General features: G+C 37.4%; 1 protein-coding gene across 2 annotated transcripts; it reads right to left on the minus strand.

The window, feature by feature from the left end:
* Positions 1 to 13036: 13036 nt before the first annotated feature.
* Positions 13037 to 57023, minus strand: LOC132019471 (pregnancy zone protein-like). 2 transcript variants are annotated; one of them, XM_059402574.1, is made up of 36 exons: positions 56891 to 57023; positions 54496 to 54679; positions 53606 to 53759; positions 53394 to 53446; positions 52843 to 52863; positions 52225 to 52393; positions 50901 to 50985; positions 48681 to 48804; positions 46622 to 46736; positions 44992 to 45101; positions 42919 to 43080; positions 42072 to 42299; positions 40617 to 40680; positions 36871 to 37013; positions 33904 to 34053; positions 30816 to 30980; positions 28795 to 28894; positions 25627 to 25762; positions 25011 to 25239; positions 24374 to 24500; positions 23987 to 24108; positions 23634 to 23685; positions 21621 to 21704; positions 20566 to 20742; positions 20189 to 20276; positions 19597 to 19753; positions 19125 to 19199; positions 18667 to 18844; positions 18155 to 18378; positions 17027 to 17245; positions 16745 to 16875; positions 16282 to 16372; positions 15369 to 15437; positions 14899 to 15001; positions 13840 to 13881; positions 13037 to 13205 (listed from the first exon to the last, which is right to left on the minus strand). In XM_059402574.1, the coding sequence occupies exons 1-36, from the start codon at positions 56971 to 56973 to the stop codon at positions 13183 to 13185; spliced, it is 4437 nt and encodes a 1478-aa protein (XP_059258557.1). In that variant the 5' UTR covers positions 56974 to 57023; the 3' UTR covers positions 13037 to 13182. The 2 variants fall into 2 exon arrangements, with proteins under 2 accessions (XP_059258557.1, XP_059258556.1); XM_059402573.1 differs by having other exon boundaries at positions 28789 to 28894.
* Positions 57024 to 72089: the final 15066 nt, after the last annotated feature.

Below are 72089 nucleotides of genomic sequence, written 5' to 3' on the forward strand. Positions count from 1 at the left end.
TTTTGGTTGAGATTACACTGAATCTATTGACTGATCACTTTGGGAGTTATTGCCATCTTAATAGTATCAATATATTAGTATAGTAAAATTTATATATATTTCATTACTCTGTGAATACATTTTATATTAATATATGTCTTTCAATCTGTGAATATTTGGTATTTTGAAGTTCCTTACTCTACCATTTTTGTTGATGTTACTTTTGGCTCAATTTTTATGGGTTTTTTTTTTTTGATGGGTTTATTAATTTTAAAAAACTTATAAAACTTTTACTGAAAAATTTATATTAATGCAAAACTAAAATTAGACTTTCTCTCTTGATGATAGATATGTCTTAGAAATTAAATTGTGGTTATTTACTTGGAATATAGTTGGTATGATTATAAATATTGTGTTTTTAAAGAATATAAGAGGGGCACCTGGGTGGCTCAGTGCTCAAACATCTGCCTTCAGCTCAGTTCATGATCCCAGGGTTCTGGTGTTGAGCGTTGCATTGGGCTCTCTGCTTAACGGGAAGCCTCCTTCTCCCTCTTTCACTCCCTCTGCTTGCGTTCCCTCTCTCACTTTGTCATTCTCTGTCAAATAAATAAATAAAAATCTTTAAAAAAAACAAGAATATGAGTTCTTTTTATTTCTTTTTGTGTTGTATCTAACACTCAATTTAGTAGGTATGGCTCTCAACAGTGGTTGAGATTTTTACTTATTTTCTTCTGTAATGTTTCCAGATAGCAACTATTCACTGTTGCACCAGAATATTTTTCTTGGCTTTGTGTTGACTTTACAATCATGTTATCTTTCTTCTCTTATGTTAGCTTTAAAATATTTTCAGTTTGATTAAGTAATAGGTAACAGAGTATCATTTTCCATTTTTAAACTAGTTACCAGGTACAATTGAACTACTTTCTTTTGCTTTCCTTGGGTGGAATTTTAAATTAAAAAAAAAAGTACAAAGTCAGGATATTTTTCATTGTGTTTATTAATTAGCTTTTTATCAGTGTTGTAAGGCCTAGTTGGTTAGAATGATCAAATTGGAAGATATAGTCAGTCTTCCCTGGGTTAAATCTGCACAGGCAAAATATCAATATAAATATTTCAGAAATTATACCTTTTATGTGAAGACACTGGAGATTTGTCAGTGTCTTCACTGTTCATAGCATATTCTCACTTTAAAAAAAAAAAAGATTTATTTATTCATTTGAGAGAGAGAAGAAGAGAGAGCACAACAGGAGAGGCAGAAGGAATCTCAAGCAGACTCTCAGCTGAGTGCAGAGTCTGATGCAGGGCTCAGTATCATGACCCTGAGATCACAACCTGAGCTGAAACCAGGAATTGAATGCTTAACTGACTGGACCACCCAGGTAGCCCTATTGTCACTTCTATGAAAACATTGATCAAACCATTGTAAAATAGCTATGTGCAGTAAGCCTGTAGAGAAATGTTTCCTCCTTCACTGTGATGTTATTGGTTATTGTTTTAAATTAATTAATTTCACTATCATGGAAGTGTCTACTTTTTTTCTTATTCTTTTAGAATTGGGGGTGCAGAGGGAAATGGAGAGAGACTCTCAAGTAGGCTCAATGCAAGCCACAGGTGTGGCTGGTTCTCACAACCCTGAGATCATGACCTGAGCTGAAATCAAGACTGGGATGCCCAACTGACTGAGCCACCCAGGTGTCCCAGGTGTTTACTGCTTGATTTTTGCTGAATGCTTCTGGAAAGTCCTGTATTAGATACTATGAACATAAATATTTCAAAGAACATACTCTTGAATTCAGATTTCTGAGCTGTTCTTCCTTAAACAATTTTCAGGCTGTGCTAATGGATCACTCAAGGTATCCAAGACCCTTTTTAGTTTAGAAGCAAATAGAGCAAGAATGCTTGACCTAAGATCAAACAGAACAAGAATCACCAGGATTGAATAAAACAAGGAGGGAAATTAAAATATGGTTATCTATTTGGAATATGGTTAAGTAGTATTTTAAATATTGTGTTTTTAGCAAAAATAGGAAAAAGTACTTTTCTTTCTTTTTACACATTGTATTTAACCCCTAATTTAGTAGATTTTGTTTCTGTGGATGAAAACAAAACATTTAAAATTTATCTGATTCCCATGGAGTTCAAATACATACTGTCACTGAATTTTTACACTTTGCATGGCAAATATTGCATGGCTTAATAAGAATCTGTTGTTTGCTTTTAACATGGATATGATTGGACAGGTTGATTGTGTAATCAAGGCCTATAATTATTTGAAGATAATTATCATTTATCATTGAGCATGTTAAGGTCACTATTGAGAAGTATCAGTGGAATCAATGCCTACATAGTTCTCTCGTGAAATTGACCTGGTGCCTGACTTATAGGGCCTCAGTCTCACAAGTTTAAATAAGATCACTTTAGTGCAAGCCAAGGACCCTGGAATTTGGGGGACTTTTAGATAAGAGGCACTCATCTATATTTGTGGTACTAGAGGTGAAATGGTGTCATAGAGGGTCTTAAAAGCCTGAACCAGGATTCAGGCTTATAAAAGCTGCTGGACAGAAGTTAATTATGTTGCTTAATACTGAGGGCTCAAGATTTACAGGCAAAATAAATGAGGCCTACATGGTTAATTAACCCTCCTATCACTTATGAAAACAATTCATGCAGACCTCACGAGACTGCCATTTCTCTTTTTTAAAATTAAAAATAATATTTGGAGAGGGGAGACCATCAGAAAAATGATAAGAAACTCAGCAATAAGCAACCATATGGAGTTCTTTCAATACAACTTGGGGGCAAGGGCCATTTAAAGATTATCAAGGGGAATATACTTAGTTTATCATAATTTACTACACTGAAAGGCTCCAGACTCAGTGAAGTTACTTGTGGATTTTTGTCAGATAAACATGAAATAATTTCTGTCCAGTGGAAAAGATAACCCCAAGGATTTTATGGCATATTTTACATTATTTAGTTTTATACACAATCCATCCTTTTTTTTTTTTTTAAAGATTTTATTTATTTATTTGACAGACAGATATAACAGGTAGGCAGAGAGGCAGGCAGAGAGAGAGGGGAAGCAGGCTCCCTGCTGAGCAGAGAGCCCAATGCAGGGATCAATCATGCGGGGCTCAATCCCAGGACCCTGAGATCATGACTGGAGCTGAAGGCAGAGGCTTAACCCACTGAGCCATCCAGGCACCTCTCATCTTTTTTGAGATAAGCTATAAACATGTTAGAAGGCTAGATGTGCAAAACTAGACCCCAAATCTCATTTTAGGTTTTGTTTGTTTTAAGTTATGGAACAAGATATTTTATTATTAAACTGTGCAGGAATATATAAACAAGAAGAAAATCTCTTGGATTTTTCTTCCACCACTCAATCATTTGGAACATTCTCACTTGTTCTGATTTATTTTATTTTCTTTTAACGATTTTTACTGTTCATTTATTTGAGGGAGGGAAAGAGAGCATGAGTCAGGCGAGGGGTAGAGGGAGAGAGACTCAAGGAGACTCAGCACTGATGGTGGAGCCTGATACATGGCTCCATCCCAGGACCCTGACATCATGACCTGAACCAAAGTCAGATGCTTAACTGACTGAACCACCCAAGCACTCCATTTGCTCTGATTTAAAACACAGATAAGAAGGAACCAAGTAAACTGGGCCAGTAATGAAAATATATTATTTTAATTGGATAATACAGTAGTTTCCTATAACTGGGTGGCTTAAAACAATGTAAATTTATTCTCTCCTAGTCTTGAAGGCTAGAAGTCACAAATCCAGGTGTGAACAGGGCCACACAGCCTGCAAGTGCTCTACAGCAACCTCTTGCTGCCTTTCTCTTTGCTTCGTTTGTTGCCAGCAGCCCTTGGTGTTTCTGTCTCTGCTTCCATCACCACAGGACCTTTTCTCTGTGTGTCTGACACTGTCTTCCCTGTGTGCATGCTTGTCTCTGTATATCTTCACCTTTTCTTATGGAAAAACAGTAATATTGGATAAAGGGTCCATCCTATTCCAGGATGATCTCATCTTAACTTACATCTGAAGTACATCTCCAAAGACCCTATTTCCAGATAAGACACATTCACAGGTGACAGGGATTGGGACTTCAATATATTTGGGGGGGGCACAATTCAACCCACAACAGAGATAATATCTATTTACCCTTTTGATGATTGTTGATAGCCAGTTTTGCAAGACAGAGGCAATAATTTTCCTCTTAGAGCTCAGTGAATGTATGAAAGTTACTTTTTTAAAAAACGATTTTATTTATTTATTTGACAGAGAGAGAGATCACAAGTAGGCAGAGAGGCAGGCAGAGAGAGAGAGAGGGAGCAGAGAGCCTGACGCAGGACTCTATCCCAGGACCCTGGGATCATGACCTGAGCCGAAGGCAGAGGCTTTAGCCCACTGAGCCACGCAGGCACCCCTATAAAAGGTACTTTTAAATAAGTTTTGCTTAAAGTTTAATAAATAACCAAAATTCCTTTTCCTTCTCATTTATTTGACTTTGGAAAAGAACGAAAAAGTTTTCCATAATACATTTGTGAAGCATTAAGCAATTCAGCTCAGGTTTGAGTAAAATGGTCTTTCTGGCTCATTTTCTTTCTTTTTTTTTTAAATTAGTCTTGTTTTCTCCTTTTTTTTTTTTTTTTTTTTTTTTTTTTTTTTTAGTTTTCAGAGGTAGAATTTACTGGTTCATCAGTTGCATATAATACCCAGTGCTCATTAATTCAAGTGCCCTCCTTAATGCCCATCACCCCCTCCACCTTTCCTCTAGAAATTCTTCTACCTCATTTTCCTTACAGGTGTATTCCAACACTTCTGTGTTCCTCCATTTCTTCTTTACCTATCTACCTATGGGAATGTGCTCATTTGGGCAGTGACCCATTCATTCACTCCTTTGTTTCACTGAGTGCCTGCGATAGTCATGGCACATTGAATGAACACACTGCAGACAAGATACAGGTTTGGTTTTCAAAGAGGTCTGAGTCATAGGTAAAAGGAAAGTAATTTTTTACAGTGTAGAATTGTATAAGAGTGAAGAGACATAAGTGTACTAAACCATTTGATGAAGCATAAAGAATGGAGCCGAGCTTTGCACAAATGACATGTGTATTTGGAGATCAGCAAAAATTTCCTTCTTGCCTCCACCTAGAAGACAAACTCTTAAAATGCAAATCTGAAATAGCCACTTGCTTTAAATCTTGCAATGGTTTCTATCAACAAAAGGATTTCAAAGTTTTACCTGGGGAAAATAATAAACAGTATTATTAAAAAAAAGAGATGAAAACAGAGAAATAAGAAGAACCAGCTGTAGTAGTTATTTTTTAAAAAGACTATTTATTTATTTGAGAGAGAGAAAGAGAGAGTGAGCATGAGTGGGGTGGGGGAAGGGCAGAAGGGGAGGGCGAAGCTGACTCCCCACTGAGCAGGGTGCCCAGTGTTGCGCTCCATCCTAGGACCCCAAGATCATGACCTGAGCAGAAGGCAGCCACTTAATTAATGCCATAGCTGTTATTAAAACACTTTATTAAGCCACAGAAACGCAAATATTTTACTTGTAAAGAAACACATGCAGGATTTTATCACTCCAAAGATCTCTCTAAAGCTGTCCCTTTATAGTCATGCCAATCCCCCCACCACCAACCTTGCCCTACCATCACTAATCCCTGGAAACCACTAAACCAATATTTCTATAGTTATTTCATTTTAAGACTGTTAGATAAAAGGAATCATATCATACAACCTTTTGAAATTGGCTTTATTTTTACCAAGCATAATGTTCTTGAGATCCATTCAAATTGTTGTGTAGATTAATAGTTTGTTCCTTTTTACTGCTGAGCAGTATTCCACAGCATGAACGAGCCGCTGTTAGTATAACCATTGACCTGTAATGGACATTTTAGTTGTTTCCAATATTTGGAAACATTGTTTTCTTTTGACTACCTTTCTGTGGATTACTTGAACACTTTTTGGAATTCCATTTTGATTTATCTGTAGTGCATTTAGCTCAGCTTTTATAGTGTTTGTAAAAATGCTGCATAGAATAGACACATACCTTCAGAAGGGAAATATAATATTGATAAAGAACAAAAGAAATGGTAGAAGTGATGTGTAAGGGAAGATGGAGGAGAAGTAGCAGGCTGAGACGACATCAGATAGCAGGAGATCAGCTAGATAGCTTACCAAACCATTTGGAACACCTACAAATTCAACAGGAGATCAAAGAGAAGAAGAGCAGCAATTCTAGAAACAGAAAATCGATCACTTTCTGAAAGGTAGGACTGGTGGAGAAGTGAATTCAAAGCGACAGGAAGATAGACCGTGGGGGGAGGGGCCAGCTCCTGGCAAGTGGCGGAGCAACAGAGCACAAAATCAGAACTTTTAAAGTCTGTGCCACTGAGGGACATCGCTCCAGAGGCTAAGCCTGGGTGAAGCCCACACGGGACAGCATATCCTCAGGTCCCACGGGGTCACAGAAGGATCGGGGGTGTCTGAGTGTCGCAGAGCTCACAGGTATTAGAACAGGGAAGCTGGCTACAGAGATGGAGCTGAGGAGAGGGCTCTCAGCTCGGGGTTACCTTGAACCGTGGTCTGTGGCACTGGCCACTGCTCTATGAGTGGGGACCCTACAAGATCCAGGGTGACCCCCCTGGAAGAGCTCAGGGATCTGCAGGGTTTGGAGACTCCAGACGGGGCTGTGTGCCAGAGACAGAGACATTTGGTCACAGTCTGGGTGAGCGCAAAGCACGGCTGGAGGCCAGAGAGAAGGGAGCAATTGAGCACTTTTCTCCGAGGGTGCACTGAGGAGTGGGGCCCAAGCTCTCAGCTCCTCCAGGCCAGAGATTGGGAGGCTGCCATTTTCATTCCTGTCCTCCACGGAACTCTATGGAACTCTACAGAACTCTACAGAACTCTACAGAAAGCATTCAGAGAACAAAAGCTCCCAAAAGCGAACCCAAGTGGATTACTTAGCCTGGCCCCTGGCAAGGGCAGCACAGTACCACCTCAGGTAAAGACATTTTAGAATCATGGCAACAGGCCCCTTCCCCAGAAGATCAGCAAGAAATCCAGCCAAGACCAAGTTCTCTTACCAAGGAGAACAGCGGAATTCCAGAGCAGGAGAAAGCAAAGCATGGAATTCATGGCTTTCTCCCCATGATTCTTCAGTCTTGCAAAGTTAATTAATTTTTTTAATTTTATTTTTTTCTTCTGCTAATTTTTTTTTAACTTTTGCCCTTTCCTCTTTTAAGTCTTTTAAACTAGTTTATCTTAACAATACCTTTCATAGAAAAAAATCTTTTTTGAAACTTCATTATTATAGTCATATTTTATCCTTCATTGTGTCTAACTTTATTTTTTGTATACACATAGGGTTTTTTCTTCTAAAAAAAGTTGGGGTACAACTTATTCTAATAGATCAAAATGCACCCTAAATCTAGCACCGATTTCTTCTAGTCTCCACCTGAACAAATTCTCTCCACTTTCTTTTTCTTTATTCTCCCAACCAACTTATCTTATGAACTCCTTTTTTAGAAATTAAAAAAAAAAAAACAACTTATCATCTTTATAGTCATATTCCATCCCTGCATTGTGTTTACACTTATATATTTTTTCATTTTTAAAATTTTGGGAGGCAGTTTCTTCTAATAGTCCAAAATACTCTCAAAATTAAGTGGGTGGACCTGTTCTATTCACCAGTCTAATATATATATATTTTTTCTTTTTAATATTTTTCTTTATTTTAAATATTTTTTCCTTAAATTTTTTTTTCTGAACTTCTTTTTATCCTTCTCTTCCCCCCCATGATTTGGGATCTCTTCTGATTTGGTTAAAGCACATTTTTCTGGGGTCTTTGCCACCCTTTTAGTATTTTATTCGTTCCTTCATATATGCTTATCTGGATAAAATGACAAGGCACAAAAACTCACAACAACAAAAAAAGAACAAGAGGCAGTACCAAAGGCTAGGAACCCAATCATAGTGACCTAACCAATACAGACATTGGTAATATGTCAGATCTAGAGTTCAGAATGAAAATTCTCAAGGTGCTAGCTGGCTGGAAAAAGGCATGGAAGATACTAGAGAAACGCTGTCTGGAGAATAAAAGCCCTTTCTGGAGAAATAAAAGAACTAAAATCTAACCAAGTTGAAATAAAAAAAGCTATTAATGAGGTGCAATAAAAAATAGAGGCTCTTACTGCTAGGGTAAATGAGGCAGAAGAGAGAATTAGTGATATAGAAGACCAAATGACAGAGAATAAAGAAGCTGAGCAAAAGAGACAAACAACTACTGGATCACAAGGGGAGAATTTGAGAGATAAGTGATATGATGAGATGAAACATTAAAATAATTGGGATTCCAGAAGAAGAAGAAAGAGAGAGGGGAGCAGAAGGTATATTGGAGACAATTATTGTAGAGAATTTCCCTAATATGGCAAAGGGAACAAGCATCAAAATCCAGGATGTGCAGAGAACCCCCTCAAAATCAATAAAAATAGGTCCATACCCCGTCATCTAATAGTAAAATTTACAAGTCTTAGCATCAAAAAGAAAATTCTGAAAGCAGCCCAGGAAAAGAAGTCTGTAACATACAATGGTAAAAATACTAGATTGGCAGTGGACATATCCACAGAGACCTGGCAGGCCAGAAAGAATTGGCATGATATATTCAGAGCACTAAATGAGAAAAACATGCAGCCAAGAATACTATATCCAGCTAGGCTAGGCTATTTGAAAAAAGAAAGAGAGATAAAAAGTTTCCAGGACAAACAAAAACTAAAAGAATTTGTGAACATCAAACCAGCTCTACAGGAAATATTGAAAGGGGTCCTCTAAGCAAAGGGAGAGCCTGAAAGTAGTAGGTCAGAAATGAACAGAGACAATATACAGTAATAGTCACCTTACAGGCAATACAATGGCACTAAATTCATCTCTCTCAATTGTTACCCTGAATGTAAATGGACTAAATGCCCCAATCAAAAGACACAGGGTATCAGAATGGATAAAAAAAAAAAAATCAATATGCTGTCTACAAAAAACTCATGTTAGACCCAAATTACCTCCATATTTAAAGTGAGGGGTGGAAAACAATTTACCATGCTAATGGACAACAAAAGAAAGGTGGAGTGGCAATCTTTATATCAGATCAATTAGATTTTAAGAAAAAGACTATAATAAGAGATGAAGAAGGACTCTATATCATACTCAAAGGGTCTGTCCAACAAGGAGATTTAACAATTTTAAATATCTATGCCCCTAACATAGGAGCAGCCAACTATATAAACCAATTAATAACAAAATCAAAGAAACACATCAACAATAATACAATAATATTAGGGGACTTTAACACTCCCCTCACTGAAATGGATGATTATCCAAGCAAAAGATCAACAAGGGAATAAAGGCCTTAAATGACACACTGAACCAGATGGACACCACAGATATATTCAGAACATTCCATCCCAAAGTAACAGAGTACACATTCTTCTCTAGTGCACATGGAACGTTCTCCAGAATAGATCAAATCCTGGGTCCTAAATCAGGTCTCAACTGGTATCAGAAGATTGGGATCATTCCCTGCATATTTTCAGACCACAATGCTCTGAAGCTAGAGCTCAATCTCAAGAGGAAATTTGGAAAGAACCCAAATACATGGAGACTAAACAGCATGCTTCTAAAGAATGAATGGGTCAGCTGGGAAATTAAGGAAGAATTGAAAAAAATTCATGGAAACAAATGATAATGAAAACAAAATGGTTCAAAATCTGTGGGACACAGTGAAGGCAGTCCTGAGAGGAAAATATAAAGCAGTACAAGTCTTTCTCAAGAAACAAGAGAGGTCTCAAATACACAACCTAACCCTACATCTAAAGGAGCTGGAGAAAGAAAAACAAAGAAAGCCTAAACCCAGCAGGAGAAGAGAAATCATAAAGATCAGAGCAGAAATCAGTGAAATAAAAACAAAATAAAAACCAAAAACAGCAACAACAACAAAAAAACCCAATAGAACAAATCAATGAAACTAGGAGCTAGTTCCTTGAAAGAATTAATAAGATTGACAAACCCCTGGCCAGACTTATCAAAAAGAAAAGAGAAAGGATCCAAATTAATAAAATCATGATCAAAAAAGGAGAGATCACAACCAACACTGAGGAAATAGAAACAATTATAGGAACATACTATGAGCAACTCTACACCAGCAAATTTTACAATCTGGATGAAATGGATGCATTCCTAGAGACATATTAACTACCACAACTGAACCAGGAAGAAATCGAAAATCTGAACCAACCTATAACCAGTAAGGAGATTGAAGCAGTCATCAAAAATCTCCCAACAAAGAGCTCAGGGCCAGATGGCTTCCCAGGGGAATTCTACCAAACATTTAAAGAAGAATTAATTCCGATTCTCCTGAAACTGTTCCAAAATGTAGAAATAGAAGGGAAACTTCCAAACTCATTTTATGAGGCCAGCATCACCTCGATCCCAAAACGAGACAAGGATCCCATCAAAAAAGAGAATTACAGACCAATATCCTTGATGAACACAGATGCGAAAATTCTCACCAAAATACTAGCCAATAGGATCCAACAATACATTAAAAGGATTATTGTCCACGACCAAGTGGGATTTATTCCAGGGCTACAAATTTGGTTCAACATCCACGAATCAATCAATGTGATACAATACATTAATAAAAGAAAAAACAAGAACCATATGATACACTCCATAGTTGCTGAAAAAGCATTTGACAAAGAACAGCATCCTTTCTTGATCAAAACTCTTCAAAGTGTAGGAATAGAGGGCACATACCACAATATTATCAAAGCCATCTATGAAAAACCCACCACAAATATCATTCTCAATGGAGAAAAACTGAGAAATTTTCTGCTAAGGTCAGGAACCTGGCAAGGATGTCCATTATCAACACTGCTATTCAACATAGGACTAGAAGTCCTAGCCTCAACAATCAGACAACAAAAAGCAATTAAAGGCATCCAAATTGGCAAAGAAGAAGTCAAACTATCAGTCTTTGCAGGTGATATGATACTCTATGTGGAAAACCCAAAAGACTCCACTCCAAATCTGCTAGAACTTGTACAGGAATTCAGTACAGTGTCAGGATACAAAATCGATGGACAGAAATCAGTTGCATTTCTCTTCACCAACAAGACATAAGAAAGAGAAATTAAGGAGTCAATTCCATTTACAATTGCACCCAAAACCACAAGGTACATAGGAATAAACTTAACCAAAGAGACAAAGAATATATACTCAGAAAACTATAAAGTACTCATGAAAGAGATTAAGGGAGACATAAAGAAATGGAAAAATGTTCCATGCTCATGGATCGGAAGAACAAATATTGTGAAAATGTCTATGCTACCTAAGGCAATATACACATTTAATGCAACCCTTATCAAAATCCCATCCATTTTTTTCAAAGAAATGGAACAAATAATCCTAAAATTTGTATGGAACCAGAAAAGACCTTGAATAGCCAGAGGAATATTGAAAAAGAAAGGCAAAGTTGGTGGCATCACAATTCCAGACTTCAAGCTCTATTACAAAGCTGTCATCATCAAGACATCATGGTACTGGCACAAAACCAGACACATAGATCAGTGGAACAGAATAGAGAGCCCAGAAATAGACCCTCAACTCTACGGTCAACTAATCTTTGACAAAGCAGGAAAGAATGTCCAATGGAAAAAAACAGCCTCTACAACAAATGTTGTTGGGAAAATTGGACAGCCACTTGCAGTGGTCCAATGAAACTAGACCATTTCCTTACACCACACATGAAAATAAACTCAAAATGGATGAAGGACCTCAATGTGAGGAAGGAGTCCATCAAAATCCTTGAGGAGTACATGGCAGCAACCTCTTTGACATCAGCCGCAGCAACTTCTTCCTCACCAAAGGCAAGGAAAGCAAGAGCAAAAATGAACTATTGGGACTTCATCATGCTCAAAAGCTTTTGCACAGCAAGGGAAACAGTTAACAAAACCAAAAGACAACTGGCAGAATGGGAGAAGATATTTGCAAATGACATATCAGATAAAGGGCTAGTGTCCAAAATCTATAAAGAACTTATCAAACTCAACACCCAAAGAACAAATAATCCAATCAAGATATGGGTAGAAGACATGAACAGACATTTCTACAAAGAAGACATCCAGATTGCCAACAGACACATGAAAAAGTGTTACACATCACTCAGCATCAGGGAAATACAAATCAAAACCACAATGAGATACCACCTCACATCAGTCAGAATGGCTAAAATGAACAAGTCAGGAAATGACAGATGCTGGTGAGGATGTGGAGAAAGGGGAACCCTCCTACACTGATGGTGGGAATGAAAGCTGGTACAACCACTCTGGAAAACAGCATGGAGAGTCCTCAAAAAGTTGAAAATAGAGCTACCCTATGACCCAGCAATTTCACTACTGGGTATTTACCCTAAAGATACAAATGTAGTAATCTGAAGGGGCACGTGCACCCGAATGTTTATAGCAGCAATGTCCACAATAGCCCAACTATGCAAAGAACCTAGATGTCCATCAACAGATGAATGGATAAAGAAGAAGTGGTATATATATACAATGGAATACTATGCAGCCATCAAAAGAAATGAAATCTTGCCATTTGCGACGATGTGGATCAAACAAGAGGGTATTATGCTTATGGAAATAAGTCAATCAGAGAAAGACAACTATCATATGATCTCCCTGATATGAGGAAATGGCGATGCAACGTCAGGGGTTTGGGGGGTAGGAAAAGAATAAGTGAAACAAGATGGGATCAGGAGGGAGACAAACCATCAGAGACTCTTAATTTCATAAAACAAACTGAGGGTTATGGGGAGAGGGGGTCAGGAGAGGGTGGTGGGGTTATGGACATTGGGGAGGATATGTGCTTTGGTGAGTGCTGTGAAGTGTGTAAATCTGGCGATTCACAGACCTGTACCCCTGGGGCTAACAATACATTATATGTTTATAAAAAAATAAAAAAGAATTTAAAAAAAGAAATGGTAGAAGTGTATATGTCATAAATTTATTCAACATACAAGTTTCATATATTTCCAATTCCTGTCCCCTATTTCTCCTGCTATTTTATCTCTTCTGATAAGGTTTTGTTTTTCATTGCTGGAGAAGATCATCTGATGAGGTCCACAAGTTTCCATTTTCAAGCATTTCTGTGTTCAGATTCTAAACAGTAGAATAAAAGACAGGAAAGTTAGGGAAATCCTGTCATCTACTAAAGGAATAATTTTTTATACTTCAATCATAAATATTTGACCTTAATAAATTTTAATTATTTTTAATGATAGGGCTGTTTTTGTTTTTTGTTTTATGTTGAAAAATGGAGAACTGAAGGTGTCACAGTGAGTGTTCTATTGTCAAAATGAACATTGTTGACTGGCCTAAAGGAAAATCTTGTAGATCGCATCTCTCATAATGTACTATATAGAAAACTACAGGGAAAATTTTCCTGACCTTAACTAGTGAAAGTTTAGAAGTATCCTGAAAAGGTCATAGGTGATAAACATATCACCACTGGGTATAGAATATAAACTAAATATTAGATGATTTAGTTTTTATATGTTGCAAATTCCTGGATTCATCTGCAAATAAGTCTCCCCAGACCCAGTAATTATAATTTACATGCTTTTTTTTTAGAATTTCTAGAAATTTTAGAATATATTTGAAATAGTTTAAATTCCTAAATTATACACCATGGGCTTTATAATATGATAAGGATATACTCAAGAAGCAATCTTATACGGACAACTGAAGCTTATTTATTTTATGTTGGCATTAGACTTTGCTGTTTATACTTTACCAGCACTGCAGGGATCCCTGTATTCTTCAATAGTGAATTCCTCTGAAACAGAATATATAAGACAGAAAGAGTGAAGACATTCAGTAATAGGCATATTGGAAGTTAACTGTAAATAAACTGTGTAAAAAAAAAAACCAAACTGTGTAAACTAGGAAAGAAAGTATAAAGACAGTTATGGAGCCAATGGAAACGAATGACTTCTGTACTAACCCATCCAGGACTAGTGGAGGGGGCAGTGAGAGAAAACTGGGCTTGGATACAGAAGTCAAGGGCAGGTTTCAAAGATGGATGGTTGTCTATCTATGGGATACACTATGGCCCTCTTCGAAGCTGTGTTCTCTTCATTGGAGTTTAACTTCCTCTCCGAACTCTTTCTCACTCTAGGAAGGAGTAAAGTTTTACATTACCAGCATCTTATGGTAATGACAAATTTCTAGTTCAAAGTCATGAGCAAATGGAAGAATTTCCTGTTATATTACAGAGTTTCCCAAAATTTTTGAGACTACTCAAGGCATGAGTCAACAATGGATCAAATGTGGGGTACCTGGGTGGCTCAGTCAGTTAAGCAACTGCCTTCTGCTCAGGTCCTGGGATCTTTATACTTTCTTTTCGAGTTTCTTCCCATCCAACTCCTTGCTCAGGGGAGGTCTGTTTCACCCTTTCCCTCTGTCCCTCCTCCCAGATCATGTTTTCTCTTGTGCACACTTTCTCTCTCTCAAATAAGTAAATAAAATATTTTTTAAAAAGATAAAATTTTAGGTCATGTATCATAAATCAGTACTCATTTTTTTTTTTTTTAGTTATTGCTTACTCTACTTACTTTTCTGGAATACTTCATTCCAGAACAAACAATTTTATAAGAGAATTTAGAAAGAACTGATCCCCTTATTGCTTTATACGAATGGCTCAGGACTCATTTAGGGGGCACACGATTATCCAATGACCACAAACTCACTCTTCTGGTGAAAGATTGTGGAATTTTGTTTGAGTTAGGGTGACTCTTTACCAGGGTAGTCAGTTTTTCCCTTTCAAAGCTCAGCATTTCTGAATCTCACTCACCTGTCTCGTAATAATCATAGGCTTTTACAGTGGCTGGTTTTAAATTGTCAACTTGGATGTCTTGTTCCACTGAGAAGGAGAAACTCAGGGTTTGATTGGTTAGCTGGAGAGACAGGAAAACTCAATTGGAATCAAAGATTAACTTAGTTTCTAGTTACCGTTCTCTCTTCCTATGGTATTATCAACCCTTATGGTTATGCTATTCAATTGTACCAAAACCTATGGAAAGAATGGGCATTTTGACTTGCATAATACACTCAATGGCAGATATAAGAAGGACAAAAGAGATGATTTTGTGGATAGACAAATGTAAAATGAGCTTTGTTGATCAATCCAGGTTTCATTTCCCTCTATTGCTATTTTCTTCTACCTCACTTGTATGTGTGTGCAAAACTTTCTCCAGAATCTGGATTGGTGTGTTGGAACCTCTAGTAGTTTCCCCTAGATATAGCAGAGTCACAGAATCTTACCTCTTCAAAGTAAATCAGGACATGGTTGGTGCTCACTTCAGTCCTTTGAATCTGAGGTTTTTGTTGGAGCTGTTGACAAAGAGTATAAGCCAGACATATGGGATGAAGAAATTCCAGGCTAAGAGCACTTTTCAGGTACTTATGATCTAACTGGCTATTCAGAAATATCCAAATGGCTAATTGTGATCTCTTTGAGAATTATAGTAATATTTATTAAATGCTTTCTCTATTATCTATGATCTCCATCATCTCTTTATACCAATGTATTTCTGTATCTATCTGTCCATCTGTCTATCATTTATCTATTCTATCTCTAATATAAACATTTTCTTTTCTTAAAGATTTTATTTATTTATTTGACAGACAGAGATCACAAGTAGGCACAGAGGCAGGCAGAGAGAGAGAGAGAGAGAAGCAGGCTCCCCACTGAGCAGAGAGCCAGATGTGGGGCTTGATCCCATGACCCTGGGATCATGACCTGAGCTGAAGGCAGAGGCCTTAGCCCACTAAGCCACCCAGGCAACCCCACATTTTCATGATATATGAGAATCATCCTTTATATGAAAAAGAAGAAAGGAATGCTATCATATATATCATATATATGTGTACATATGAAGTATATTTTTATATCATACATATGTATATATACATTTTCTCCTTTTTAAAATATAGGATAATCAATACCTCTCCATATACCTGATGTCTCAAGGGCTGCTGGAGCATTATTAACCATGTCTATAACTTATGTCTCACACTGGAGACCATGTAACAGTGACACCCACTATTGAAATGATGGAAGCACTCTAGAGAAGAAGTGTGAGCAAGTAAACCTCTTGAAAACCCAATAAAACTGACAAGCATAAATGTCAGAATTTATCATGATTTTTCTATCTGTAAGGAATTTAGGGTTTACCTTTTTCACTGATGATTTCACAGGAATGAAGCCTGATATCATCTTGACGTCAACAATGACCATGTTAGAGCTTGGTCGTTCCCCAGTATAACTATGAAGACAAGGCACAGAGATAAGGCATTCAAACAAAATTCTTTGGCATTCATTCAAGGCATAAATTCCCCCTTCTCTTTCATTTCTGGTGTTCCCTATCTTTAACTACCACCCAGCTTCCCCATCTATTCTATTTGTGTCTGCTATGCTTGTTTGGAAAACCCCATTATGAAGTCACACTCTGCAGGTATGGCAACATCATATGCTCAGTGTTAAGGTTTTTCAATTTGGGTGAAGAAAATTTTCTTGTTAGTAAATATTGCAAGAATGCCATATTCATATTTTGTGACTTGGGACAATGGAGCTCCCCTGCAAAAGAAAATCACATTCTCCATGTTCTACAAAAGGTCTTACCAACAAAAGGATTTACCTAATGTTGATGTGAATCTGGAATTTCCTGTGAGCATGTACTCCATCACAATTCTTGGGGAAAGTATCAACCTTTAGAGTGAAGGGGACTTTCCCTTCTTTCTTGGGCAGGATGTTATATCTCAAGGATGTCTAAAATGAATGGGGAAAAAGCCTTTATCATTACACTCAAATAGTTTGTTCTTTTTAGCTCACTCATCTTTTTTTATTTGGAGATTCATTACCAATTTTTGAAGCTTTCCCCCCCTCATTTGTGGCATCCCCTAAACCCTGGGAGTCTCACCTGGAGGTACACACATCCTGACCCTGACACGGTCGTGCTGTACTCCCCTGGAATCTCTGGCAGCCTGACCTCCTGCAGCAACAGGCGATTGGCATCGTGGACTTGGAATTCTTCAGAGAATGTCTCTGAAGACTTGACTGTGACTACAGCTGCTTTCTCCCTTTTACTGAAAGTTGCCGCTCCATATTTGGACAGGGCTTGGAGAGCTACCACAGTGTCCTGAAAAAAGATGGGGCAGAAGTCACGGAAGTGAAGGTAACAAAATCATACTGGGTGTAGATCATATCAGTACTACTCTCAGAGTGATTTCATGACAAACACAGACCCGTTATTAACCACAAACTATTTTATGTACTTTAGGGGAACATGAAAAAGTTTCCCTATTCAAGTAGTTTACACTATACATACAGAAATTGACCCAAACATTGACATAGAGCAGAGGCTATTTCAATAATTTAGACATTTATATAATAATATATAATAATAATAGAAATTTATATTATATTATTTGTTGTAAACATTCAGGGAAAGGGGAAGAAAGTGGAGCTAGATTAGTAAGAGAACACTTCCTAATGAGAGGGTAAGTAAGAAGACTTACTTGAAGAAGGTACTATGAAGAAGAAATAAAATTATGTATGAATCATGAGAAAGATTTATATAGACAAGAAAAGAGGCATCACAGACTACCAGGGTGGGAAACGTGGAGACATAGAAAAAGGAGAGAGTCAATTCCAAAATAAGTGAAGAGATTAGCCTAATTAAAAGGGAGTATTTGTGTTTAGTGGGGAAGAGTAAATACTTTGAATAACATTATTAGATTGTTTTGGTCTTCGGATGAAAAAAAAATATATTTGCTTTACCAGGGAAGTAATTTTATGAAATATTGCTTTAGGAAGATTGATCCATTTTACATTTATGGGTTGACTAAGGAGAGAAGATATGAGAGATTGTACAGAGGACAGAACAATAATGATTATATAAAATAATGAGGCTGGAACCTTTCTGGTGGTGGAGGAATGGAGAAAGCATGAATTAGAAATACTATCTGATTAGTCAACTCCTAGAATATGCTTGTGTCTACATATGTATTAACATATTTATTTTAATTCCTAGAGGATCTCCACAGACCTGAGTAGAAGAGAAGCCCCCATTGGGGTTTTGTTGCTTTGTGATCCATTTCACAATACGTGAAGCCACAGACAGGTCTTCTGAAGATGGAGCAGGCCAAGCAGTAAGATAGGCAAGGAGCAAGTAGGAAGTCATCTCCACTTCAACAGAAGGAGCCCGAGGTTGATAATAGAATGTCATAACTTCTTCAACTTTCCCTGGACGCTGCCAGTGGATTGAGTCCTCTTTGAAATGGAAGAGGATATTATCTTAAACTTAAAGAATGACTTTATTTAATTACTTATGAAAGATTTTATTTTTTTATTTGAGAGAGAGGGTGAGAGATCACAAGCAGGGGGGATTGGTAGAGGGAGAAGCAGACTCCCTGCTGAACAGAAGCCTGATGTGGGACTCGATCCCAGGACCTTGGGATCATGACCTGAGCTGCAGGCAGACAGTTAACAACTGAGCCACCCAGGTGCCTATCAATTGCTGGTGATTCTGGAGGTAAATTTTGCAGTAGCAGCCCTTACCTTCTTTCACGGCATCTTTGTCCAGTGATTCAAGAAGCTCACTTCGCTTGGCCTGGTTTCCTGCTAGAGCAAAGGCATAGGCCAATAATGCCTTGGTATAGACAGGACTTTCTTGGGCCTCTGAGATGGATCTCCAGGCATTTTCCAGGCAGAATAGAGCATTGCGGACAACAGAGTGCTAGAAGGCAGATAAAAAAATCTTTAGATAGCAGAAGCGGGCTAATGAATTGTCACATGCTAACACCAGATTAAAAGGTATAATGTGTCATGTTACATCATGGTTCTGACCAGAGAATAATTTCCTTGGCAGCTTCCAAAGGGATTTAGTTTTTTATGGTCTAGTGAAATATACCATAATTAAATAACATGACAACCACAACTTATTTTCCTCACAGAGTCACAGCTTCTTGATTGATATTCCTTGTATCTGTGAGGGAGGTAGAGGTGCTGGTACATACAGTGACAGGCAGTGGCATCTCCAGCAGAGCAATGGTGATGTAGGCAGAGAGCGTCAGTTCATCATCTACCCCACCCTGTAGAGAGCAGAAGGAGAGACACTCAAACACTCCAATAGTCATTAGTCAGAGCTGGATCATTCTACTCCCCCAAGCCCCCTACTCCACACACTCTTCACTAGAAAGCATCTTTTCTTGCGCAATTTTGTTGATTTTTCCCCCTTTCCCCTCTACCCTCAAATTCTCGAATCTGCCTCAAATTATTTCCCCTCATTTTTAGTAATATATTGGGGTTTTTTGGCACCCTATTTTATAATTCAGTAAAAAACGACTATTTTATTGTCACATTTCAGAAGCTTTAGAGAGTACCATCCTTCCTTAAAGATATGTCACCAGGACATGGGGAATCAACAGGAGTGTCTTTGCCCCTAAATGTCACTGTTTTCAGGGACCAGAACAAAATGAACAGCACCACCTTAATGGCGTTGTTTAGAAGTGATCCGGAGCGTTGGAAACAACCATTTTCTTTTTGTCTCTGTGAGATCCAGGTGAGGGCACTCATGATGTGTGACATCTCCACAAAAATGTGTGACTGGGCTTGAGCAAAGGACTTGAGCACAAATGCAGTGAGCCTGTCCAGTACAGGAGAGACAGACATGAGGACCATCTCACATTTAAAGCCCACTTTGGGCAAATGCATTCAGACATTGGTCTTTGCCATCCACGGGAGGAAATTGTTGGGGAGAATTGGTAAGGGAAATGACACTTGTACACTAAATATTCTTGCTTGTTTAACAAGTATCTGAATTCCTTTTTTAAATCTCAATTTTATTGGTTTCCTCCAAATTGATGCTTTTCACCTATTTTACTGCTATTTACTGTGCTATCACAGCTGGCATGCGTTCATACATGAAATGATACATGTCACATAGTAGTGATGACAGACATATGGATTTTTAAAGGATAACACATTTCCATGAAAGAACTCCAGGTATCAGAGAATAATTATTTCTAGAATATGAGAATAGAATGGATCTATAGCAAGCATATGAAAATAATGATCTTACCAAGTGTTTCCTTGACTTCTGCCATCACGATCCCCAAAGGTGCTGTATGAACCATCACTATGCTTATAATTCAACTGCCTTTGGTACCCTAAAGAGGAAGTTTTCGTAGATTTATGAAATAGCAGAGATGTTGGAGAATTAATCTTCAAAGTTTTTCTTCAAAACTTGGTTGGGAATCACAGGAAAACTACTATTTTGTTACGATGTCTCTAAGGCTTGATATGCCATTGAATTTCCTGGTAATAGAGTGGGACATTTTATTGGTTGTCACAGCACAGTGATTATTAGATCTTAACCAAAGGGATGCTAATTTGAGTTCACTGAGAGAGATATTTAGGAAATCAATTAAGATTTCTCCTTTTGGGATTATTGCTCACCACTGATGAGGTAACTGATGGCTTTGGACTTGATAGTCTCTGTCAGCTGTCGGGTCTCATTTAGATAGTTCAGAACATAGATGTTAGGGACAAAAAGGACCATATTTTGCTCTCCACAACCATACGGCATCCGGAGAAGATTCTGAAGATTTTGCATTGCAGAGCCTAATATGTCACCTGGGGAATGAAAGACATGAAAAAAATCAGAGGCGGTGTGCCTGGTGGCTCAGTCAGTTAAGTGTCCAACTCTTAGTTTCTGCTTAGGTCATGATCTATCTCATGGGTGGTGGGATTGAGCCCTGCCTGGGCTCTGTGCTCAGGGAAGAGTCTTAAGGATTCTCTTCCTCTGCCTCTGTTCCTCCACTCCTTTCTGTGGGGCCTCTCTCTCAGATAAAGAGATAAACCTTTTTTTTTTTTTAATTTTTAAATTTTTTATAAACATATATTTTTATCCCCAGGGGTACAGGTCTGTGAATCGCCAGGTTTACACACTTCACAGCACTCAAGAAATAAACCTTTAAAAAAAAAAAAAACAGAGCAACTAGAGCTGGTTTCTGCTGGGATAAGAAGATAGATTACTAGCTAAACAAGAGATCAAATCATGTATGGAGAGTAGAACAAGAAACCATAAAAGAGGTGAAGAAAAACAAGAAACAGAAAGGACAGAGAAAGTAGGAAAAATAGTTGATGATTCCACGATGGAAAAACAATGGCTGGGCATATCTTTTCTGATGAACCACATGTCTGGTAAAAACCAAATGTTTTCAAATCTATTAGGAAGCCTCACCACCTAGTCAGTCTCTGAAGATAAGGGCACAGAGAGATGACACTTTTTACTCTTTTGAGTATGTCAAGGTATAAAAAGTAGCACAACATCTATTTAACTCCCTTCCTGACTAATATACAATGCAATTTTTAGCTTAGTGCTCTTTCTTTCCATCTAGCACAACAAAAGTCTTCATTAACCGTGGATGGTGAGGCTGCATGCACTAGAGTGTGCATGCATCTCACTAGAGTGAGATGGACAGTGGCTTGCCTTGGGCTGGGAGACTTACCCAAAACTGAGTATGTTGCTCTGGCAGATCCTTCAACCACATCTGAAGGAACTTTCAGTGACAACTTTTCAGATACACCAGTTTCTGAGGAAAGAAGACAAATATATATATAAGGGAAGGAAAAAAATGAGAAATTTTCTTTGAAATTTTTCCTCTTTGGATCAAATTTCAACCTGTCATGACAGGTTGATAACTTTATAATTTGATCATTTTATAATTTCTTCGATGCAATCTGAGTTTCTCCTAAAGTTGTGATTCGTCTTGCAGTGAAATTCATATTATGTTTGCGCTAAATTTTTACAGATTTCCTTACAAGCATATACCTTATGTTATACTTATTTCTTTCCCTTCATTGTTTATGTTAATATTTATTATTAGCGTTTTTTGAAAATAACATTCATGTCTAAATGTGTTAATTGTGTGCTATGTGACGGGTTCTGTTTTAAGTGCAATGATAAAATGATTCTCAAAAAAATTCCCTGACGTCCCAGAGTTTTCATATTAATGGGAATAATAACATACCATATATATATTTAGTATAATAGATGCTAGTAAGTTCTCCAGAGAAAATTAAAGTGAAGTGTTTATATGGGTGAGCTAGTAAGACAGTGCAAATCAGAAAGTGTAGGGTGAGGGAAGAGGGTTCCCCTCTTTGATAAAACAAAATCATAGGTGACTGGAGACTTTAAGTATGTCAAGGTGTAAGATTTATATATATTTGGGGAAAGAGGCTTCCAGAAAAAAGGAACAAAAAGCGAAAAGAATCCAGAGATGAGAGCATGCTAGCTCTGTTACAAGACCAGACTAGGAGTCCCATGTGACCAGAGGAGGGTGAGTGAGGGAGAGAGTAATAGGATCTGAAGTCATGGTGATATCAAGGATTTGGAGGGGACGTTGGAGACATAACCTTTAACTTTCAGGGACATGGGAAACTCTTGGAGGGTTTGGACAGAAGAGGCACATGATCTGAAACATGCTTTAAATGATCCCTTTTGCTGTAGGGATGTAAGGAAAGATGACCAGGCAACCAGGTAGGAGGTTATTGAGATGATCCAAGAGAGAAAAGGCTAGAGTAGTGGGAAGATTCTGGATATAATGTGAAGGCGGAGCCAACTAGATTTGAAAGTAGATTGGGTGTGGAGAGTAAGAGAAAGAACATACTAAGGGATGACTCGAAAGTTTTATTTCAAGCAGGTAGAATAATGGAATTTCCATCCTCTGAGATGGAGAAAATCGAAGGAGGTGTGGGTTTGTGGAGACCAGCAGAAGAACAATTTTGAACATGCTAGTTTTGAGATGTCTATTTGTCTATAGGCCTGTAAGTGGAGATGATTAGTGGGCAACTGAATGCACAAGTTTGAGTGAGGAAATCGGTGTGGACCCAAGTTGTTTATTTTGTGATCTCCACTACAAAGTTGTTATTTAAGTTCTGTAACTAAATGAGATTATCAAAGGATGCTTCTAGAGAGGAGAGATTCGAACACTGAGCATTGTCCTCAAGATGATTCTAGATGGTGCAGAGTTGAATATTTTAAAGGTAATTTTTATATGATTATATTAATGGTATTAGTAAAATATTGGTTTTCTATATATGTTAGTGACCTAAAGTTCTTCTTCAAATAACTGACACAAGTAAATTAACCTTGAGTACCTTTAAACTATTAGTTGAGTAATAAATATTACTATTTATTAGCTATTTTACATGTAGATATTTTAATACTTTGAGAATTATTTAAAAAGAAGTTTGAAAAACACCGGGGTATTGGAAAGAATCCTGTTCTATGCTCATCAACTTTGGTTCTCATTATCAGCCAGGAGCTCCTAGGTAAGTCTTTTAGCTTCTTTAAGTCTTCACCAGGAAAAGACTTCTGAATCAAATATCCTTAGATTTTCATACAGGAGAGTACACTAATTTTTTCCCCCCAGAGGAAAACATACCCCGAAGAGCATTCTAAAACTATACACTTTGGCAAGTGGCTTAACATGAGAATTTTGTCTCTTTTTGACATTTACCTGATGCACAGAGGAGTGTGTTGAAAGTTTCTTCCTTTTCTATTCCTTCGGGCTTTATATTGGGGGAAAAAAAGTGAAAAAGAAGGTCATACTGAGTGTATAGGAAAAAAATCATTCACTTTAAAGTAGAGGAGAAAACATTAGTAAGAAAGTGAGTTGTAGATACATCCATATTTTTGAGTGTATAGGAAAAAAATCAATCACTTTAAAGTAGAGGAGAAAACATTGGTAAGAAAGTGAGTTGTAGATACATCTATATTTTTGGGAGTGAAATGTTACCATAACAGACATATTAGATAATGTTATATAATATAATAAGGCCTTTGAGACACAGAGAAAGTTTACCGGCATACCTCAACTAATAAGGGCTTGATTACGGTATCCTTCTGTTGAAGTTCTGGAACTCTTGGCACCTCCTTGCCGCACAACTCCTGAGACTGTAGGGCTTCCACAGTAGCTGTGAAATTCACCTTTCCTGGGGAATAAGATTCTTACGGAGTTAAACAGTGATTCTATATTGCATGGTTTGTCTTTTCAAGTTTCTCCTGTACTTCATATATTGCACCATGTATACACACACACACATACACACACACATATATAAATATATAAATATATATTTTTTTCTTTCAAGGCATCACTGTTGAAGGAGGAGAAAAAGACATGTACCTGGTTCAGAGTGTGGAAAGCAAATCATTACAACATAAGAAGTAGGATCTGTCAACAGATTTACCACTTACCCAGTGACTTTGGGGTCACAGCCCAGGACATGGTTTCCTGCTTATTTCCACAGATACAGGGAGTGTCTTCATTCTTTTTCACTAAGTTGGCTGACTTGTCAGGGAAGGCTTCCAGCTGCACACTGACCTATCCCCATAACCATGCACAAGTTTGAAAAAGAACACAGGTAGAGGAATAATTACAGGGGCAAGGAGCTTCAAGGGACAATGGGAACTAATGGAGAGGCTTTGAGAAATTGTTCAAACAAGGTAAATCCTGTCCAGCACTTTGTAGTTTAGATGTTGCCAATAGGGAGCTAAAAAACTGACAAGAACTGAGATAATCCCCAGGATTTAGGATTGTGCCAGCACAATGAAGAGGTGTTTGCTTTAGTCAGAGCAGGGGAAAAAATAAAATCAGGTAGAAATGAGGTCTGAATTTAGGAATACACAGAAAATATAACGTCCCAAATGAATATAACCGTACCACCTTGGGTCAGCCAGTGAGCTTTGCTCTTAGCAACTATCCCATTCCCAAATGAGGTTACACCATTCTTCAGCTATGATTTGCTGGCACATTACCTAGGAGACCTGGATATTAAATGGTGACTGGGTGTCTCCCTTCCACTTTTGCTCTCCTCCAGAGAAGTGTCCTTACCCGAATGCAATGGGCCAAATAGTTGAACACAGTGACTTTCAGCGTAAAGGCTTCTCCTCGCACCACAGAGTAGGGGAGAGTGAGTTCCAGGAAGAAGGGCTGGAACACTTGAAGAGAGATGATGGGGGAGAGGCCCAGCCCTGTGGTTCCAGACAAGCAGAGTGCGCTGGCTTTCCACTCTGTGATGGTGTCAGGGACCTTCACGGCCAACTCACTTCTACCTGATAAACTAGAGAAGGGAATAAGAGGAAGCCTTGGGAAGCAATTTTCTTTTATTTTTTGGCACGGACACTAGCTGATAGTGCGCTAACCTAGTAACCCAGTATGGTTAACGGTAAACCTGATAACTAGGTTTGGCACTCCTAGCGAAGTCTCTGAAAGGTTTTCCTTTCCTTTTAGAGACAGGGTAATTTCCTACTTATCATGATTTTAGATATCTCGGGACCAAATTAGAAAAAAAAAATATTGCATGGTTGAGCTAAGAGACCAATGAACTATGAACCTAAAAGTTTACCAGGAAGAAGTGGAACAGAACTGCAAGGCTCAGGAATACCAGAATCACAGAGGGTGAGCCACATCTTTTCCTCAACGAAATTCTGGGCAACACACTACTTACCTGAGTGGCACCAAGTCCCAGATCCAGGTCTCAGGGAAATACTTCCGGACTGTCTCTTTCACTTCCACAATGGGAGAGTTTTCTCTAGGGAGCGTTGCAAAAGCTGGTACTCCAATACCACGTGCTAGAGGAAGTACTGTGGCAGGACAATACGAGGGCCCCCATGTAAACCTCATTTTTATCATGAATTTCTTACAGTTGCCTAGTTTCTCAAGTAAAATGAGGTCACTTGCTCAGGGAATGTTTATTATTGGAACAGCTTAATCTACTAGCTTTGACTTTGTTCATTTATCTATTTGTCTTCCAGGAGAGTGAATCCTATTGCTTCTTCAAAGAGTCTGGAGGTAAATGTATTTTTTTCTGGACATGAAAGCAAATGTAGCTCTCTAGAAGCTGATTATTCAATGGACAAAGGGAAGAAGAAAGAGTGATTTAATACATCAAATACTGCTTTGATACTGAAAGGATGATCACGTGCTCTCCATTTGCAGTGAGAATCAAACAAGAAGAATGAATAATAGCTCCAGCAAGAGGAGTTCAGAAATGCTTTTTTATTTTACAGTGGTTGAGATACAGACAGAAACTCTAAGATACACTGAAGTATGTATTACAGACAGCAGAGACTCAATAAAGGACAGAAAATGAACTTCAGGTTGGCCAGAGAAAATTTCATTGAAGTAGACTTTTAGATGATCACTGAAGGATGAGAAACAGAGGAGAATGGAGGAGGTATTTGATGGAAATGGCTCCATGAACACACACGCAGAGGTCAGAAGGGATGCTCTGCAGGGAAAATGGAGTAAGATGTCTATTTTGGGGCTCTGTTGAGTAATAATAGATGTATATAATGAAACACATGAAGATTAGGACAAAAAAATTAGATCTGTTAAGGTAGGAGTTAGCTTGATTTTTAAAAAAAGGTGATACTCTAGAGATCAGAAGATAGAGATCACAGGTATAAATATATAAACAGAAATGTGATATATATATATATTTTACATATATATAAAATAATATCATTTTCAAAGCTTCATATGTCCTACCACGTAGGAATATGACGAGAACATGTCCCTTTGCTCTTAGCACAGTGCTCTTTTTTCTGTACACAGAATTTTCTTTTTCTTTTCTTTCTTTTTGTTTTTTTCTTTTTTTTGTACACAGAATTTTCTTTCCGTTGAGGAAATATTCTTAGTTATTTCCCTGTTGTCAACTAGAACTTTATTTTTTGTCTTTTTAGGTAAATAATTCCCACTGTATTAAAGTATTTCTACTGCATTAAAGTATGTGGTTTTTAAAAACAAATTTTTTAAAGATTTTATTTATTTGACAGAGATCGCATGTAGGCAGAGAGGCAGACAGAGAGAGAGAGGAGGAAGCCGGCTCCCCACTGAGCAGAGAGCCAGTTGCAGGGCTTGATCCCCGGACCCTGAGATCATGACCTGAACAGAAGACAGAGGCTTAACCTACTGAGACACCCAGGTGCCCCATGTGTTTATTTTTAAGAAACACCATATACCAGCACATTTCTCATTAAGAAGTAGGATTAGTCGATAGCCAAACATGCAGTGAGAAATTTCCCTAGGCCTGACAGCAACCGAAAAGCATACTCAGAATCTTTTCAACTTTTCCTCATTTCCAGATATACTTGAAACCCACAAGTGGTATTGTAAGGACCTATTTTACTCTCCCTGCTCCCCTCCCCCAGGGGACTTAAAAACAAGTCCCAGAAAACAGCTCCAGGTGTGAAGGCCAAGAAAAACAAGGCTGTACCTACCTGGAGTCTAGCCCTGACATAAGTACAGCCACCTTGGCAAATCAAAAGCTGGCACCTTGCACTGTAAGAGTGGGTTAGCATAACAATGGCCATCCTGAAGGAGGGGAAGCCAGTTTACTGAGTGTCCCTAACCAGCCCGCACTGCGCACGTAACTTGAGATCAGAGAAAGTAGCTAAAACCTGGAAAAATAACTTAATCATACACCACTAGGGTGGTTAGGTGGTGGTGCCACAGGGACCAAATGTTAAAGAAAAACAAATAGTTAACTTGGAGAGATCACAATCCTGCAAGACAGGAATCTCCCTTGGTTTGCAAATGTCCTGGTTATTTACAACAAAAAGGGCTATCTCTTCAATGTCCCAGTTTCTGAAGACAAGTGGCTCAGTTCCTCAAGGCCTAAGGTCACACCATAAAACTGAGGGAGCCTGAGGCGGAAGGAAATGTAAATAAAGTTGAATTTCTTCTGAGCCAGGGTGGCAAAAGGTTAAACAAAGTTAAACTGTCAAAGTGGGGTGCATGATAGGTATGTAGCCATGAAGAAGTGCCTTGAAAATGCTATATAAACCCTTGGCTTTGAGTGTTTGGGGTCCTTGTTGAAACCTGCTGCGCCGGGCCGATACTTGGACCCCAGCTAGCTGGAAATAAACCTCGCTGTGTGACTTGCATTATTGAGAGTGTTCTCTGTCTAATTGAGGGGTGGTCGACTCCGTACCCTAACAGTATATCTGCTGAAAGTTGGATTATTCTATTTTGTCCAATACATGAAAACCTCTTTGATTTTTATGAAAGAATATGACACACAAAATAAATATCTGTAGGATCCTTTGCATTTTTCAGCCTCCATTGCTGTCAGGGAAGAAGTGATATATGCCACTTCCACAGCTGGCCAAAAAAGGTAGTGTGGAAACCATTTCCTTTCCCATGGTAATGACCTTAAATGTCACATTGGAGATAGAGTCATAGGTGAAACCAGAATGGGTATCCCAGACTCCCTGATTGGTAAGGAGCTGCTCCGGACAGCCACTAGACTCAAAAAAGCAGTTTTGTGTGAGCAGAAAATAGAACTGTCATATGCTTAGTCACTGAGATGTGGAGGTTTGTTTTATTGCAGTACAGTCTGTCTTACCCTGACCAATGTAGGTGTTGAAACCACCCTGGATAAGAAGGATTTGAAATAGCAAGATTATTGAAGGCTGAGACAAAAGACATTCAATTTTGATTTCAGAGAAAGAGAGAGAAACAATAATTGCTCTAAAAAATCCCATTTTGGGGGGGAGGCATGTTATTTGGAGAAAACTTACCAAGAAGTTGCTCCAGAGTCACAATGTTTATATGCAGAAAAACATCATTTCCCCGCCCATTATCATAGCAGGCAAGTAAATCTCACCATTACCTCCAGCATAGCCCATAGGCGGTCCTGGGTACAGCGAAAGCAGCTGACAAAAATGCGGCTTGCGGATTTTTGAGTTGGTAAAAATATTTAATCCTGCAGACTGGACAAAAATGAATTATGAAAGCGTACTGGGAAACCAGTCTTGAGAGTGGAATGTTGTCTTACATTTGGACCGTAGGGACCAAGGGCAGTGTGCGTCAATATATCCCACATGGCATTTGATTATTTTGAGTTGAAGTTATTTGGGAGACACTGGTACAAGGACATTTCTCTGTCCTTCTCTGGCCCTCTCACAGCAGGAAACACATCTCCCACGTGAGAGATACACTCCCTTTACTAAGAATGAGAAAAAAATCCTTATCACCAGAGACAGAAACTTTAAAGCCAAGAAAGTCTTAGAAACAAGCCCTGTTCTTTTTGTTTTCTAATCTGTGACCTCAAGCCAAATTCCACTTTGAATCCTAAAGCTCTGTTTTCCTTATCCTACCAATTTCTCACAAATGTATTGCGTCTTTGCCTAAAAAGTATAAGAACTGGGGACTTCCTCATTTCCTTAGGACTCGGTTTCATTATTGGACCTTCATGAGAACATAAAGAACCTATTTTTGTTTTGTTTTGTTTTGTTTTTTAAATCTCCAGTTAATCTGTCACATGTAAATGTAATTCTTAGTTCAGCAGGAAGACCCTGAAGGAGGGTAGAGGAAGAATTTTTCCTTCCCTACACTATCACACTAGTGATAAAACACGTTATTATTATGCACAGAGCTCATCCTCAGGAAAATTCCGCACAATCAGGAACGGAGGTATCTTACAAATAGGAAAACAGAGTCACGTAAAGTTGAGTGCATCCAGTTAGCAAAGAGAAGTTGGGATCAGAACTCATGTCTTCTGATTCCTATTTCTGAATTTTGTGTGCTGTAAGCTGAGAAGCTAAATATTTTATGCTTGGATGTTTATCTTCTCTTTCTTTTCTCTCCCCAAAACAAATATAATGTAGGCAGATACCTACAGGATAGCCTGACTCCTACAGTCCACCTGGTCCTGACCATCTTTCCCTTCAATACTAGTCACAGGCAAATACTACTTGCTGTCTTAGCTCAGAGTACCGGCAAATTGTGGGACACGGAGGCACAGCTATCTGTGGTGGCAGCCACATGGAATAGGGAGAAAGATGTCAGAAATATGTGTTTAAAGATGAAACAATCAGCTAGTAGACCTAAAAAGTCCTCTTTCTATCCCTGCCACCGACGGAGTGATGGTTCTGAAGGCTCCAGAACAGGGAGATTTCAAATTGCTGTCTGCCTGGCTGCAGAAGAATGACATGTTTTCCTCAAAGTTTAAAGAGAGTTGTTAGTCCTCTTGGTGGTGAAAAGATTTAATCTCACAAGCTGGATATACTCTCCTTGCATAACACTGCCTCGTTACAGTTAATCTCAAAGACAAGCATTTTTTTTATCTAACAGACCCGTAAAGCTAGCACGATTACCCAAGTTTTGTAAATCTTTTCTTCCTGAAAGGCTGCTTTCCAGAATTTTTCCTGAAATTCTGCTGCCCTGAAGATGATGAAAGTATCAGACTTTTCATTTTCAGTCATTTATTCATTCAATATGTATTTATTGTGCCAAAGGCTGCTAAAATGGCTGTCCATAATGTACTCACTCCCCTTCCCAAGGGTGTCAGAGGCATGACGGAAAATATTAGGTTATTCTCACTTACTAGAATCTCTGGCAGAGGCTGAGAGGGGTTAGGACAGTGATAAATAGCTTTAGGATCAACTTGGTTAAGGTTGTGGGCCCTAAAGATATACCTCTTGTTCTTTAAAGAGCCAGATAAATTGGTGATTGAACATTTACATGTCTATAAAGTCCTCCATGCCTCTGAGGGTTCAGTATTTCTCTATTCATCTTTGCTTTGTTTTATGGGACACAGGATCAGATTCTAGAGCTTAGAAGTCCACTTGTTCTCCATTTTAACAAAGACTTAAAACTCGGTTTTGGTTATATATTTGGGAAGTGAATTACCTCAAAAATACTGTAAATGTCATCATCATCCATCATCCGCCTTGGTGTGTACATGATTCCATCGTGAATGATGTCCTCTGCATTGATACACGGCTCGCTATCTTCATTCAGGGGATTTCCATATCCAGGGCTAAGGCCAATCTTTACTGGTAGCAAATTAGAGACCTGAAAAATCAAGAGAACAAAGGGAAAAACTCTTGTTTTGTTTCTTAATTCTATTTTGAGTGTGATAATGTTCAATCTGGGATTTAAAAGACCATGGTGTTTCTATAATACTCCCATGCCAACATAATTAAAAGGAACACAATCATGGGAAGATCATAATCATGGGAGGATCCTAATCCTCCTGTTGTACAAGAGAAATTAATACACACAGAAATCAAATCAATTGATCCAAATCTCAGAGCCCATTTTGGTTGAGTAAGAATAAAACTTAAAGTGTCCCAGCCCAAATGTACTCTTTAAAAAAGGAAACCAGTGGGCTCCTGGGTGGCTCAGGTCATGATCATCTCAGGGTCATGGGTCTGCTTGAGATTCTCCCTTCCCCTCTGTCCTCCTCCCTTACTTGCATGTGCCCTCTTTCTCTTGTAGATAAGTAAATAAATCTTATGAAAGAAAGGAAGCAGAAAATGTGAACAGTACAGAGAAGTGTGATGAGAGAACAAAAGCCACTCATAATCCCATCACTCAGAAATAATCACTGTAAATTCTTGATTCATTCCTTTTTTTTTTTAAAGATTTTATTTATTTATTTAACAGAGATCACAAGTAAGCAGAGAGGCAGGTGGGGTGTGGGGTGGGGAGGGGGAACGCATGCTCTCCGCTGAGCAGAGAGCCCAATGTGGGGCTCGATCCCAGGACCCTGAGATTATGACCTGAGCCAAAGGCTGAGGCTTAACCCACTGAGCCACCCAGGCGCCCCTCGTTCCTTTTTCCACTTTATAAAATGATCAAGTTGTTTTTAACTCTTACCAAGTGTTTTGTTTGTTTGTTTTAGTCTACTGTGTTAGGACCAGCTTTAGCTTGAGGGAAAACTAGGGGCACAGGCACACTGGAAATCAACTGCAGTTCAGTTTTTGCTCAAAGCCTAGTGTGGGGTCACCTGCTCTGTCACATGGCACCTGAGCCATTAAGCAAATGCTGGCCTCCGTGCAGACCTCCTCATCTGGCTGCATTTGTCTCTTATCTATGCTACTACAATAATCTACTAACCATTTCTACCTTTCATTCTTGCTCTCATCCTCTCAGCAGCAAACAGCAGCTCCTTAACAGATGAATCTGAATGGTCACTCTGCTGTTTAAAACACTTGAGCTTTGGGGCTCCTGGGTGGCTCAGTTGGTTAAGTATCTGCCCTGGGCTCAGGTCATGATCCCGGGGCCCCTGGATTGAGTCCCACATTGGGTTCCCTGCTCAGTGGGGAGTCTGCTTCTCCCTCTGCCTCTTCTCCCTTGCTTGTGAGTGCTCTCTCTCTCTCTCTCTTAAATAAATAAATAAAATCTTTAAAACAAACAAACAAACTCTTCAGATTTACCATAGCATTTACTGTCAGCTCCAAATTCTGTGCTAGTCACAATTTTCCATACTATCCATTTTGCTTATGGCCTCTACCATCCTTTTTCCACCCCACTACCTATTAAGTCATTACCTTTTCCTTTTGGAGCACTCCGGTCTTAGCCTGATCCCAAGACCTTCGGGGACGCTGGTCTCATTCTTATTTATTTCTTTGACAGACAAAGATCGCAAGTAGGCAGACAGGCAGGCAGAGAGAGAGAGAGGAAGAGAAGCAAGCCTCCTGCTGAGCAGGAAGCCCTATGCAGGGCTCCATCCCAGGGCCCTGGGCTCATGACCTGAGCTGAAAGTGGAGGCTTTAACCCACTGAGCCACCCAGGCGCCCTGCTGCTCTCATTCTTTGACATGCCTGCCCCTACCCCTACATTCCCCAACCATCTAAGAAGACACTCCTAATCACTATTTCAAAAAATGTCCAACTCCTTTTTTCTTTATGTCAACATTTCTTGTTCTTTTCATTATATGTAGGAAAATTTGGAACTATTCCATGTTTATATGTTTCTGTCACTTCTTTGTTTATTTTTTAATACTTCACAAGACTGTAAGTCCAAGATGGTCAAAGAACCACATCTGATTATTCGCCAATAGAACTCCTGTTCCCAGAGCACGCTCCAGTGTCTAGTCAAGATTCAGTGAACATTTGTTAAATGAATAAAGGGACAATGAAAGTAAACTACAGGGCCTTTTGGAAAGTGCTTTGGTAGAAGAGGCATCTCTAAAAGACAAGTTTGAATGAGAACTTTTTTTGACCGTACTTCAAACCAGTGAGTGAGGGCCTGGATTTTAAGGAAAGCTTAGAATCGGGAATTTCACAGACTATCTTGAAATGTGGTGCATTAAAGGTGGCATTGAATGCGAAATTTGATTCCAATTCCACCCTTCAGTTATATTTTTGGCCTGCTCTTTCTGTAGGGGCTTGATCTATCCTTCTTATGTTTTCTTCATTCTTAAAATTAAGGTAATATTACCTACCTTAAAGAATTATTCTTCATGTATTCACTCACAGACAATGTATTGAAAATCTTTTAAGATATTTATTTATTTGTTTGTTTGTTTGTTTGTTTGACAGAGAGAAATCACAAGTAGGCAGAGAGGCAGGAAGAGAGAGGGGGGGAAGCAGGTTTCCTGCTGAGCAGAAAGCCCGATGTGGGACTCGATCCCAGGACCCTCAGCCCATGACCTGAGACGAAGGTAGCAGCTAACCCACAGAGCCACCCAGGTGCCCCTGTTGAGCATCTTTTATACATGAGGTACTGCGCTCAGCAGGGAATGTGGAGGGGAGCCATGTTGCTCCCTCACTGAGAATGTATTATAACAGAGAATGAAGCAAGGTGAGACACGTGAAGCAGTCTGTGCAACGTCTTCTGTGGAAATGAGTTTAATTTCATCTCATACAAAGCTTAGTACACTGTGCCTGACACTCAGAAGAGCATATCCTCTCAGTCACAACCTCCATTTTCTCAAACTGGTCCTCTCACATGTGCATTTTCTGACATGAGAGACTGAAAGGGGACTCACCGACTGAGGGGAGAGCTCAGCTTCAGGCTTCATTAGCAGAACACTCTTGTCTACCGCACGGAGGGCACAGAGGGAGTGAGGACTGGCCGTGACCTCCAGATTGTTGTGTGAGGCTGGCAGGCTCCGGGCTGAGGAGAAGCTCAAATTCACCTGTAAAGAGGATATGATTATGGCAGCAAATTTTCTAAGTATTGCAACCTCAAATATTCTCTTCTACTCCAGGCTAGGACTAGTTCTTTCTACACTTGGCTTCTCTTCATCCATTTTAGGCCAGGCTTAAGAGGTAGTTACACCTTGGCAATACTGGTTAACTACCTCTGGAATAAACTGGAGATGTGGAAACTCAGGTTTCCTGCTCCTTGTATATCTGGTGAAATGTAAATTGGTTTTGGTCACATTGAAACAGAAACCTGAAGGGGAATAAGAACATGCATGCTAATGAAGTTACATACCTTGCTGTAGTTGGCCTATCTCTGTGCTGTGCTTTTGTGGTGAATGTGTGTAGTTTGCGTGGCGGTGTGAAGAGTCATGCTCTGCCTCTGAGACCAGCCACCTGAAGTTTCCTCCCGGTGGCCATTTTAGTCATGACATTCTAAAAGGGTGCCATATTTCTTGTTGGGATTGGGGATTTATTGGTTCATTAAAAAAACGGAACATCTAATATACATCCCGAGCGGTAACTGGTTGAGAAAATTCAAAGAACCATGAATAAAGAACAAGAACTACAAAATAACGGAAAATTGTGCCAAATTTCTTCAGACATTTGATTCTGCTTTGGCCAGTAGAAACTTACTGATAAGTGAATCTACCAGTTCCTGATGTTTGTGTAAACATATTTTGAGTAGAATCTGAGCTTTATTTTATATTCAAAATATAAAATAAAATCATTTAGAATTTAGATACTGTAGTAGCATCAGTTAACTTCCTAGGTTCTTGATCTGCAAGTTGATTTGGATTGGAATGAAATGTCCGTATGTTTAGTTAAATAATATTTGATTTGGATTGCTGAATTTAATTATGATAATCCTGCTGTGTGTTCTGTGAATTAATGTAACAGTTGGATTCATGTATCATGAGACCTATATGAAACATATACCCTCAAAATGAAAGAATATTCATTTTTAGGGGCTCCTGGTTGGCTCAGTCGGTTAAGCCTCTGATACTTGGTTTCGGCTCAGATCATGATTTCACAGGTCATGAGAGTGACCCCTGTGCTCAGCAGGGAGTCGGCTTGAAGATTCTCTCCCTCTACCCTCCCTTCACTCATGCCTCTCTCTTTCTCTCTCAAAATACATAAATAAATCTTCAAAAACATGAAGAAATATTCAACTCTAGAGTTTAATAAATTATGAAAACACTGCTTATGAAGAATTCTGTTTTAAGCATGTTTGTTTTTATTAGAAAATTTTAGTTTATTAAAATGTTGTGAGTGCTCATTTCAATTGAACACTTGAGTTATTGGGGATTATAATCAACTGAAAATATTGTTAATAAATAAGTGGCTGTGCTAGAAAGTGTAAAATGTTTTATTGATATGAGAACAAAAGAGAATTTTAAGACATACTTTGAGAGTCTTCACTGACTCATATTAATCAATGTTATCTTTAATAAATAATTATATCCAGTTAAGGCAGACAGGCAATTCAAACTCTTACCTTGTATTTAACATGTATACTAAATCTGTTATTTTTAAAGTAAGAAAGAGGGATATGAATTTTGAATGGAAAAGGTTTTAACAAACTGCCCATGATTAGCAGGAAGGGTGTGGAAGTTCAAGATAGGAATCTCTCCCAGGTTCACAGAACATTCAAACAGAACAGAAACTATGCTCTTGGACACCTGTCCAGATTTAATAGCACTCTTTACTAAGATGTAATTAAAAATTAAATCAACATCCATTGTGTATTTTTTTTGATCATTATTTATAGGATCATTAAATATTTAAAAAAGATACTCTAATACAGTTTTCCTTGCAGAAATGTTCACTTGCTATAAATGCATAGCTTCAATCTCCAAAAACTCATGTTTTTAGTATATGTGCTGCCGAAGCGAGCACTCCAAAAACTCATGTTAAAGAGTCTTTCTAGGTATATATATTTCTTAGCTTTTTTTTTTTTAAAAGGATTTATTTATTTATTTGATAGAGAGAGAAATCATAAGTAGGGAGAGAGGCAGGCAGAGAGAGACAGGGAAGCAGGCTCCCTGATGAGCAGAGAGCCTGATGTGGGCCTTGGTCCCAGGACCCTGAGACCATGACCTGAGCTGAAGGCAGAGCCTTAACTCACTGAGCCATCCTGGTGTTCATCTAAGAATATTTTTAAAAAGATATGTAAAGTCCGTGAATATCATCTGATTGCTAATGTTATAGTTACAGTATGAAATTCTCTTGGGATAAATCTTATTTATATTTCAGTAGGCTTCTTAGTACAACTGTGTATTCTTTGGAAATACAAGATCCCATTTGAAAATATGTTTGATTTTTCTGCTGTGGTCCTTATTAGAGAGCCCAGGCTATTTTTCTCAACATGGGGCACATACATACATCTCTGTTCTGTATTATCAGAATTTAACTCACAGTGAGTTACTCGTTTCTGTGATAGTACATGGACATGTATTGGGGGGTATGGTGGGGTAAAATGACACATCCTTGGGAAGCATCATTTTTAATTGAAAATTTAGGGCACAAAACACTGCAAAATTAAGCTTTATAACAGAACAGACTTTGGATTCCACATGAATTTCAAGATAAAACAAGAAGTTTTTACAACATCGTGTTTATGACCACCTGCTTTGGATGTCTTCACTAGCCCTCTCAGGCAGGGTATGGCATCACTGTGGGTCTTTGAAGGCCATCAGAGGATGTTTTAGGAACACTGTGCAGCAGTTTTAAAAACAGACACAATTTCCTTCTTTTCCGTACTTCAAAAGGGGAGACGAATAAAAGAACTGCTTGCACAAAAGACCCACCTTATTGGCAAAACAGTTTTCAATCTCGAGTTTCTCAGTATCGGCAATAATTTCTCCATTGGGTAAAATGGCATAAAGCAGCAACTGGGCAGCAGGAGCGATGTCTGAGTCCACTCGAAACGAGAAGGAAAATACCCCTTTCCCTGGAGAATAAAGAAAGTCCAAGATAATTGATTAGGAAGAGGGAAGAGTTCTCAACTTTAGGAAGAGGAGGCTAATTATTTAACTTACTTACATTTGGAGCACACTAAAGTAAGAGAAGACGTGCATGTGCATCATGGTGCATGTACACTGACATGCTAAACCAATGACAGTTTTCCTTAAGGATGTAAGATAAATTGTTCATTTCCTTTGCTTAAGTAGAGAAAAACATTTAATGCACATTTTTGTTTTAAAGTTTAAAAAAAAATCTCTTAAGAAAGAAGTCAAGAGAATAGAACATCTAGACATCTTTAATTATCTCTATTTATGATCCAAATCAACACAATTCCTGTCATAGACATGAGGATAATTCAAAGAATGCAGCCCAGGGTCTACCTTCAGGCCGTTCTCAATACTGTAGAGATTCAAGTACAAATAATCCCATACAAAACCAGCTGTGTCTCTAATTTTTATCACAGAGGTCCCTGTATTTATCTTGGGGGTTTCTTTCTGTGTGCATATATAGTGCTTATAGGACATATCCACTTAATTTTCTCATAAATGTCCTAAATTCTTTGTAGCATTAAATGCTTTGAAAATTGTAGCTGTCCTCTATCAATAGAAAATTTGAGGACAGCTTGTGGTGAATATACGCAGAAACCACAGGGTCAAAATAAATTTGAAACTTCTGACTTATGTCATTTAGCGTTAATACCCTCCAGGTCCACCCGTGTTGTCGCAAATGGCATGATCTCATGCTTTTTTCATTTGGCTGAATAGTAACGGCTAGGGAATACAGTCAATAATACTGTAATAACGTTGTATGGTGATAGATGGTGACTATATTTTTCATGGTGAACACTGAGTAATGCATAGAATTTTCAAATCAATATATTGTACACCTGAAACTAATATAACATTGTGTTAATTATACTTCAATAAAATAATTTGAAATGATAATACTAAAACCATACAAAGAACACAAAACAAGCATAACATCTTGAGGGCATGGACCATGTTTTATTAATGTACTTATCCAAAAGTCTTAATAGTGAGCTATATGAAAGCAGGAAAATATATTATCTTCAAATTCAGTTTTCATCCAGGATAGTTCAAATATATAAACCTCAAATAAAGTTTAGCTATCACAAATTATTAAAAAAGAGATATATAAAAAATATATATATATATTTATATATATATTGTTTAGGAAGAGGGAAGAGTTCTCAACTTTAGGAAGAGGAGGCTCTCTAATTATTTAACTTACTTACATTTGGAGCACACTAAAGTAAGAGAAGACGTGCATGTGCATCATGGTGCACATAAATATATATATTTATATATATATATAAAAAAAAGAGATATTCTATCCTTCATTAACGAATTAGTTTAAAAATATTTAGTGTGTACCCAGTGTGTGCCAAGGACTAATAGAAAAAATGGGGTTTCAAAGACAAAAGACAAAACACTTTTTACTCTTTGTAACATGTCTTCTTCATTTTTCCTGGATATTCTGACCCATTTTGGCTAAATGAGCTGTTTAATCTCTCTAAATATGCTCTGTCAAAAAATTTATTTTATTTTATTTTTATTTTGTTTTAGTAAAATGATACCTTGTCATTATTCAAATGAATAGAAAAAGGGGAAGCTATTTATGAGATTTAGACTGGGGACATATAACGAATAAATAGACCAAATGTACTCATCTTTTTGTAACAGACCCTTTTTGAAAAGTTAATTCTTCTTTCATCAAGAGATGTAGATGATTCAAGAAAATCCAGAAGGAAAGCATGATCTAAGATATAGAAATGCTGTGAACCAACTTAACTCAAATGACATTTAAAAAACACTCCTCTTATGAGCAAAAGAATAGAAATGCTAACATTTACCAAGGGAGATCATATGTGGAGCCATAAAATGTGTCTCAGTAAATTTATTTTTTTTAACTTTTAAAAGATGGTATTTATTTGTTTGTTTGTTTGTTTAGAGCATGCCTGAACAGGGGAATTGGGGAAGAGAATCTCAAGCAGACTTCGCACTGAACACAGAGCTGACTTGAGGCTTGATCTCATGACCACGAGATCATGATTTGAGCTGAAATCAAGCATCAGAAACTTAACTGACTGAGCAACCCAGGCTCCCCATGTCTCAGTAAATTTAAAATAAATGGTCATAATGGCATTAAATTAGAAATCAATAAGAAAAATTCTGAAAAATCTCAATATTTAGAAACTAAATAACATATTTATTTTATGAATCCTCTGTAGTCCAAAGTAGATATCCAAAGGGAAATTTGAAAAAAAAAATGTTTTTTTTTTAAAGGTTTTATTTATTTATTTGACAGAGAGAGAGAGAGAGATCACAAGTAAGCAGAGAGGCAGGCAGAAAGAGGGGGAAGCAGGCTCCCTGCTGAGCAGAGAGCCCGATATGGGCCTCCATTCCAAGACCCTGGGATCAAGACCCGAGCTGAAATCAGAGGCTTAAACCACTGAGCCACCCCGACACTCCTGAAAAGGTTTTGAACCAAGCATAAATGAAAATACCGTGCAGATACTGGTAAGATGCAGAAAAAGCAGTATCTTGAAACCTAATGTTATTTTTCCAGCCCCTTTCAAAATTTCTTTGTCATCCTAGGAAGATTATACCCAAGGCCCCACCAGTATCTAATTGAGATGATGATATTTGGGCCTTTTGAGCTGATGAAACTTACATGAGATTTTTGGACTTGAGTGAATGCTATCAAAGATTGAGTCTTTTATGGTTGTTGGAATGGGGTGAATGGATTTTGTATATGGATGTGACTCTTTGGTGCCAGAGTGCAGTTTGGATATGTAGACTAATGTCTCCAAAAGACAGCATAATCTAAAAAACATTTATGTGTCATGTTATTAGCAAAAGGGACTTGGCAAACGTGAATAAGTTAAGGACCTTGAGATGCGAAGATTATCCTGGGTTATCCAAGTGAGCCCAATGTCATCACACAGACCTTTAAAGAGGGGGCAGAAAAGCAAGAGAGAGTTTGAAGATGATGTAGTCCTGGCATTGAAGACAGAAACCGAGGAAAGCAGGAGGTCCTTAGGCAAGGAACAAGATATTTAATTCCTTAGAGCTCCAGAAGGCATGCAGTACTACCGACAGTCTGATATTAGCCTAGGGAGACGTCTGACCGAAGACATAAGCTGATAAATTTGTGTGGTTTTAAGCCAGAAAGTGGGTAGCAATCTAATATAGCAACAATAGGAAACGAGTGCAAAGAACTACACAGTAAGATTTTTCTTTGGTGATTTTCTGCACTTTCAAATTATTTTATGTGTTTTAAAACATTTAATAATAAAATGAATATATTTTACTTTAGGAAGAAAATTTAAAATATAGAAATGCTATAAAATTAAGAAAGAATACTAAGTGGACTAAAACGAATCTAGTATGCTATCTTTTTATATTAGCTTCCTCATCTTTGGTTGATGGAAGAAGGTTGGTGACCATCATCTCCATAAAATGTACATGTAAAATATAAGATGTAAAAATAACTCCATCTTGCTGTAATGTTTGGGATTGAGTATATGAGAGAAAAAAAAAAACCTGGAAACCCTGGAAGTACTTACTGTCTCCTTGTTCAATGGACAACACATGGGTTCCTGATTGAGAGATTCTTCCTCTTGCTTTGATCTGAAGAAAGAAATATATCCACTATCATTCTAAAGAGCACACACATATTAAACTTACGTAAGCTTATTTAAAAGATATAAGTAAATTATCTCACTACTCCAACCCTGAAGTTTCAAACACTCACGTTCTCTTTCAGTATTTTTCTATATGTATAGTTATACACCATAAATAACGGGTATATAAGTTTTGCAATGTTTTATTATTTTACTTAATGTTTGCTATTTATCTTGAATATCAATACTTCAAGTTTACATGTTCTTTCAACAAATATTTTAGACATACACAAAGCAATAAACAGTAGAGGCAGATATAAAATATATGTCAGTATTCTATATTGTTAAAAAACTAAATGTATGATACTCTCTATGTGCCAGGCATTGAACAAAATAATTTGGTTTTCAGATTTTATTTAGTGTGCACAATATTCCCATGAAGTAGATTTAAATCCCATCCTTAGTATTCAGGGAAGATGACTGACATTTGTCTGTACAAATAAGGATTATATAAATGCCCAAGTCACTGAACTAGGAACAAATAAAACTAAGATTCTTATTGTCAATATTCTCTTACTTTTTCATAGTTATAGTTAATGGACCCATATAGAATTTCCTACACATAAATTTTTCTTCTTAAAATGACTTACCTGAATAACTACCAATTTTAGATATTATTTTTAGTCTTGGGACACAAATAGGCTTATTGCTCTCAAAAGCGTTATACCAATTTATAATAATCCTGTCAATGTCCTTTTCCCCTGCAGTTGCAGTAGTCATGAACTTTGTAGATTATTTAGAAGCTTTATATGTATAAATTGTATATGTTATAAATTGTATTTATATGTATAAATTACTTTATTGTTTTTTTATTCACTTCTCCAATTATTGTCAAAACTGAGTATTTTCCAGAAGAGTATTTTTTTAAAGTAGGTTCCTAAAAAACTGGGTGTGGTGCATAAATAATGAATCTTGGAACACTGAAAAAAAAAAAAAAAAAAAAAGTAGGCTCCTTGTGCAATGCAAGCCCAGCATGAGGCTTGAATTTGCAACCCTGAGATCAAGACCTGAGCTGAGACCAATTGCAACTTGGGCGCTTAACCACCAACTAATCCAACCAGGAGTCCCAAGGTTATAATTTTTATTTCCTGTTGATTAAGTTCCTGATTTTTCCTCTCATTCAATAATTTTCCATTGGAACTCATAAAAACTAAATGTTTCTGTAGAGACCAAAGCATAAATAAGAAATTAAAGCATTAACAATTTTATTAGGAAGCAACTTTTCTTCAAGAAAAAAAGGGTTTACTCTGCTATCTTACAGAAGCATTACTTAGATAGGAGTTCACTCATTTTGGGGTTTACACATTTAGAAAGAGCTATAGTGGTTTCTATGCTTACCAAATAATAGAAGGTTAATTCTTTTTCATCCTTCAGAATCTGTCCATTCAGGATGTAGTGTGCCCGGATGTCCTGGATTTGTCCACAGGTCATGGTACCAGTGAAAAGTTCAAGGTGAACAAAACTCTTGCTCGGGGAGAAAATATGCTTTACAGTGTGCTGTGCTTCCATATGAACTTCCTCAAGCCACCAGTTATCAAAACAGTGGTTATTTTGTTTGTAAGTGACCTAGTGGAAAGAATAAAGGTCTTAAAAAGGCTATTTGTTAGTGTACATTATGTATACATTCATCACTCTGAAGAGTTGTTTACTGAAGATTTTACATGAACCATGCTTATTTGGTTCCATCATAATCTGCTTTCCCAAATAAAGCATAATCTGTGAGTGACCTTTCCTTAAATTTATTTAAGGTTGTTCTATACCATTTTGGTAGATCAAATTCACTCACAGTCAGGATCAATTATTTTCCTTAATACCCTATGCCTATAAACTGCATAAAGATATTTAATTTTTTTACAGAAAACAAAAAATGGCAGTACACCAAAAAAACTAAACAAAATCTAATCTGTAATAAAATTGTAAAAATATTGAATTTTACAAGGGAATATCAAGATGATCTAATATGTATTTTCTGAAACTAGACCATGCTGTAAATGGAGTCTATCTAAAGCCAAGATTTTGGGGCAAGTAATGTTTTCTTAAAATTTAGGTCTCTGAATTGCTTAATTTCTATTTTACTCTTTATTGCTATTTCTTTTCTCCCTAGAATTTACATGATTCCCATATATCCTTAAATTATGTGACCTCAGCAATCTGTCTGTAGTCCTGGATGCCCCTTCCCACTTACCCTAACTGAAAGAAAAGAAGATGTGAAGTTAGTGGTATCAATGGAAATGTTCACCAGACCGTGCTCATCTGTGGTAAGGATGGAATGGTACGCAGTTACATCCACATTGACGCTTACAGTTTTATTGGGGATTGGTTGATCCTTCTCATCAACAAGAAGAGCCTAGAAGTGTGGAAATGATAGCTGGTGTTACATAGCAATGACATCTTACCCTTTCAGTTGCGTTCACCTCTTGACCCCGTGGCTACTATCATTTACTGAAGATCTTAGAATCAATCTGAAAATAAGATTTATTTTCTGGGCTCTAAACTACTTTCTTTTTGACATTCTTATATAGGTATTCTTTGAGCACAAAACAATTGAGAATATCCAAAAAATGGATATCACCCTTCCCTATTTACTTCATCCCCAGTGTTCTGTCTCAGTATATGGTGATTTTATCGATCCCATAGATTATGGCGGCAATATCAAGGTCCTTTCAAAAAATCGTTTTCTCTCTTTCACTGACAAATTCTAACCATGGCCAAGTGCTATCTCTTACTCTGTTAAACACATTTCATTTATTTCTATACCAGTTAAACCTGTTTAAGGTGAAATAAAATGAGATCACTTATCAAGAGGTTTACAATGGAGCTGGGAGGCCATTAAGGAGATGGGCCTTCTGACATCCTCACCAGAGGACCCATGAACTTTTGAACTGGGCCAAAACTCACAGAAACACCTGCAACCTGCTGCAGAAGCTTTTATTTGGTGGTAGCCTTAGCAACCAATTATATTCAGTTGAGATTAGTTTTCTGCCAACAACGCCAATCAAAATTCCTTATGAATAACATGTACAAGAATTCTCTTTTGTCTTCAAAAACCCTTGTTATTTGTTCTTGGGGACAGGGGGCCACTATTGGATCTGCTGCCCAAATCCATGTTTTCTGCATTGCAAGTCTGAGGCCCCAAATAAATGCTTTGTTTTTATTTTAGCTCTACCTCTTTTCTTAGCTGACAAAACGCAATATTTTTTCCCTACTTGATTCCCAATAGCTTTTTATTTAATCTTACACAGTTCACCCTCTTGCTGCTTCAGGCTTACTTCAAACCATTCTCTCTACAGCCTGAGTTAAACTGATCTTGTTATTCTCCTTAAATTCTTCTGTAACTTCTCAGTCCAAAATACTGAACTTCACCTAAAAGGCCCTCAAGATCTGCTCTGGCTTACCTATAGCTATCCAGCCAATCCAGTTAGCTCTGTCTTCTACCTCGGTCAGTCACACTCTTAGTTCTCTGCTCTTTAGAAGCTGTTTAACACCTAGGGCCCTGGCTATTCTCCCCTCTTTCTTAAATTTCTTGCCAAGTCATATTCATCTTTAAGTCCTCAGTTTCCTCACATTCTTTCTTGATCCAAAATGGCCCTGCCCCAACATATCTATATATTTATTAATTTCTTGCCAATTTGATACAAAATGCTGCAATGAATGAAGAAAATAGAAAATTCATAATGTCATCAACTGCGAAATAGTTAGGAATGTCACAGTTAATGAAAAGATTTTGCCTATTGTCTGCCAATTGCTTATCAACTGTCAATTGCCTATCAACTGTCAACTCAAGGATTAATTACTAAAAAAGGAAATTTAAAATGGCTAGAAACCAGAAAACTGATAGTTTACTAAGTTGGATATCAGTCTGAAAACTTATCAATATTTACCAATATTGAGCTTAGGAAGCTAAAAAAACTTTTAAAAACTATCAATATAAAAAGTCATCTAGACGAAAAATATCTTTAAAAAATTACATTACAAAATCATTGTTTATAAAGAGGCAATCAAAAAAGTATGCAGCCAAACTACACAGGAAAAATGTATTTTAGAGATGTGTTAGGAAGTAAACTAATAAAAGTGTACTTTATTTTTCTGGATGTGATGGTATTTGCCCTTTAAGTTTGTCGTTTGCTGTAATTTCTTTCCTTATTCTAAATAAATATTTTTATAATAAATTGTACTTTTATGGTATAAAAATTCATTTTCTTAAAATCCACATCCCCCAAATTATAGAAATTATGATTCCCTTGAGAAATTATTTTACCTGCCCAAAAAAAGGGAGCCCATGCCTATAATGTGTATCTGCTTTTGTAAACTTCAGTTTGGTTAAAGTATTTGTGATTTCACATGATCCATGCCCAGTTAATTCCAACTCTGAAAAAGAAATAAGTGAAGTTGAATTGTTCTTTCGATTCGACTCACCTCCCACACCCACCCCAGCCTCACTTCATCCTGGCAAAGTACTAACCCTATTCTATTTTTTATCCTTTCCAGAATTTTTCACACCTAGAAAATACAATCAACTTGACATTAGCTTCACTTTCATACAAAAGTTGTTATACCTTATTCCCAAATTCCTCTGGTTTCACAAGTATCGTTCTGGTTCTATCTTTGTTCTTAGGTTCTTCCCATGTCCTCCATGAGCTTGCTCCATTTTTGTTTCTGTCTCTCAGATCTCTTCCCTCTCCCCATGACTTTTTGCATGCAACATGAGTTTTCACATTGGCTTCAAAATATACTTAAATGTCTATTACAAACTACTTCCCCAGCAAGACACTTCTTTTCACTGTATGGCTCTTCCAGTATAGCCAACACCTGGTGTCTTTTCATTCAGGGAAGTGTAATGTGTGTTTTGGCTTCATCATCTATAGCTTTTTTGCTTTCCCCATCTCTATGACTTCTAATTTTATTATGGCTGGTTTATTTGACACTATGTCCTAAATGTAGTTGTTTCTGTCCTTGGGTCTCTCCTTGTCTGTCTCCAGCCCCTATTTAGCTATGTTAAGTGAATTCACTTTCAGAACAAATGCACTTATTCATAGGAGGATATAGATACAATGGGAATTGTTCCAGATTTACATTTCTGGTCTTGACTTTGCTCTGATTTTCTTTTAAAATTATTTTTAAACCAGAATGAGTCAACTTCTATCTTGATATTCCAGATTACAATTAATTATCCTTGACACATTCTCATCATAATAGTTCTTTCTCATTTACTCCTAATCTTAGTTAATGGCATTTCCTTTTCCCAGCCCCCAGATTCATAATCTTTGGAACAATTTTGAATAGTAATCTGATGTAGCACGTTGTAACCTCTTAAAATTGTTTCATCTAGCCTGTCCTCTTTATGTCTGCTTGAATTATATTTTCAAAAATCACTTTACTTAGAACATCTCCTTAAATCTATCTGCTGATATCCAAGGTTTTTCATAATAAAGTCTAATCTTTGTAGCGCATGATTTACATTTTTACACACCTTAGCTCCAGCTTACATTTTTAGATTCTTCTGAGACCAAACATATTTGCTTTATGTAAATCATGTGTTTTCAGTCCATCACGAGCTTTCAAAATTTTATCCATTCTATATAAATCAGCTCATGTGGTACTTTATAAACTTTCTCTATCTCTATAAAAGAATTAATTCTCTCTCTTCATACTCATTTGGACTTTAGTTTTTACATTGCTCATGGAAATTTTGTTATGATTATAAATATATACATGCAAACATATATACATATATACATATACATACATATACATAATTTCTTTTTAGATTTCTAGATCCTTGACAGGAAGGACTGTATTATTTTATAGTCCCCAGAAATGGACATTTGATAAATGCTTAACATATTGGTGAATTAATGAATTAATAAATATTTCAAAATAACGTGAACCTGTTCCGTCTTCTTTGACTTTGGCTTCCACTTGTATGTTCATGTCATACCCCTTCTGTCTCAGCTGGAATACTTTAGTCTTCACGAGTTGTGTGAAACAGCCTTCACTGTCTGCCTGAAGAGAAAGAAAGAGAGTTTCTGGGTCCTCTGGTTTGCTGTCAAAAAAGTCATTTATCAACCTGTGAAAGTTTTTCGTTGGCCAAAGGAAATTTTACAAAGTTCTGACCATCTTTTAGGTGCTGATCCTTTCCCAAGCCAAAAATGGCATCACATTTCTTCCCAAGCCAAAAATGGCATCAGATGTCTTCGTCTTCGTTAACCGTTGAGTTACTCATTGCCAACCTTTCCCTTCCTCCTTCTCTTCTGAAAGTCTATCCTGTTTCTGCCAAATTAAATTAACTAGTTTCCAAATGTGCCATCGTACTCTCTCTGCATACATAGTTTCTCACGTGATAACATTCTTTTTCTTCCATTCTTATCATGGCCAACAGTTACTGCTCTTCTATACACAGCTCAGATACAACACCTCCTCTTCTATCACCTTCAGCTACACTTCAACTAAGGATTACATTTTCTTAACTGTATTTCTCTATGCCTAGGACATTAATAAAAACATATATATTCTTTGAATAGATGAATCATTATAGTCATTAGATTTCCAAACTAAACATTGGGAACCACATCTTAAGAAAGATTTGTTTTCATTTTTTTTACTTATTTACATGAAAATATGCATTGCATAATAAAGCTTAAGCATATTTAATGTACTTATATTTACTTAATCATTTTTTAATTTATTCACTTGAAAATAAAACTAATTCCTGTATCCTTGATATATTAGAGTTTTGGCAACCTTATTTCTCTCATGTTTATCTTTCTTATTGATTTTTTTGACATTAATCATCATATTCGTCACCCTTGCCTTTCATTAATTTGCTCTCTGCAGGTTTTTTGTTTGTTCATTTGTTTTTTGAAGAGAAAGAGTGCACATACCCATGAGTCTGGGAGGAGGGGTGGGGAGGGTAGGGGAAGAGGCAGAAGGAGAGTGGTAGAGAGAATCTTATGCAGGCTCCACACCCAGTATGGTGCCCAAAGTGGGGCTCTATTTCACCAATGCAAGATCATGACCCAAGCTGAAACCAGGAGTTGGGTGCTTAACTAACTGAGCCACCCAGGCAACCCTCTCTGAAGCTTTGGTAACTTTCGTTTCCATACCCTTACAGTGTCACTCACTGCCACTCCCTGGGCTTTTATGTTATTTTTTTCTTCTTCCATATGAAGTTTAGATTCCATAGCAAGTCATTTGATTCTTGAACTAACCAAAAAAAAAAAATTTTTTTTTTTTTAAAGTAAGCTCTTCACCCAACAGGGATCTGGAAATCATGAACCTGCATTCAAGAGTCGTAGGCTCTACCAGGTGAGCCAGTCAGCCACCCCCTCCCACTAACCAAATTCTTAACATCTGTCATTCTTTTTCTATTACCTGTTTGATAAGTGAAGGCCAGCTTTGGATACTTCCATATTATTTTATGCCTTTATACCTGGCATGCTGATTGCTCTCAGAAGAAAGTTACAAAACTGGCCAAATAAATACCACTATAAATTCATGAACCCAACTTTCCAGTGGGCTCCAAACATTACCAAGCGATCTTACAATGTTTCCCTTACTCCATACTACTTTCTGTTGTAACTGTTTTCACCTTACAATATTATATTCTTTTGTATGATATTCTTTATTGCATTATAATCCATGAGAAAACAAGATCTGGTGTTAATGTCTGGGGAGAATGGTTTCCACATAACTGTTGACTGAATTCTTTTTTTTTAATATAATTTTTAAATTTTTTATTAACATATAATGTATTATTAACCCCAAGGGAATACGTCTGTGAATTGCCAGGTTTACACACTTCATTGCACATACCTTCCCCAATGTCAATAACCCCCCCACCCTCTCCCTGCCCCCCTCCCCTGGCAACCCTCAGTTTGTTTTGTGAGATTAAGAGTCTCTTATGGTTTGTCTGCCTCCTGATCCCATCTTGTTTCATTTATCACATACCTGTTGACTGAATTCTTCACAGATACTTTGTGAATGTCTTCCATGACAGGTCGAATGGTATCGTGAGTATTTTCTGCATACATTAATTTTCACCAGACCAGAGACAGGCTTTCCATATGTGTATCTATAACAGTAAAGCAGTTATACAAAAGGATATTTGATATAAACAACTCCTATATTTTTTCACATGATTTGATCCATTCATATATCCATCTTGTTCATATACCAATTATATTTCCTTCCATACCATTTGTACTCGAGAAGCACTTATTCTGAAACTAGGTCTTCTTAATTATCTAAGTGGACCTACAACTACAACTCAAAGAGAAAATACTTACTGAATCTTCTTTGAAACACCTCTAAAGGGAAAATTAACAATGTAGTATTTCTCAGATCTTTCCTCCCTTTCAGTTGAGGTTTTACTATAAGACTATCTTATTTCTTCTTTCCCCGTCATCAGATGATCTAGGTTATAATTTCAACTTTGACAACACCTAAGTTTTTTCAGGGAAGAATTTAAGGACATGTAGACAGGGTATTTCTAAATCTTCCCTAATTCATATGTATTTTAAGAGGATAAATGAGAACTTAAATGGGAATTTAAATATTCAAAAACACTCGTTACATATCATTTAACATATCTGTTATAAATGAAGAGTAGCATAATGACTTATTCCAATTCTGCAAAATCTAATGGAAGGATATGCTATGGTATGGTCTGAATGTTTGCTTCCCCCCCAAATGTATATGTGGAAATCCTAAACCCTAAGGATGATAGTGTTGGGGACGAGGTCTTTGGGAGGTGCATAGATAGTGAGGGTTGAGCCTTCATGAATGTGATTGGTGTCTTTATAAGAGGCTCCAGAGAGATCCTTTGTTCCTTCTGCCGTATGAAGACATGCCAAGAGGGCACCAGCTATGAACCAGAGAGAATCTTCACCAGAACGTGACCATGCTGGCACCTTGATCTTGGATTTCTCAGCCTCTAGAACTAAGACTAATAAATTTCTGTTTCTTATAAACTACCCATTCTGTGGTATTTTGTCATAGTAGGCTGAGTGAAGTAATACATGATGGGAAGCCAAACTTAGTCCATTGTTTCTCAGAGTATGCTTAATGGACCACCTACATTGAAATTACCTGATGTTTGTATTGGGATTTGGAATCCTGAATCCTTTCTCAGATTTATGATTGGAATCTTTAGATGTGGGGGGTCAAGGAATCTACATTTTAACCAATCATCTCCATAGATTCTGATGTTCACCTAAGTTTGAGACCAATTGCTTTGGTCCAAACTGTGAGGTAGATGAGTTTTGGCTTTGATGACCCTAATCTTCCCCTTTCTAAAGTTTCTCCCCCCTAATTTCTAGGAAGGCTGATAAAGCAATAAGCCATTTACTGTATCTCACTTTGCTGAATGTTATCTTTAAGTGTCACTCAAAGGGCTCTCCCTTCTGAGGGAAAATTCTCAAGCATCAAAACTGGTAAGAAAGATGAAAGTATGATCCTCACACTGTTTTCAAAAGCAAGAGGTAAGGTGTCCTCAGTGTGTATGGAGAATATTCTACTGAACTAAAAAGCAATCAGGGAAATAACTATGACACGTCTTTTAAATTCTACATTATATATCTATATATCTATTTAAGAAGGTCTGCTTCATTCCCCCCCCACCAATTTTCCATAGTTTATGAAATTGGGAGCAATAAAAAAAAATAGGAATCATAGGATACAGAATAACACAGAAGCTATGAACATGAGCATGAGCTTGAGCTGGATGTCCTGTCTTCAGTTTGGCACAGTGTTTGGCATGTACAATGTTTCATGAAACTAGATTTTCTTTTTTTAATTGTAGAGACAATTATAGGGTAACGAGTTGAGGGTCTGGAGCCAGACTGCTAGAGTTAAATTCTAGTCTTCCTATTTACTTGAACAAGTTTTCTATCCCCCATGTGTTATAGTTTCCTCATTTGCAAACTAAGGATAACTATCCCCATCTTACAAGGCACTTAAAACATTTTCTGTCACATTTTAGGTGTTCAGTAAATGCTTTTGTTTGTAGTAGTAAGAGTGTCCTTTGCTGCCACCCCTGCTCTCTAGCTGGAGCTCAGGCGTGTTGGAGAGAAAGTCATTCTCTAATTAAAATACTTTGAAGCCTGGTAACGATTAATTGCAATGAACATAGAGTAGGGAGATCAAAATGGATGAAAAAATGTAACTCACAGGCCACAGGCAGATACCGTAAATTCTTCATCTAGAAAACCGATAGTCTTGGGCATTTTCACTTGGACCTCGAACTTCGGCAAAACTGTCGTCAACAGAAGGAAGAAAGAGGTGAAGATGGGTGGGCAGGCTATCTTGTAAGTATTTGTAATGATTTTATTACAGAACCTTATAACATCGAATCACATGAAATGATTTCCATTACATTAAGAAGCTGCAGGGCCTCTACTGATCACAGAAACATGATTATGACCGTGGGTATTTGTACCATGTTTATTTTGTTATGCTGGTACTACATTTCCTAGAATCCCCTTTGAACTTGGTTGAGACTTAAAGATGGAAAGAAAGCAGCATTGTTACTCTCTGAAGGTCATCATGGTTAATTCGATGTGGTGGCAGGTACAGAGAGGTGAGGAAATTCCAATTTGTCCTTATTCTTTCCCTCTGTGTCCAATTCTTCCCAGCTGCTTGTCCTGCTGACTAAAAGAGTCCCCAGACCCACCACCAGACACTTATTACAGAAATAAAGAAGTGGTAGATATGAAGAACAGATACATCCAGTCTTCCATAGATTCTTCTGTCAGTTTCCCTTTGTGGTTCACTTTGGGATCTGAAGGTACCCTGGAAGGTGCTAATTTATTCCTCTCCACCCACGGTTCAGGAGAATTGGTTAGTAATTTCCTATGATCTAACTCCCCCTCCTGGACCCTTACTTTCCCATCCTCTCTCACAGGTGTGTAAAGTTCACTGTTCCTGTAATATATCTGTTCTATAATCCTCATAGCAGTTCAGGTGAATTTGGCGAATGATGTTTTTGTGAGCAGTCTCTTCATCCATGGCACGAAATACTATATTTTCATGAGAAAATCCACATGGTTGATAGCTAGTAAGATGGCTTCAATGTCTGACCATTTTGAATAGAGTAGTCTAGGTGTAGATTAGAGACAGCCAGGAGGTATAAGATACAGATCAACAGATGCGTGAAGATATTTGTTGCGTTGGTTAACAATTTTGGTTTGAATAAGGTAATGGACTTATTAAAATCTCTCTTACCTCTTACTGGGATTTTGGTAAATTACTAACTGTTCTAGTATTGATGTACTCATTTGTAAAATGGAGACCATAGAGTATCTACCTCAGATGGTTGATACGAGGATTAAATAAGATAGTACATGAAAGATTCTTAGTGAATATTTGGGTAAATTTTTAAAAACTTGCTAATTTCCAACTATTATCTGTTAGATTTTTGCTTATATCTATGTGTCAAAACTCTTAAACTCTAAAGTAATGTCATAAACGTCTTGGAGAAAGGCAGAATTCTTACCATATTCATTCACTTCGAAGGGGTGCTCTATTTCTTCCCCTGACTCCCTCTGAACCTTGACCTTATAAGCACCCAGAGTGGGCTCCACTGAGAGTGGGAAGGACAGCTGGCTGAGTCCTCCTTGTAGTCTGAGACTTTGCCATTGGAAAATTCGGTTCCTCTTGGGATTCTACAGATAAAAATATTATGAGTTCATAGAAACAACTGAAATACATAATCTGAGTAGAGGAAAAGCTTTTTAGGGAGGGCACATTGGGAGTTAGATAAGAGATGGTTAGTAAATTGACACCAAACGTACTGAGCAAAGTTTTCTAGGAATTACACACTGAGGAAAGGGCAGCAAGTTTACCAGCAATGAGATACTACAGATTGCAATACCTCTTTTTGAAATTATTCATATCCAATTTGGTCAGAAATATTGGAAGAGTCATGAACTTGTATCATCTCAGGGGATTTTTCCCCTTCATTTACATCTTTTCCACTCTCCAAAGAATTGAAGATAGGGAAAACTGTTTAGTTTTGGTGAGGTGCTAGTGGGGTGGGAAGAGAGGGGTAGCAAGGGGCAATGGAACATAAGTAAGTCTTCATCCCATCTGAGATGCATAAGATATTACCTACCTCTATATAAACCACTGGGAACTGGAAAGAAAAAAAATAGTATGAGTGTGGGATAAATGTCAGAACAAGAAAGCCATTTCATCAACATTGATATGCTATCCAGATGAGAGGAAGTGAGTCTGTATATTTCTTGTCCAAACAAGGAGATGTGCCCCAGTTTGGTTTACATGTGTAGTTTGGGACATATAGTTCTTGAGAAGTCATGACTTTACCTTTATGAAATATTGTACAATTGAGGAAAGTTATGCTACGGTAAAAAGGTCCAAATAAATTTATTTTGCAGATGAAATTTATCTCTGAGAAAGTCTCCATTTCTCTAAGGGAGAAATCAAATGCACTTACTTTCTTTTGTTCAATGAAAATTACCGGGATCTTTAAAAGGATAATTTCAACTGTATATTTTATTTTAACAATGCAGTTGGTGAACTGGTTTCTCTATTCTCCAGCAGTGGAACTCTTATGAGATCGTATTGGTTTCAGGTTCTGCAAAAAATGGGCTTGATACTTTTTTTCCCATTTTCCCCAAACTTACCCACTGTAAGGAGACTTACCGTGTCATTCAAAGGGCGAAAATCGACATCCACAGAGACAATGCGGAGTCTCACTGAAACATAGAGATTTTCCCCATTAAACTACCCAGTGGGAATTGAGGGTAAATAGCACAGATAACAACATGCCTGGATTTTCACGACTGCAAAATAAGTTAATAGGGAACCACACACCTGCCCCGTAAAGTGGCCCTTGCTGATTTGGTTCCCTATACCTGTTTGTCCCGGTTTGTAGATGGGTTTGTCTGTTTGGACAAAGACAAGGCTGTTTACTTTCATGATGTGCACTCTCTTCCTCTTTATGAACTGCTGGGTTGGCCCCTTCACCTCCACAGTAATCAACCCTGAGGAAGACGGGAACTCCGGAAGCTGGAAGGTAGAAAAGAGCTGAAAAATCTATGCAGACCCACTTCTGAATGTCTCAGCCTTTCTTTCTTATTTCTCTTGTCAGTCCCAGAGAACGAGTGAGGAATAAATAGAAAATTATGTCCCTGGGTTGATAGATTCTTAGGTTTAATGTAACATGACGGTAACACTTTGTTGATTTAAAGGGGAAATGTCACCTCAATGAAAGGAACTAGTTCTTCAAACAGTCATGAGGGTGAAGGAAATAACACGCTCTCATATCCACAGCAATACGATGGCATTAAAATGATTATCAAATGTTATTGTCCGATGGTCAACCTCAACATTATGTGTTATATCATTGGCAGTAAGCCAGTATCATTAACTATTTAATTCCTTATGTAATAACAGGTTACAAGGATAAGACATTAACCAATGACCACTTGTGAGATCTTAAATAAGTCATTTAAATTTATGACTTTTAATGTTTTTGTGGGTAACGGCATGAACTTTATTTCCCTCATGAGTTTGAGGGCAAATTAAATCTTTCCTATAATTACTATTATGTTTTGCATATTACACTGGAATTGTTTGGAAATATTATGAAAGTATATTCAGTAGAATCTAATTTGAAAGTCACTTTGTACTCCTCAGTGTTTTCATTATGCTTTTTTATTGTCGGGGGTCAGGACACAAGGCATCAGCTAATAAATATGCTCTTCCTCTAACGAGCTTCTGTATCCTAAGGAGTCATACTGACAGTGAACGGGCTGCAGTAGAAGGAGTTCTTCTCTGTCACCACGTCTGCAAGGAGGGTTCTGGTCTGCATTCCATATTCCAGAATTATGTTCAGTGTCACCGTCTCATTCAGGTGAGTAAGCATGATACAAGCTTTCTCGGGAACCCCAGCATACAGCTGTGATGGGACCAGCACCAGATACTGCCTGTGGAGAAGAGGCGTCTGGATCAATCATGGAGAAGTTAAAAAGACATCATTATTGTGGCTGTATTCTAGATCATCTTTTCTGGAATCACCAATCATAGAACAGAGCCAGATTTCAGCAAAAAGGCAGAGGAATGTGTTCTTCAAAGGACAATCCAAAAGACCTTAGAAACTCAGAAACCTCCAACAAGTTAAACATTAATATGCTTCTGTTGTGCTGTGGAGGTATTCACCCTCACAATATTTGTAGAACTATTCATAAGCTATGGATAAGCAATCCAGGAGTCACTTTGTATTTTGGATAGAAATTATTTTCTGAGGCACCTGGATGGCTCAGTCAGTTAAGTGTCTGCCTTTGGCTCAGGTCAGATCTTGCAGTCCTTGAGAGAAAGCCCCATGTTGGGCTCCCTGTTCAGCAGAAAGTCTGCTTCTTGCTTCCCCTCTGCCCTGCTCCTTTACTTGTGCACTCTTTCTCTCTCTCTCTTTCTCTCTAATAAACAAGATCTTTTTTAAAAAAAGAAGTCATTTTCAAATTTAGAAATGGGATACCGTTCAGCTTTAACAAAAGGAAATCTTATCATTTGCAACAACATGATGGACTTTGATATCATTATTAATGAAGTATGCCAGAGAAAGATAATATTGCATGCTGTCACTTACACGTGGAATCTTTTTTTAAAAAAGTCAAATTCATAGAAACAGAGTATAGAAAGGTGACTTCTGGGGCCTGGAGTGGAGGGGTGTTGAAGGAAATATGGAGAGGTTGGTAAAAGGGTACAAACTTTCAGTTATAGTAAGAAGAATGAAGTCTGGGGATATAGTGTAAGACATGGTGACTATAGCTGATAACTGCATTGTATAAACGAAATTTGCTGGAAGTTGAATTTAAACTTTCTCAGAAAAATAAAAGAAGAAGAGTAAATATGCATGAGATGGATGTGTTAATTCACCCAGTGGGAGGAATCCTTTCATATATGTGTATATGAAATCATCACATGGTACAGTTGAAATATTTTGTAATTTTGTCAATTATATGTCTATAAAGCTGAAAAAACTTTTTTTTTTTTTTTTTTTTTTTTTTTTTTAAGCAACAACAAAATGTGATTAACCCATTGATTATCATGAAAGCCTTAAGAACCTGCCTACCGGTGGTCTTGGGTTTCATGTGGATGATATGAATGTCCTTATTTTAGGATGCTAAAGTGATAACAATTAATAGGTAAGGAAGAATTGAATTGCTTTGCAGTATTTTTCCAAGAGCAATTTTAGCTCTTTTCTCTCTTACACTCTCTGATGTTGGAAGACAAACCAAGCTAGGCAAGGCTAATCACCAAATATATTACCATGTTCACCCAGAAGAAAATATCACTTTTCCTACTGTTCTTTGCCCATCATTTGCAACCACTCGAACGTGCTGTGTTTGCAATGCTCTGGTTTGCCCAGGCCTCTCTCTCCTTCTGAAGTGTCCTTATCTATCTGGGTATATCCTATTTACTTCATAGGACTTATATCAAGAACAGCTTTCTCGTTGCACACTTAGGTGATACCCCGTCTCTTATATCACTTAAAGGTTCCAGGAGGAGGGAGGTTTTCTCTGTGGGCATTCTCACAAAATCCTGTAGTGCTTGCTTCTGGTTTTGCACTGTATTCCTTTCTCTGTGCACTATCTCCTCCTATTTTCTATACTGTGAGGTATTGAAGGCAGAGCCCACATTTTGTTAATATGTAAAGTCCCAAGATCTAATGCCAGCCCCTACAGGCTTGCTGATGATTTGAGTGACCTGACACACAAAGCCTGGCTTGTGTGAAAGTCATGCATCCGTCCTGGTGATCCCTGACTGGGGGAAAATATGGCCACTGAGCCATTTCACAGTGGACGAGACACAGCAGCCCTTTTCATGAGACAATTATAAAAACATGCCCCCCCCTTTTTGGTGGGAATTTTATATTATTATTAAGTGAATGTTGTATAATTCTGTATTCTTATTTGGTGAATGTTTCATAAATGTTACCGCCCTATGTCTCTGTGTTTTCTAGAACTGGAGTATGCCCCTTTCCACATGAGCCATAACAATGTACTGACCTTTCCAAACCCCTTCAACAGTAGATAACTTCACAGGAAATCAGAAAATAAGTAAGTGAGACATATCAAGAAGCAGATAACACAATGAGAAAGAGAAGGGCAGTAGAATTTTCTGGAAATGTTGCTTACGGTTTTGAAGCAGTGGAAGCATCTCTGGGAAGGAGCAGGAGAAATAGAATCAAGACTGGATTGGGCAGTTGATTTCCCCTCATGGTGGGGAGAGAAAGGAAATAATAGGAAGCTGAGTCCTTGATTTCTTGAACTCTGTTCTTGTAATCTCTGGTTTTTATTTTACCTGATGGGCAGTGAAAGTAAACTGCTAACCATTTATTTTTGTAACATATTAACTACTTCCAGTATAAAAAAATCAATTCCAGATTATTTCTACAACCATCAGTGTTCTTTAATCCACTTTCTCAAATTTTCTATGTCTTTGAAAAATAGGCCTTTTAGGCTACACTAGCTCTGATTATTAATCAGTACCTTAAATATTTTTAAGAAGAAACAAAATAAATTATATGTCTTGATGAAATCAATCAATATTCTTGACTTTCATTTTTTTAAAGGAGGTATTAATGTAAATACCTATACCATATCAGTTTTTAATAGTCTAGGGAACATCGCATATTCCCCTTGGCTTCATCCTATCTGGTTCTTTAATGGAACAAAGAAGTGAAATTTATCACAGGATTTTATTTAATTATTTAATAAACATATAATGTATTATCACAGGATTTTAAACAGAATAAATCTGAAGACAATCTCTCCCTTGGTTAGCAGCTTAATGTGTGCAATTTATAGCTCTCTTTATGTTTGTTTGTAAAGGAAATGATAGTTCATTTGGATACAACTGATGTAATACATACTTATTATTTCTAAGTTCATTGAACATCTAGAATTAAAGCCAATTTATTCATTTTATTCCCTAATGAAATGACCTTTATTTGATGAACATTCTTATTTAATTCTACTTTGAGCAATATAAAAATGTTTCATCAGGGTGCCTGGGTGGCTCAGACAGTTAAGCGTCTTCCTTCAGCTCAGGTCATGGTCTTGGGATCCTGGGATCAAGCCCCACATTGTGGGGGGTAGTCCATGCTGAGTGGGGAGTCTGCTTCTCCTTCTCCCTCTGCCTGTTGCTCTGCTGCTTGTGTTCTCTTTCTCTGTCAAATAAGTAAGTAAGTAAGTAAATAAATAAATAAATAAAATCTTTAAACCAATTGTGATTCATCATCCTGTTTGCTTTCCAAGAGAGATTGGGGTGTTAGAATCTATATTCATGGAATTCTGAAAATATGAAAGATCCATACTGTTACATTAATTTAACTGGGACCCCAGAAAATGAAGTGGGCATATTTTGAGTAGACAACCAGTTTAAAATAGGATGTGGTGAGAAATAGGCATTTCTATAGATGAAGAATATTTTGTTTTTGACATACAATTTTTTTTAGATCTATTTATTTATTTGAGAGTGAGAGAGAGTATGAGTGAAGGGAGGAGCAGAGGGAGAGAGAGAGAGAGAATTTTAAGCAGGCTCCACGCCCAGTGGGGAGCTAGAGGTGGGGCTCAAGGTTACTACCCCAAGATCACGACCTGAATGAAATGAAGACTTGCATGCTTAGGCGACTGAGCCACCCTGATGCTGCTTTGTCTACATTTTGTAAATGATCTGAGAGAGTGAGAAGTGATGCTAGTGTACATGGCCACCCTTGTGAACTGTAAAACTGTAGGTATGTAAGATATTTCAATTCCCGGGAGGATAAAGTATGGGTGACATAAAGCCAAGTCAAAGAGAAGAAGCTGTCCTGGCCATTAGTAGTTGGCAAATGTTTGCTGAATGAATATAAAACTCTTCTATTTTATTTTGGGTGCTTCCCTCACTAGAATCTTTATGAATTTTTCTTTTCTACTGAGCTCCCCTGTGCTCTCCCTCTCCACTCCTGCACTTCCATAAATAACACACTTTCCACCTGCTTAATGTTGTGTGAATTAATGTATAGTAAGTAATAAATGACTTATAAGAGTCCTATATTACTTTTCCCAGGCATAAATAAACTTATTGGATGTTCAAAGAAACCTGTATTTTGGCCAAATGTCTAATGACTAAAAATAAAAAATCCGTATTTGGATGAAACAAAAATCACCACTGTAGCTTGAACTTCAGGCACACAAGAATAAATTGGGTGTCTTCAAAACTTTTCCATCTTGATTTTTAATTGTAAATTTTATTAGGTATATTTAATATACATATGTATAATGTGGCATAAGTGATATTTTTCTCAGCATTCTCAACTAAAACTTTTACATTCTTTGGTCTTCAATCTTTTTTCTTATATTCCCTAAAAGAATTTTATTAAACGTGTAACTCATCACACTTCCTTAACTTAAATTTTTTTGTCATGCGCAAGATGATAAAAAAGTGTATTATAAATACTGCTATTTTAAAAATAAAGCTATAATATCACTTTTTAAACATATCCAATGAAATGTACACACTGTTAGTAATTAATTTATTGTCTACCATCATCCATTTGTTGGATTCTTTTGTTGCTAGTTGGAAATTTTACATCATTCTTGCTTCTTCTTGATCTTATATTTCCATTGTAGTTCCTCACATAATTTTATCCTGGTGTTTTATTCTTCAATATTATTTATTTATTTATTTAAAATTTTTAATACGATTTTTATTTATTTATTTGACAGAGAGAAAGCACACAAGCAGGGGGAGCTGCAGGCAGAAGGAGAGGGGGAAGCAGGCTCCCTGCTGAGCAAGGAGCTGGATGCGGGGCTCGATCCCAAGATACCAGGACCATGACCTGAGCCGAAGGCAGACGCTCAACCAACTGAGCCACCCAGGTGCCCATATTCTTCAATACATTGTAATGAACACCTTATCATTCATTTCTGTAACTAAGGTAATAAGTTTTTGTACCTATAAGGTTCTGAGTAGTAATGCAACTTTTCTGGATTGAATTCTCATTAAAAGTGTCAGTATATTACCTATCAAGACCATATATATCTACTATAATCTTATTAAATATGAAACACAAGAGATAATTTTGTTTGAAAATAATTTCTTAGTGAAATAAATTATACATTTCATCCATCTGGTTTCTGCAGTCAGATTTTGTATCCTTGAATGCATACTACTTATTGTCTATTAAAGCAAGTTTCCACTATTTATTTACCTCCTATTTTTTCTATTCTATTGTATCCTTGAATGAATACTACTTATTGTCTATTAAAGCAAGTTTCCACTATCTATTTACCTCCTATTTTTTCTATTCTAGTTCTCTTCTAGAATATTCCTGTTCTGTTTCCTATCACGTAGGTGTGAGCATCAAGAAATCTTGTTTACATAGAGAAGAGTGAAATGAGAGAGGTTCAATTAGAACAATATCATTTAAATATTTAGGCATCTCAGTTATAAGCCAAAGGTCACATCATACACATTATAATTGTCATTAAATATAATTGTAGTTACATAATTATAATTCTCAGCTGAAAAAATATAGTCTCCTTAATTTTGTTGAAAGCAAGCACTGGTAACTAGGTCAATTGCAAAAGAGTTTGGAACTCAGTCATTAAAATCAATCTCATTCTCAGTTTCTAGGAAATGCACAAAATAGACTTACCGGTACTTATAAATGGTTACTGATTGTTACTTTCTTACCTAAAGACAACTAATATACTTTTAAAAATTTGGAAAATTAAAATATTTTTAACTCAATTATGGTTTTATAGATAAAAACTTCATAAAATTCTTAACTTATTTTCTAAATCAGGACTTACACATTTAGCTGATTAAATTTCTAAATTTCTTTTGCAAAGCCAGTTCTCATTGTCAAAATAATTGGTAAGATAAAACATTTCTGATAGGGCAAGTAATGCTTCATTTTTTAATTCTAATAAACCCATAAATATACATCCTATGATAATTGTTTACTTCTAAATTCTAAGGTAAGGTACAGTCTTGCTGGGCATTTGTTACCCAGAGGCAGGAGGACATTTCCACTTCAGAATTTCTTTTTTTTTTTCTTTTAAATTTTCTTTTATTTTTTTCAGTGTTCCATGATTCATTGTTTATGCACCATACCCAGTGCTCCGTGCAATATGTGCCCTCCTTAATACCCACCACCAGGCTCATCCATCCCTTACCCCCGCCCCTCCAAAACCCTCAGTTTGTTTCTCAGAGTCCACAGTCTCTAATGCTTCATCTCCCCCTCAGATTTACCCCAATTCTTTTTTCCTTTCCTTCTCCTAATGTCCGCCATGTTATTCCTTATGCTCCACAAGTAAGTGAAACCATATGATAGTTGACTTTCTCTGCTTGACTTCTTTCACTCGGCGTAATCTACTTCAGTCCAGTCCATGTTGACCCTTTCTGATGGCTGTGTAATATTCCATTGTATATACGGACCATATCTTCTTTATCCTTTTGTCTGTTAAAGGGCATCTTGGCTTTTTCCACAGTTTGGTGATTGTGGCCATTGCTGCTATGAACATTGGGGTACAGATGGCCCGCTTCAGTATTTCTTCCCATGCTCTCTGCTTTATTCTTATGGAACTCTCAGAGGAAGTAGACATTGACTATGGCTGAAGAAAAGAGGAAGCACTTTAAATGAAAGTTGTCATTATTTCTGTCACCTGCTGCTACAATATGTATGAGAACAGGAAATTTTGAAATGAACCCAAATTACCCATTTATAATGTTTTTTTTTTTTTTTTCATTCCAGGAATATGTTCAGGACAGAAAGATGAATAAGGCCAATAATGGGCTTTGATGTCTTAAGGGAGTTTTTGCAAATATCACATTTTTTAAAAGATTTTATTTATTTATTTAAGAGAGAAAGAGAGTGCACAGGCAGAGGGAACTGCAGGCAGAAGGAGAAGTAGGCTCCTCATTGAGCAAGAAGCCCTATGGGGGACTCGATTCCAGGAATTTGGGATCATGACCTGAGCCAAAGGCAGATGCTTAACTGACTGAGCCACCAGGTGTCCCGAATATATCAATTTTTTGAATTGTCTTTTTGGAAGAGACTGGCAAGAAGTTTCCTTGCTCCAAGACAGCTCCAAAATACATATAATATATAACATATAACTGTAAGTGAATATTCATATATTAAAATAGATCTGCAAATTATACCTTAATTATATTAGTAACATTATGATAGTGATTTTATATAATTATTACCTACAAAGATCATAGGATTATTGATTGTACACAATTTCAGGGATCCAGAAATGATGTTGAAATCAGTTGAGGCCAAAGCTGAACCTGAAAGGTAGACTTTAGCCAAATGTCAAAGTCAGAGATCAAAGTCACAGCATTACAACTTTTAATAGTAGGTAGCCACTAAACTCACAAGAATGAAAATATCATAATGAAATTCCAGTCGTCAGTTAAATAGACACTCAATAAGTATTTGTGGAATGAAGTAATAAATAATTTGATATTATTTCCTGGCTAAAATAACATTCATATAAGCAATAAAAGTATCTGGAAAAGAAGAAATCTGAAATACAGTGTGAGAATATACTTTTTTTAAGATTTTATTTGGGGTGCCTGGGTCTCAGTTAAGCGTCTGCATTTGGTTCAGGTCATAATTCTGGGGTCCTGGGATGAAGTCCTGCGGAGGCCTCTCTGCTCAGCAGGGAGCCTGCTTCTCCTCTTCCCTCTGCCCCTTCTCCTGCTCAAGCACGCACTCTCTTTTTCTCTTTTATGTCTCAAATAAATAAATAAAATCTTTAAAAATTTATTGATTTATTAGAGAGAGAGTGAGCGAGAGAGCAGGGCAAAGGCAGACCAACAAGCAGACTTCACGCTGAGCACGGCACTGGACGCAGGGCTCAATCTCACAACCCTGAGATCATGAGCTGAGTGGAAATCAAGAGTCGGACACAACCAGCTGACACCCAGGTGCCCCTGGGAATATCTCAACAGGACTTAAGTTTGGACAACACAGGGGTTAATGGAATAGATTCACTCTTACGTATTCTGCCATCTTGGGCCAATTATACAACTTCTCAGTGCTTCTGCTTCCTCAGCTGTAAAATTGGCTTAATAATAATAATTCCTGTATAACTGGATTACATTAATCAACATATGTAAATCTTTACTGTAATTTACTGCTACATGAAAAAGAGAACAAAAGTTAAGTTATGGTTCTAATAGCAGCATTAAATATTTACATAAACAAGGACTAGAGGAGAGTAAGTAACCATGAAAAGAGTTGACTTTGTGTCATTGATAATCTGATGTGTTAATTATATAAAAATTTTTTAAAAATTCTTAAAATAAAGCTATTTAAAAAAGCTCTACGGAAGACATCATTACCTTTGGACATATTTCTAAATCCATGTTATTTTCAAAGAATGATGTGTTTACAGAACATTGAGCAACTGTGAGTGGGTGAGAAATGTGTCCTTGCTGTGCTAGTGTATGTGGAATGGGGGTAGAGTTATAAGTATTGCCAGGTGTAGAATAAAACTGGACTCAAGGTTTTGAGACAATACAATGTTGTAAAGTTTTAAGTTGAAATAAATTCCAGAAGAGTTTTTTTATGCATTTCATTTCACATCTTGCCCAAGTAATCAATCCAACATTATCATTGCTGTTATTATTATTTCCCATCAAATCAAAAGCAGAAAGGACTTCTATTTGCCAAAAATGTGGACTAACAGAACTAATAGAAATTTCTCTTAATTACCTGTTGGCAAATCAGCTGATGAATTTATTACAAGAAGCAGGGGAGAACAATCTATGAGAGGCTACTGGAAGCAAGCTGATTACTATTAACAAATAGATGTGGAGTTTATATTTAATATTTCTTTGTAATTAATAATTACAGGTAATTGCATATTTAATATTTCTCTGTAAATTGCAATCTCTCTCTCCTATGATGCTGTAATACCTCTTCAAGATGTAGTAATCACTGACTGACTGTATGTTAAATATTATGTATTTTATATTTCATTTGTTTTCTTGGAAGAATTGGATTATCTATGGAGTGATCATTGCTGTGTCAGTATTATGGGATGGGAAAGAAGGGTGGAGATTTGGGGTTATAAATCTTTAGAATTACTCATTTCAAATTTTTAGCATTGGGATTGTGAAGGGGAAGCTAAAAGTGAAATAACAGAGTGGTTATTTAGGAAATCAGAACTTCCTCAAGGCTGGGAGAAAAGTTCAAAAACTGAAACAATTGTATCTTTAGAATAATGCTTTCTAATATAAAACATAGATAATTCCATGAAAAGGTGAAGTAAATAAAAGACATGGTTAAAATACTGTAATAAGCTATTAAAACAGTGAACAACCTGGGGTGTCTGGGTGGCAGTTGGCTGAGGCTCTGACTTCTGGTTTTGGCTCAGGTGGTGATCTCAGGGTCCTGAGATCCAGCCCAGTGGGGAGTCTGCTTGGGATTTTTTTTCTCCCTCTCCCTCTGCAGAGAGTTCTCTCTCTCAAATCAATCAATCAATCTTGAAAAAAATGAAATAAGCTAAAAATGGAAACTGAAAGATATAAAAATAAATGTATGTTAAAGAAAAAAAGTCAAATATGAAAAATAAGATGAGGTAATAAAAAAAAGAAATTGTCATCTGAATAAAGAGTTAAACTGGGGAAAGCTCAAAATTGTCCAAAAAAGATGAATTCATTTGGGAATAGAAAAGGAGTTGCCATTAGGGGCATAGAAACTGTAACGGGCTGTAGGTGGGTGTGTTGAGGGTTTGGGGTGGGCTGTTTTTATGGGCAGGTTCCGTGAAGAGGGGAGAACTCACTTAGAGACTGTTAAAATCAAACACAGAGAACAGCTTTGAAAATTCCCTGAGCAGATTAAACCAGTCCAATCATATAAAGCTCAAGTCGGCTTTTTTTTTTTTTTTTTTTTTTTTTAGTTTATTAACTTGTCAGAGAGAGAGAGAGAGTAAGTAGGGGGAGGGCATGCAGAGCCAGAAGGAGAAGCAGTCTCCCCCCTGAGTAGTGAGTGAGCCTGATGCGGGACTTGATCCCTGGACCCTGGCTTCATGATCTGAGCTGAAGGCAGACACTTAACCAACTGAGTCACCCAGGTGTCCCTCAAGTCAGCTTTTTGTGAGGTTGACCTGATGTGGTCATTGTTCACGTCTCTGAAAGCCATAGGCATAAATTTCCCCAAGGTTCATGTGAGGGAACACCTGACCAATTCCCTATCATTTAAGAAAATTCCAACATTATCAGTTTTCTATAAATAAGGCATTTATGGGAAATCAGTCTTTCTCAGTTCTTCCGTTTTTTCCCCCCTTTTCCCTTGTTGACTTTTGCCCAAGATTTTCCATTTTAGATTGAAATTCTTTTACATGCTTCCCCTTTTTTCACATTTCCCCCTTTGATCAAGATGCTTCAAAGAAAACAGTGCTGGTCAATTCTAGCATTCAGGTGTTGTTAATTTTGGTCAAAGTCATAGTTCTTTATAGATTGTATTGTATAGTGTAGAGCAGAGAAGAGTTGTCCTCAAGTGTGTTTTTCAATGAAGCTGGGGGACCATCTCATGTGTCTTGTCCCACAGAGGAGGGCCATGGTATGGAATATCACTGGCCTCCAAGAGGGTTGAAAATCAAGAATATCAGTTATATCTTTTAAGAGGGTTGGTTTAGTTTCTGTGGTCAGTTGAGTTTCAGGAAAATCCTTTGAAAGGAAAATAATTTTTTTTTTGAACCTACATTTGGGAAGAAGTCATTTGCTTACTGCCATAGAACAACAGAAATTTAATAAAACAATTAATCTGATGACCCAAAGCCCAATGGTCACTATTTGTTAAAACATACTTCTCAGCTAATTTCCTCAATTACTCATTTTTAATAGATCAAAACTGTCCCAAGTTCCAGGAGTCTGGTCAACTTTTGCTAGCTCCTTGCTACTGTCTTTCATTATTTTTAGCTCTTGTGTTATTTTTCTCAAGTTACTCACATAAAAACAACATTTTTTTCCCCAAGTAGGACCCAGATGCCCCCTTGCTAAGCAGTGAGCAGGTTTAGGGCTCAGCAGTTTTCTAGCACTATTCCTATAAGGCTACCTTTTAGGAAGCCTTTTGAACTTCCTAAAGTTCAAAAGTTCAGTCAGCAGCATTGAAAGTGGTAGACACGCAGTCAAAATACTGCAGATGGCGTTTTGAAGGTCTGCTACTGAAATCCAAGCTAAAAAGTTTCTGGAGAAAACATGTCCGAACCCTTTCTATCTACTAGAGGATTACTTGTAGACAGCCTTTCAAAATTATATATATTATATTATGTTATTCCCAGTTCTGATGTGTCCTTTTAAGTAGATAGGAGAAAGACTCTAGATTAGGTATATAAGCAGTAAAGGAAAGAATGTTTCTTAGTTTTGGCATCAGGGCTGAGGGCAATGATCCCCCAATGTCTTTTCCAATTAAGAGAAAACATAGAACATGCCCCCCGTCTTTTTCACATAAAAAGAAATGCCCGGGGTGCCTGGGTAGTTCAGTGGGTTAAGTGTCTGCATTCTGGTCAGGTCATAATCTCAGGGTCCTGGGGTCGAGCCCTGAGTAGGGCTTCCTGCTTGTTGGGGAGTCTGCTAGTCCCTCTCCCTCTGCCCCTTTCCCTGCTTGTGCTCGCTTTCTCTCTCACAATAAATAATAAGAAAATCTTTAAAAAAGAGAGAGAGAGATACCTAATGTATTTTAAGGATGAAGCATAGTTGGGTTCTTGGCCCAGATTCTTTTTCCTGAAATGAAAGAGGGCATATTAGGATCAGAAATATAACCATTTATATGGAACACATGAGATCTGATTTACTAGCATTATGGAAATGGTTTTATGAACATCTTAAATTTCTATAGACCTGAAGTAACAATTGAGCTGATCTAGTATAAATAGGGTTTTGGTGGAGGTCTGATAGCTAGGGAAAAAGATATCTAGGGAAAAAGCAAGTTGAATTCTTTCTCTTGTGTTCATCCAGGTTGTATAAAATAATATAGTTACAAATATTTGGTGGGAGAAATCCTGGAGTCCTTCCATTTTCATCATAGTTTTCAAGAGAAAAATTTTGGATACAAGTCCAGACCTGAGTGATCCTTTATGAGTAAATCCATGATATTTGTGGAAAACCGTAATATTTGGCACCAGTTTTCTAGTAAAAGGACATGTATGGTTTCAAAGGTACTGCAGGAAAATCCTTTATCTTTACTAGATAGGTGTCACCATCCTTCTAAATACAGTAGCCAGGCCATGATTCAGGTTCATCATGAGCATTATTGCTCTGGCAGAAAGCCAATGAACAGTAAGGTAGTGGAATCAGAGAGTTTCTGTAAGGTGGGGATAAAATGATGTGTCAAAATCAAATTAAAGAATGGTAGAAAAACTAGAATAAGATCCTTTGAAGGCCTGGATAACATGATTCAACTAAACATAGGGTAATTAAAAAAAATGTGAAGTTATGCAGGCCTAGTTTGGATATCTTGCGTAAGTTATCTACCTCAGATGTTGTCTGTTTCAGTTCCCTGAGATTTGTAGTTTCAGGTCACCCATTGGTGTACAAGTTCACTCAGGTTTTGGGGTCTTCTTGAGATGAGACACATGAATCCAGGTGTCTATTCCTTGAAGTCTAGCTACGCAGAGATTAGTTAATAAAACCTCTACCAGAATCTCTCTTGCCGGAGAGCTTAAAGAATTTTTTTGGAGATGTATTTCCAGAGATAAAGTTTCCAGGCTCTAAGATGTGTTTGTCTTCATGTTCTGGGAATGTACTGTGGAAAGACTGTCCTACAAGAACACGGTTATTTTCTAAGTACTTGATCAGGCCTTTGCAAAACTGTAAAACTGAAGTATTTCCCCCTTTATTACTTGTGGGTTAAAACAAGTGTATATGTTTGTGTGGGGAGAGGGGACATCTAAATGCATTAGCTGTTCTGTAGTTATTTCCAAAGGCAAAAGTTAGGGTGGCTCAGATGGTCAAGCATCCCACACTTGTTTTCTGCTCAGGTCCTGATCTAATGGGTGGTGAGATCGAGCTCTGGGTCAGGCTCTATGCTCAGTGAGTCAGCTCACTGAGGGAGATATTCTCTCCCTCTGCCCCTTCCCCCACTTGTGCTTTCTCTCTCTCTTAAGTAAATAAATAAAATCTTTAAAAAATATGAAAATGTATGCAACCTGAAGTAGATCTAAGATATGGAAGAACCAACGGTTAACATTTGGCCAGGGTATTTGGAGAGTTTCAACGAATTTAGCTAACTGAGTCTGAATAAGTCCATTTGTATATTTGACCAGTGCTGAAGACTAAGGATGATAAACACAGTGGCAGTGTTGCAGAACTAGGGAGATACTACAGACTCATTGAAGTATTTGAGTAGTGAAGTGGTTTCCCTGATCACTATGAAGGTAAGGGGGGGCAGGGTGATCCTCAAGTGAGAATAATGTTTTCTAATAAGATGTTAGCTACAGAAAAGACAGTTACCTGTCTACATGGGAGAGCTTCAGTTCAGTGTAAAAACATGTAAACCATTACTGGAACATACTAATATCCCTAAGATGGGAGCAATTGTGTGTGAAATCCATTTGCCAAACCTTGGATAGTTCATTGGTTAAATTAAAATGTCCAGGAGAATTACAGTTAAATTTCCTTGGATTAAGTTTAGGACCAATGGAACAAGCAAGATAAACACGTTTTGCAGCCTTGCCAATGTTTCACCACTAATATTGATTCATGAATGTTAGCTGATTAATTATTTAATTTCATGTATGGTAGTTAATAATGGAAATTTTAGACCTTTCTAGCAGGACCCATTTGTTATTAGGTTCAAATCAAATGTTCTTTTCTTCATAATCCCTTAGACATTGGATTTTGTTTTTCCTATTCAGAGGTCAATTTTTGTATTTCCCTTATTAATCCTCTTAGGTCAGCACCAGGGAAAGTGATTTTCTAGTCTTTGAATCCCAAAGGAGCCGTGGTTTTTGTGGGGGCATCATCAACGTGGCTCCTTATGGCTCCCAGAGTCCTAAGACTTAGAATGCCCAGGGACTGTAATTAACATCTAGCTAGAAATGCTGGTAGGAACAAAGCAACTAATAAATTCAGGACCTAGGGAGCACTTTTAATTTTGCCTCTGTGGAAGCAAGGAAACCTCATCAGTTTCCACAACATTCCAGAACCATGGGCTACTCCATAGGCTTTCAGTATAGGTTCCCACTGAGGAGGAAAGAAAGACAGCAAGGTTGAGACTGTTTCCGTAAATGAGAGTGATGTGAGGGATGGTTAGCAAGAGGATTTCTTAAGAAGCAAGGTGGCTTTGCTGGAAGGTGCTGGGTGTTGTGTGAGTTCAAGAGACCTTCAACAGTGTGAGGCACTAAGATATTCAAAAAGGATCCCATAACTATTTTTCTCAGTGGCCTTTACCAGAAAGGCAGTAAAGTTCTAAGGTATAGGGGTAACCTCAGACCATGAGATCTCATCGTTGGCTGTAATAATCTACAGATTGGTGGTAGCCCCCCTGTTTTGGGGTAAGTACTATGAGGGCATGTTCCTCTTTTTCATATATAAAATCAAAAAAGGTAGCTGATAATTTGAATGTCCAAGGGCAGGTGGACTTATTAAGCTTCTCTTCAAGGTTTTAAAGGCCAAGTCATCTTAATTTTCCTAGATGATGAGGTCAGGTTTAGGCATTTTTTTTTTTTTCTTATAAGAAATGTAAGGGTTGGGATAGTAATGTACTTAAGCTTGAACAAATTGCAACTTTTCCTTTGAGACCCTGTGTCCCTTAGTGGTTAAGAGTTTTAACAGATGAATACTGTCTTTTTGTGAGGAATCTTGAGAGGGTAAGCAGAGAAGTAAGTCATCTACACCTCGTAGTAATGTGGGGCCTCCAGAAAATTTTATATCATCTAGATCACCTTTTAAAATTTGTGAATAGTAAGAAGAACTTTCAGTAAAATCCAGGTACATTACTGTCTAGGCATGTTGTCCTTCCCAGAGAAAGTAATGTATGGAGATTAGAAACAATGGGATGGTAAGGAATAACAATATTATTTATTACTTGGAGGTTTTGGACAAGTATCTATCTTCAGCCATTAGGTCTTCTTATAGATAAAACAGGGATATTTCAAGGATTGGTGCAAGGAATAATAAGTCTGTGTGCTTTATAGTCCTCTATGATCTTAATACCTTGGAAATCTTCCTTGTTTATAGGGTATTGATAATTTAGGGGGGTTAAGGGATCAATTTGGATCTTAACAGGAGGGTCAGTATGAATTCTGCCTATGTCTATGAAGAATTTTGCCAATCAAGTAAGGGACACTAAAATTAATAATGGAGATGAAACTCATGTTTGATCTTCTCTGGTTTGTAAAGTACATGTGAAAGGAAAAGATGTTGGATTTGGGGGAGTTACATTCGAAGGATATATATTCAGTTCAGGGAATTTGAACTCAAGAGAAAGAAATGGCAGTATGATATTTTTCTAGGAAATCTTTTCCTAATAAGTGGCTAGTTCACTGATGAGAAATGGATGTCTATCTTACAAAAGTCCCAAGTGAAAGGTATAGGTTTAGAAATAGGACACTGTGGCTTATTTGAGACCCCCCTATTATTTGATTAAATGGCTTACTCTGAGGAAGAGAGCATTTAATTGTTGTGGTGTTGAACACCAATATAATAGCTCGCTCCTGTGTTAATATTGTGAGAATTTGCGCCTCATCTGAATAGTAGTTCTCCCTGGCCTACTTAATGGTAGAATGGGAAACAGTCCCTATGTTTCCCTGGAGTCCTATCATTGGTATAGTTTTGACATTGGGATTGGGATGAGTCTGACACTTGGCTCTTGGAAATCTCTGTTCATTAAACTTTTTTAATTTGTAGCAGTCCTTTTCCTAATGGTCAGGGTTTTTTTTTTGTTTTGTTTTGTTTTGTTTTGTTTTGTTTTTTAACAATAATGACAGAATCTAATAGGGAGAGTTTGCTTAGGAGATTCCCTATACTGAATTTGGAAATTTGAAATTTTAGTTGCTTTTTTTTTTTTTTAATCATCTTCTAGGGTGTGGCTAATTTAATGAGATCAAGGGTGGATAATATTTCCCATGCTATGCAGGTTCTCTTGACTAACAGAGGTAGATCTCTATCTAAACCTTTTGTAAACACTGAATTAAAGGCTTCCCTGGCGAATTCAATGTCCCAGGGAGTCCAGAAATTTCTTTAAAAACAGCTTGAAGTCTACTATAGTAATGATGAACAGATGAAGTCTTTTAGCCATTGGCATGAGCTTGATCACATAAAAGGTCTGGTGGCTGACTTAACTGGAATTCTAAAGATTGTTCAGGGCTTTTCTAATTGCAGGTTTCATCCAATGTTGGGCTTGACTTTCTCCAGCAATGTTGGGCTTGACCTTCTCCATCAAGCATGTGGACTAATTGATAAAGATCAGAGAAGCCAGGTTGGTAAATTTAAATTACAAAATTTAAATTACAAAATTACAGAGATTTCCAAAAGTCTATGAGGATCCTCAGTTACCTTGGGAAATTTTTTTTTTTTACTGTAGCTCTAAGTTCAGGTTTGGTTCATGGATTATTAAGAATTCAATGGTTTAGCAGGATCCTCAGAGGCCGCATTTTTAAAGGTAGGGTTTTAAAAGGCTCAGTTGGTAAGGTTTCAGCTTTAGAGAAGACAGGGAGTTCAGATAGAGGAAGGCATTAGAAGAAAGCAAAGGTGGCTTTAAAGGAGGTGGGGCAATGGCATTGGGGGAGCCTTTACTGGTATTGCTAAAGAAAGGGCCTCAGATTTCTTTTTAAATCACCTTTAGGTTTGCTTTTTTTTTTTTTTTTTTTAAGATTTTATTTATTTATTTGACAGAGGTCACAAGTAGGCAGAGAAGCAGGCACAGAGAGGAGGAAGCTGGCTCCCTGCTGAACAGAGCCTGATGTGGGGCTTGATCCCAGGACCCTGGGATCATGACCTGAGCTGAAGGCAGAGGCTATAACTGACTGAGCGACCTAGGCGGTTGGGGTGGGGGTCCACCTTTCAGTTTTTTATTTACTTCAGTTAACTTAGTATTTTGTAAAGAGGCAAATTTAAATCCTGAATACATTTAGAATCCTCTAGGTATTGATTAAAATAGCTATCCCATTCAGTTAGTTTGCTCTATCACTATGGTCTTCTAATATAGTCTGAAGAAAAGCAAGTCTGGGAAGATGGCAAGTTCCCCATAGTAGCCATTGAAGTTCTAATTTAGAGACACTTGGAACTGTTAGAGCATTTAGGTGGTTGGGATCCCTCATCTCAGAGGTTTTTTGTTTTTGTTTTTCTTTTTGTTTGTTAAGATTTTAATTTATTTGAAGAGAGAGA

The sequence above is a fragment of the Mustela nigripes genome, chromosome 6, assembly GCF_022355385.1.
Source record: "Mustela nigripes isolate SB6536 chromosome 6, MUSNIG.SB6536, whole genome shotgun sequence".
Classification (NCBI taxonomy): domain Eukaryota; kingdom Metazoa; phylum Chordata; class Mammalia; order Carnivora; family Mustelidae; genus Mustela; species Mustela nigripes.

Coding starts and splice junctions, on each gene's coding strand:
- LOC132019471 (XM_059402573.1), bottom strand. CDS start 56,973: ATGAGGGGAAATCAACTGCCCAATCCAGTCTTGATTCTATTTCTCCTG. Junction 45,102..46,621: donor AGTCAAAGAAGACGGAACAG/GTTCACGTTATT, acceptor TTTCTTTTTCAG/AGTTGGAATTAACTGGGCAT. Junction 28,895..30,815: donor ACATTTACAGTATTTTTGAG/GTAATTCACTTC, acceptor ATTTTTGTCCAG/TCTGCAGGATTAAATATTTT.